Below are 71,884 nucleotides of genomic sequence, written 5' to 3'. Positions count from 1 at the left end.
TACTGGGATCAAGCCTCGCATCGGGCTCTCTGCTCGGCAGGGAGCCTGCTTCCTCCTCTCTCTCTGCCTGCCTCTCTGCCTACTTGTGATCTCTCTGTCCAATAAATAAAAATCTTAAAAAAAAAAAAGACAAATCCATTAGGATCCATCCCGTTGGACAAAGGAGAAGCCATCCTCCAAGTCTCTATCTGACCACAAACAGCCACCTCCCTCTAGATGCCGGCCATTCCACCACAGCCTAGGACCCATGGAATCAACTGTGTTCGAGGAAGGAATGCATTCTAGGTCCCAAACACACACAGAGTCCATCTCATCTTCCTTTTTGAATCCAAGGGATTGCCTAGGAAAGAGATGTTCCAAATATGTCTGAGAGCCAGAAAGAAGCAGAGAAAATGAGATCCCCTGCCAGGTGCTCCCTGCAAGGAAACTCAGGAACCCTAGCACCCACACTCTATGGCTGACAGCTGCATTCATGGGACTTTTTGGCTCCACTGGAGATGAGAGAACACCCAGCATGTTTGGGGTGAAAGAGAACTTTGGTCTCCTGTGTTGGCATGGATGTGCCACTGTGCCCCACTGGCCTGCTGTTTTCTCTGAATGCAGACGTCCTGGGACAAGCTGCAGGACAGATTCTGATGCTGATTTCCAGACTTTAGGTCTCGTGGAGCCCGAGCGAAGAAGGTTTGTCAGGTGCGGATAAGTAGGCACCTCCCACCTAAAGCCTACACACCTGCTCCGATTCCTGGGAGAAGAGACACATGCTTGTTTCTTAAGTGGTCATCCACTTCCTTCTCAAGCCGGCCAGTGCCCTTGTCCTTTTTGGAGAAGCAAAGAGACTCTTCCAAACAGAAACTCAACCCCTAGGTTGCAAAGGCATCATGGGTTGAATTGGGTTCCCCGGTCTCCAGACCCCCACCCGTGGTGGCAAGCAGCATTGCACCCTACCATGCTCTCTTGCTCCGCAGCTCATCTCGCCCTCCAGTGGCGTGAATCGGTACTGCCAATCCTTCTACAGACTCCATGCAGCTGCGAAAACCCTCCACAGGTCTAAAGCCACACTGACACTGTCCCTCCAGATTGGGACCTCTGGGCCACACCCCAGTTTCTCTCTGCTACTCAAGAGCAAGCCGTGCAGAACCCTAGGAATTGAACAACCCATATGCCCCCCCTCCCCAGTCACAAACTCACAGCCTGACGGGTTCTCTGACACTGTGCTCAACTCAGTCCCCAGGGTTCTTGCCTCAGCACCAGCAGATCAGGCCTGGAGATCCCTAAGCCCTAACCCTCACCCTAGTTTGGGCTTTCAGTCTTCCATTCTTAGGGACATGGCTCCCAAGCTCCCCAGATACAGGACTCTGTATCATGGCTCCCAAGCTCCCCAGATACAGGACTCTGTATCATGGCTCCCAAGCTCCCCAGATACAGACTCTTGAGTGACACTCCAGAACTTCGCCAGCCACGGGGTAGGAAACCATGCTTTTTGGACCTGCGCTGAACCCACATAGGGGGAGACACCTACATGTCCCCCTAAAGCCAACTCCATCATCAGTGGGCCCCCGGCCATTGAGCCATATTCCCCTGCACCGCAGGATGCATGCCTTCATTTCAGCCCTGGGGGGCCCACCTCTGCTCCAGCAGATTGGACCTGCTGTGCCCCTAGGACCTAACCCTAATCCTATGTGGGGTGTACAGACTTCTATGCCCAGAGGGCAGGCTCCTAAGTCCACCAGACTGGGGATGCCTGAGACTCACACAGTCCCTTAGCTGGCCACCTAGAGTGAAATGGTGCCATTTGAAACTGCATAGAAACCTCAGAATGGGAGAAACTTGCATACTCCAGGAGAGCAACCCCAGCATCTATGCCCCCGCAGACCCAAACCCCCAAGACTCTGAACTGATGCCCGCCCTCAACTAGTCCATCAGGAAGTCCTCCTCCATACCGGCAGATAGAGCCTATAATGCCCCTTGACACTAATCCTAACGCTAGTTTCCGTTTTCAGGCTTCCATTCTGAGGGGCCTGGCTCCCACACCACCCAAGTTAAGGACCCCTGAAAGACACTCCAGGACTCTGTCAACCACCCAGTAGGAAACTGTGCAGTTCAGAGCTGTGTAAAACCCTCAAAGAGGGATTAACATGAAGGCCCCACTTGAGGCCACCCCCCACCTTTGGCGCCCCACCAGGCCACAAACACGGAGGATCATGCCCATCTGGAACCCCTCCCTCAAATCTGCCCCAGGAAAGCTCCCCTGAGTGTCCGCCCTCAGGTGAGCTGCGTCGGCCCAGCCCGTGTTCCCAGATGGCCGCTACAGGCACCTAGCAAGAAAGCACTCTAGACCATGGGTGCCAGCGCGGCCCGAATCATGGCCCAACACCGGACAGTTCTCACGAGATTTCTGCCCAATGATTGGGGCAGAAAGGTCGTGAGAACTGGCTGGTGAACCCTCAGTGAACTCGCCTTCTGCAGCGATTGTGTACAGGGCCACTGCCTGGGCCTGGCCCCGGGGCCACGAGTGGTCATGGCCTGAACCCTGTGAGAAAGCCCTCTATGGGCCAGGCGCATGGGACACCTACACCACCCACTATTCAGCCCCCTTGGGTGATGCCCCTGGGACTGGACGATCAGGCCTGCCATGTCCTGGGCCCTGGCCCAAACCCTTGGCTGGGAATCAGGCGTCCGTCCTCAGGGGATATTCCCTCCAGTCCTCCAGATTTGGGACCCCACAGCCACACCCCATGACCACCTGCCACCCAGGAGGAAACTGTGCCCCTTGGAGCTGTGCGGAACACTCAGAGTGGGAGAAACCTGCCTGCCACCCCTGAGGCCATCCCCCACCTTCAGCAACCACCAGGCCACAAACATGGAGGCTGATGCCTAGCCACACCCCCTCCCTCTACTCTGTCCCTGGAACACTCCCCTGTGTGTCAGCCCTCGGAGGAGCTGCGTGGGCCTGGACCGTGTTCCTGGATGGCCACAACACACACTGAGCAATAAAGTGCTCTAGACTGCAGGCGCCAGCGCAGCCCAAAATGCCACCCAACACCGGCCAATTCTCACTTGCCTTCTGCCCAAATTGATATCAGGCCTGTAAAGGCCCCAAATGCCCCAAGTTGATATTTATTTGGGCAGAAGGCCCATGAGAATTGGTCAGAAAAATCCCTGGCAAAGTCGCTTCCTGAGGCGCATATCTGCAGGGCCTCCACCTGGGCCTAGCCCAGGGAACTGAGTGGTTGTGGCCCAAACCCTGCAAGAAAGCCCTCTTCAAGTCAGGTGCAGGCGAGACCAGCATTTCCTGCTACTTAGTCCCCTGAGGTGCGTGCCCTGGCACTGGCCGATCAAGCCTGACATGCCTCTAGGCCCTGGCCCTAACCCTTGGTTGGGTTTTCAGTTTTCCTTCCCCAGGGTCCTGTCCCTCAAGCACTTAAATTTGGGAACCCTGAAACACATACCAGGAGTCTGCCTGCCACCCAGGAGGTAACCATGCCATTCAGAGCTGCAGAAAACTCTCAGAGTGGGAGAAACCTGCTTGCCCCCCAAGGCCACCCTAGTATCTGTGCCACCCCTGAACACAAACCCAGACTTCGATGAGCCTCCTGATGCCCGCCCTCCATTCAGCCCACCGGGGAGCCTGCCTCTGCACCAGCAGATTGGGCCTGCCATGCTCCTAGACCCTAACCCTAATCTAGTTTGGGTTTCCTGGCTTCCCTACCAAGGGGCTTGGCTCCCAAGCCCCCCATATTAAGGACTCCTGAGCAACACTCAAGGACTCTGCCAGCTACGTGGTAGAAAATCATGCCATTTGGAACTGCACCGAACCTTCAGAGGTGGAGAAACCTGCATGCGCCCCTAAAGCCACCCCCCACCATCGGCGGCCCACCTGGCCATAAAACAGGATTCCACCATGTTGCCGGATGCATGCTCTCAGCTCAGCCCTGAGGAGAGCTCACCTCAATGCCAGCAGATCGGTCATGCCATGCCCCAGGTGCTAACCCTGTTTTGGGTATTCAAGTGTCCATTCTGAGGGACCAGACCACCAAGCCCCCCGGATTAAGGACACCTGAGCTGCACCACAAGGCTCTACTGGCCAAGAGGTAAGAAACCATGCATTTGGAGCTGCACTGAACCCTCAGAGGGGGAAAAACCTTCATGCCCCTCGAAAGCCACTCTCATCAGCAGCGGCCACTGGATTCTGCCACGTGCTGGATGCATACCTTCAACTCAGCCCTGAGGGGACCTGCCTTATCACCAACATATTGGGTATGCCATGCCCCTAGGCACTAACCTTAACCCTAGTGGGGTATACAAGCTTCCATACCCAGAGGGCTGGCTCCCAATCCCACCAATTTGGAGATGCCTGAGACTCACGCTAGCACTCTGTTGGCTGTCTAGGGTACAATGGTGCCATTTGGAGCTGCACAGAAACCTCAGAGCAGGAGAAACCTGCATGCCCCCCGAGGCCACCCTCAGCATCTGCGCTCCCCAGGACCCAAACCCAGACTCTGATGTGCCACCTGCCACACACCCTCAATTCAGCCCAATGGGGAGCCCAACTCAGCACCGGCAGATCGGGCCTGCCATTCCCCTAGGCCTTAACCCTAACCCTAGTTTGGGTTTTCAGGCTTCCTTCCCGAGAGGCCTGGCCCCCAAGCTCCCCCGATTAAGGACCCCTGAGTGACACCCAAGGAATCCATGCACCACTCGGAAGGAGACCTTGCATTTTGGAGCTGTGTCAAACCCTAGGAGGGGGAGAAACTTATGCCCCCCCCAAAGCAACCCCCACCATTGGCAACCCCTTGGCATGAAGCCAAATTCTGCCGTGGCACTGGATGCATAACCTCAACTCAACCCTGAGGGGAGTCCACGTTAGTGTCCCCAGATCAGGCCTGTAATGCCCTTAGGCCCTAACCCTAACCCTAGCTGGGGTGTACTGGCTTCCATTCCGAGGGGCCTGGGTCCCAAGGTCCCCGGATCAAGGACTCCTGAGCCATACTGCAGGACTCCACCTGGCATCCAGGAGGAAACTGTGATTGTGAGCTGCTGGGAACACTCAGAGTGGGAGAAACCTGCATACACACCTCAGGCCACCTTCACCTTTGGCGCCCCCTTCTGCCAGGAAAGGCCAGAGCCTGAGGCTCAGGTTCACACCCTAACTCAACTCTTACCTAGGAAAGCTCGCCTCTGCGGGGGGCCTCCGGGAGCTGTATGGGCCTAGCTCACAGACTTGCAGGGCCCCAACACGCACCTAGCAAGAAAGTGGTCTCAGTATGGGCCAGTGCATGTCCTGAATCGCTACCCATTGCTGGCGAAATCTCACGGGCTTTCTGCCCAATTCGACATCAGTTTGGGCAGAAAGCTCATGAGATTTGGCCGGAAAACCCGGCAGTCTTGCTTCCAGCTGCAGGGGTCTTCAGGTGAGAACCCGGGCCTGGCCCAAGGTCCTGCATAATGTTGCCAGAAATCTATGGAAAGCACTCTAAAGGGCGGGTGCAAGTGTGGCCACAGTAGTCTCCAAATTCTGGCCAAACCCACCCTCTACTCAGATCCCCAGGAATCCCAACTCAAAACCAGCAGGTGGGGCCTGCCATGCCCCTAGGCCCGAACCCTAACCCTGGGCTGGGTTCTCAGGCTTCTGTCTCCAGAGGCTTGCCCTTAAGCCCTCCAGATTGGGTACCCCTGAACCATACTGCAGGACTCTGCCTGATGCCCAGGAGGAAACCTTGCTGTCTGGAGCTGTGGGAAACACTCAGAGTGAGAAACTTGCATGCCCACCTCAGGCCATCCTCGCCTTCAGTGCCCCCTTCTGCCAAAAAAAAAAAGCCAGAGCCTGAGGCTCAGGCTCACACACTACCTCAACTCTGGCCCTGGGGAGCTCACCTCTACGGGGGGCCTCGGGTAGCTGCATGGGCCCAACTTGCGATCTCACACCTATCAACACGCACCTATCAAGAAAGCACTCTCAGCACGGGGCTGAAACACGGCCCGATTTGCCTACCAACACCAGCCAATTCCCACAACCTTTCTTCCCAAAAAGATGTTGATTTGGACAGAAAGCTCCTGGGAATTGGCCAGAAAACCTGGCGAATTTGTTCCAGCCGTGGGGGCCTTCAGGAGAGACACCTGGCCCTGACCCGGGGTCCCGAGTGGTGCCTCCCAGGGACCCCCCTCAGCAGGCAGATGGGGTCTGCCATGCCCCTAGGCCTGAAACCTAACCCTGGGTTGGGTTCTCAGGCTTCCATCCCCACAGGCCTGGCCCTCAGCCCTCCAGATTGGGGAACCCTGAGCCATACTGCAGATCTCTACCTGCCGCCCAGGAGGAAACCGTGCCATTGGGAGCTTCAAGAAACACTCAGAGCAGGGGAGACCTGCTTGTCCACCTCAGGCCACCTTCACATTTGGTGCCCCCTTCTGCCAAAAAAAGCCAGAGCCTGAGGCTCAGGCTCACAGCCTAACTCAACTCTGTCCCGGAGGAGCTCGCCTCTGTGGGGGGCTTCTGGGAGCCATGTGAGCCCAGCTCACAGTCGTGCAGGGTCACAACACGCACCTAGTGAGAAAGCACTTTCAGTGCAGGGATGGCACGTGGCTCTAATCACTGCCCAACGCCGGCCAATTCTCACCAGATTTCTGTTCAAATCAATGTCTATTTGGGCAGAGAGATCATGAGAACTGGCCAGAAAACCCTGTGAGCTTGCTTCCAGCTGGGGGGCCTTTGGGGGAGCTGTCTGGGCCTGACCGGGGTCCTGTGTGATGTCGCCAGAAGCCTACAGAAAGGCACTCTAAAGGGTGGGTGCACGTGCAGCCCAGGTCGCCCCCGAATGCCAGCCGAACACGCCCTTTACTCAGTCCCCCAGGGAGCCCGCCCCAGCACTAGCAGGTAGGGCCTCCATGCCTCTAGGCCCAGACCCTAACCCTGGGTTGGGGTCTCTGGCTTCCATCCCCAGAGGCCTGGCCCTCAAGCCCTCCAGACTGGGGAACCCTGAGCCATACCACAGATCGCCTGCTGCCCAGAAGGAAACCGTGCCTTTGGGAACTGCGGGAAACAAAGTGGGAGAAACCTGCATGCCCACTCAGCAAACCTTCCACCAAAAAGAAAAATTTGGAGCCTGAGGCTCACACACACACCCTAACTCAACTCTGTCCTCTGCCCTCACGGGGGGCCTCGGGGAGCTGCATGGGCCTGGCTCACGATCTCTCACAGCCACAACATGCATCTAGTGAGAAAGCGCTCTTGGCACGGGGATGGTGTGTGGCCAAATCTTCTCCCAACCCTAGCCAGTTCTCACGAGCTTTCTGCCCAAACTGATGTTGATTTGGGCAGAAAGCTCATGAGAACTGGCCAGAAAGCCCCGGGGAAGTCACTTCCAGCGGCGGGGGACTTCCGTGGAGGCACCTGGGCCCAGCCCAGGGTCCCGCGTGGTTGCAGCCCGATGCCTGCGAGCAAGCACTTGAAACACCATGTGCAGCCCAGTCCAGATAGACTCAGAACGCCAGCCAAACCCACCCTCTCCTCAGATCCCCAAAGGAGCTCGCTTCAAGGGTGGCAGGTGGGCCCTGCCTTGACCCTAGACCCTCACCCTAACTGAGGTTGAGTTCTCAGGCTTCCATCCCCAGAAATCTGGCCTCCTAGCCCACCAGATTGTGGACCCCTGAGCTACACTCCAGGAGTCCGCCTGCCATCTAGGAGGAAACCGTGTACTTTGGAGCTGCACAGCACCTTCAGAGCCAGAAAATCCTGCATGAACCCTGAGGCCACCACCGCCTTCAGCAGCCCCCCAACCCCCGGCCACAAACCTGCAGCCACATACCCCATCTGATGCCCACCCTCCACTCAGTCCCCGGGCGATCCTGCTTCAGTGCAGGCAGATCAAATCTGCCCAGCCCCTAGGCCCAAACCCTGGCTCTAAGTTGAATTTTGGACTTCCATCCCCAGAGGCCTGGCCACCCCAAGCCCTTCAGACTGGGGATCCCTTAGCCATACCGCAGAAATCTGCCTTCCACCAGGGAGGAAACCGTGCCCTTGGGAGCTACATGAAACACTAGAACCAGAGAAACCTGCATGCCCCCTTCAGGCCACCCTCACATTTGGTGCCCCCTTCTGGCAAAAAACACAGAGGCTGACACTCAGTCTCACCCCCTCCCTCAAATCTGCCCCAGGAAGCTCACTCCGTGGGGATCTCAAGGAGCTGCATGGGCCCAGCTGACAGTGTCCCATGACCCCAACATGCACCTAGCAAGAAAGCGCTCCCAGTATGGCACTGGCGCGCGGCCAGTATCGCTGCCCAGCGCCGGCCAATTTTCACGAGCTTTCTGCCCAAATCAATGTCAATTTGGGCTGAAAGTTTGCAAGAATTGGCAAGAAAACCCTGGCAAACTTGCTTCTGGGGGAGGAGGCCATCAGGGGAGCTGCCTGGTCCCGGCCCGGAGTCCCTTGTGGTGTCACCCAAAGCCTGTGATAAAGCCCTCTACATGCCGGTACACAAGTGCATGGGATCAGCTCTGAACACCAGCCAACACCGCCCGTTACTCAGCATCCCGAGAGATTGATACAGCACTGGTCGGTGGGCATGCCATGCCACTAGGCCCGATCCCAAACCCTGAGTTGGGTTCCCAGGCTTTCTTTGCCAGAGGCCTGGCCCTCAAGCCCTCCAGACTGGGGACCCCTGGGCCACACCTCAGGAGTCTGCCTGCCACCCAGGAGGAAAACGTGCCCTTTGGAGCTTCGCAGAACCCTCATAACAGGAGAAACTGTTTTCTCCTGAGTCCACCACCACCTTCGGCAGGCCCCTTGGCCACAAACCTGGAAGCTGACGCCCTGTCTGATGGCGGCCCTCTCCTCAGCCCTCCGGCGATACCACCTCAGTGCTGACATACTGGACCTGCCATGCCCCTAGGCCCTAACACTAGCTCTGGGTTGGGTTTGGGCTTCTATCCCCAGAGGCCCGGCCACCCCAAGTTCTCCAGATAGGGGACCCTGATCCACACCCAGGACACTGCCTGCCACCCAGGAGGAAACTGTGCCCTTGGGAACCGGGAAAAATCCTCAGAGCTGGAGAAACCTGCATGTCCCCTCTGGTCACCCCTATTTTCGGAGCCCACTTCAGGCCAAAAACCCTAAGCCTGACATTCACCCTCACCCACCCCCTCAACTATGCCCCTGGGGAGCTCGCCTCTGCAGGAGGTGGAGTGGGAGCCCCATGAGCCTGGCTCATTCCCAAATGGCCCAAACACTCACCTAGCAAGAAAGCACTCCCAGCACAGGGCTGGCACACAGCCAGAATCGCTGACCAATGCTGGCCAAGTCTCATGAGCTTTCTGCCCAAATCAACATGCTCATAAGAATTAGCCAGAAACCCCTGGTGAACTTGCTTCCAGCGCCAGGGCCCTCTGGGGGAGCCTGCTGGGGCTGGCCTGGGGTCCCATGTGGCTGCGACCTGATGCCTATGAGAAAGCCCTCTAAACATCAGGTGCAGGCCCGGCCCAGGTCGCCTCTGAAAGCTGGCCAAGCCCAGCCTGTCCTCAGCCCCCCGTAGAGCCCCTTCAGCGGTGGCAGGCCCTGCCAAGCCCCTAGGCCCAAATCCCAACCCTTGGCTGGGTTCTCATGCTTCCATCCACAGAGTCTGGGCACTGAAGCCCTCCATACTGGGGACCACTGAGCCACATCCCATGGGACCGCCTGCCCCCCAGAAGGAAAATGTGCCACTTGGAACTGCACAGGACCCTCAGAATGGGAGAAACTGCATGTGCCCCTGAGGCCACCACCAACTTTGGTGGCCCCCCTGCACAAACTCGGAATCTGATGCCCCGTTTGACCACCAACAATCCCGTGGCAATAGTCAGCCCCACAGCAATCTCACCTTAGCACTTTTTTTCCTGTACTCCTAGACTCCCATGGGACTCTTCATGGGGCATATTCTGGGAACAAAGCTCATGTCAGGGCCACAGAAACCTCTGACACTGGTTATAATGAGACTCTGTGACATCAGTGGAGTCCCAAACATGGAACATCTCAGAGTTTGTCTACAAAGACATGGTTGGTGGGAAACCCACATGCTGACAGAGGGTAAAGGAAGATGAAAAAAGCTAGGCTTTTCCATCGTGACTGCACAAGTGGCCTAGGCCAGACCCATGCCAGTGCAACACAAGGCCCAGGAAGCCAGTTGCTCCATATCATTGCTGAGGGCTGAATCAGACTCGTCCTGAAGCCCACACATGTTAGATCCTCTGCTACCTCAGGAGAACCACAAATGTGCTCATGGTATTGGCCTGAACAAGATGAGTACCTGTGTGGTGGTGGTGTCCCTAAACATCTTCCACAAGGCAAAACTTTGGTAACAAGATTTCTTTCAGTACGATTTCATGTCACATGCGTCCACGAGTCCCTAAAGCTGACTGTGTAGAACATTAAATATGTAGCTGGTTGTGGCTTTCAAACCTATGGTGCTGGGCAGAGCACACTTGATATTTCTTTTGGCTGCTTTCAGAGTAGGATGACTTTTCCCGCCTTCATGTCCAACCGCATGACAGGAACAAAGGCAGCACACACCTACACTTCAACATGTCAACAGAAATCAGCAAACCCACGTTCTCACAGGAACTAAAGGTTCAGGACCAGGGTGACAGAAAAGGGAGGCTGATAACAAGGAGCCAAAAGAACACGTCACATGCATGTGAGCTGACCCACTTCGCTACCTGTCGGAAGCGAGCCATGCCAGCCGGGAGGGAGCCCCGCCTGCACCCAGTCCATCTGTCTGCTGCCCTTGAGCAGAGCAGAGGATTGCTGAGCTGTCGGGGGGAGATGGCCCGCTGGCCACAGATGCTACCTGCTGAGGACCTATATAGCACAGCTCCTGGTCCTCAGCTAAGATGAAACAATAATTGTGTTTAGTGACCTATTTCCGGGGACAGAGAATGTGCTCAGTGCTTTGGTGACTATATCCTCTCCCACTGTATTGTAAAAACACCTTAGGCAGGTGACACTGACATACACAAATCTGTCCATAGTTAATGTATGCAACTTGACCCTGACCCTAACCCTAATATCTAGCTAAGAGATACCCGACTTAGGATATTGTTCATAAATTGGAGGATGGTTTTTAGAAGCTAAGGAATTCAGGGACCAACCTTCTTTGGTCTTATTCTCCCTTGAATCCAATAAATGGGAACACATTTGGCCACGTGCCATCTGGAGAGTGGCCACATGAAGGCAACAGTGAGTAAACATTGTCCTGACCCCACTGCAAAGCCAGTTCCTCCTTCATCCTGTCAAACCTTGTTCATTCAATGTTTACAGATCATTGTAGAGAATATGAAAAGTTTGACTTTGCTGGATTTTTTAAAACCAAACTAATTCTTGAAAGAAGTTGCTGTGGCTGATATCGAAGAGATTACTGCCTATGTTCTCCTCTAGGATTTCAAGATATGTCTCCAAATGCAAAGGAAACAAAAGCGAAAATAAACTTTTGGGACTTCATCAAAATCAAAAGCTTCTGCAGGGCAAAGGAAACAGTCAAGAAAACAAAGAGGCAACCCACGGAATGGGAGAAGATATTTGCAAATGACAGTACAGACAAAAGGCTGATATCCAGGATCTATAAAGAACTCCTTAAACTCAACACACACGAAACAGATAATCATATCAAAAAATGGGCAGAAGATATGAACAGACACTTCTCCAATGAAGACATACAAATGACTATCAGACACATGAAAAAATGTTCATCATCACTAGTCATCAGGGAGATTCAAATTAAAACCACATTGAGATATCACCTTACACCAGTTAGAATGGCCAAAATTAGCAAGACAGGAAACAACACGTGCTGGAGAGGATGTGGAGAAAGGGGAACCCTCTTACACTGTGGGTGGGAATGCAAGTTGGTACAGCCTCTTTGGAGAATAGTGTGGAGATTCCTCAAGAAATTAAAAATAGAACTTCCCTATGACCTGCAATTGCACTCCTGGGTATTTATCCCAAAGATACAGATGTAGTGAAAAGAAGGGCCATCTGTACCCTAATGTTTATAGCAGCAATGGCCACGGTCGCCAAACTGTGAAAAGAACCAAGATGCCCTTCAACGGACGAATGGATAAGGAAGATGTGGTCCATATACACTATGGAGTATTATGCCTCCATCAGAAAGGATGAATCCCCAAATTTTGTAGCAACATGGATGGGACTGGAAGAGATTCTGCTGAATGAAATAAGTCAAGCAGAGAGAGTCAATTATCATATAGTTTCACTTATTTGTGGAGCATAACAAATAGCATGGAGGACAAGGGGAGTTAGAGAGGAGAAGGGAGTTGGGGAAAATTGGAAGGGGGGGTGAACCATGAGAGACTATGGACTCTGAAAAACAATCTGAGGGGTTTGAAGTGGTGGGGGGGTGGGAGGTCGGGGTACCAGGGGTGGGTATTATAGAGGGCAGGGATTGCATGGAGCACTGGGTGTGGTGAAAAAATAATGAATACTAAAAAAAATGAATACTGCTATGCTAAAAATAAATTAAAAAATAAATTAACTAATTAAAAAAAAAAACGAATTCTCTCAACCTGTTCAGAATAGAAGATGTTTTCTAAAATCTCAGAGTTGGTGAGCAGAGGAAGGCCCAGGGACCTGGGAAAAGGCTATTTCTGTTGAATCTCTTCAGGTCTACCTAGAAGACAAGCATGACTTCTACTCCACTTCGTTGCAGGAAGAATGGGCGTCCGCTCACAGCACTGAATCCACACAGAATAGTGCAGCTCAGAGGAAAACAAAGGACCACCAACACCCTCCAGAAGCAGAGAAAGAGCCATACTCAGGAACCAAGAAGACAGACCAGGAAGGCTCTGCGCAGGCCAATTGGCATTTCTGGAGATCCTCTGGAGCTAGACCACCCCCAGTGCCCCTGGGGGGCGTGGGCCAGGCCCAGCGCACACTTGATGCTGCGCTGTTGGAACCCGCGACTAGTCCTGGTCCCTTCCTCCACAAGACACCCCCTACCCAGGACACCCCCTACCCAGGAAGACTCCAGCCTGCTTCCTGGACCTCCCATTCCTCTTTCTGACCAGATCGTTCACTTTTCCCATCACGGCCATAATATAGAGTGCATTTAACTACTTTGTATTTTTTTTTTTGTCATGTTTGCTGGGAAACTAAACCTTGCATCATCTACCCTGATGCAGAATCTCTTGCCGCTTTGCATGACATAACTGTGGACTCCGAGCGCCCTCACAGAGTCACGGGGCTAGTGTCCGGGAAGAGGTCCTCACTAAGCCGGCCCGGCCGCTTCAGTGAAGGATTGATCCAGGCACTGCTGTTTTTGTGCAAGTAAGGCAGCACAGCCAAAACCTTGCTTTGGGTTCAGAGCTGCCCATGGCCCCTCATCTGCATCAGATGGCATGGGGGCACACCCTGAAGACACTAGCTAGTCCATTGTCACCCTGGGGAATTTCTATGGAACAGCCATTGTGTCCAAAGAGGGAACTCAGTAGGAGCGGGGACCATCGCAGTAGGAACTCCTCAGATAGAGTCCACCTTGGAGACCACCCGGAACTTTCTCGGGGTTCATTCCATCGTCTTGCATGAATCAATTCATCTAAAAACATTTCCTTGTTTTAGGAATGATAAGCCTCAAAGTTCAGTGACATGACTCTCCTGGGTTGTACTGGACATCAGCGGAGGAGCCAGACTGAGCCTGGAGACGGCCTCCAGCGGGATCCCCCAGAGCGGCTTCAGCTGGAGCCGTGATCACGCATTGATCTTCCCTGCACTCCCCGACTCACGTGGGACTCTTCATGGGGCCTATCTGGGAACAAGGGTCCTGTCAGGGTGACAGAAACCTCTGACACTGGTTGTAACGAGACTCTGGGATGTCAGTGGAGTCCCGAGCCACAGGCCATCTCAGAGTTTGTCTGCGGACACGGTTGTAGGGAAACCACATGCTGACAGAGGGTAGAGGAAGATGGAAAATCTAGGGAATGAAGAGTTGCTCACGTCCCATCTGGCCCCACATGAGCCGTGGTGTTCAGCAGTGTAAGCCCCCCAGTGCCTCCCAGCGGCTTCACAGAACTCACCCCTACATTTTGAAGCTGAGCTCACACACGGGTCACGAGCATCCCGGCCAGTGGGGGGCAGATCGCTGGACACAGTGAAGCCACAGCCCTGACAGATGGACCGTCGTGGAGCAGTAGCTTTCTCCAAATATATTGTGATACGGTAACAAATTCATTGATAAAACATGGATATTTCTTATTGAAAAGAAAGCCATGGGGCGCCTGGGCAGCTCAGTGGGTTAAAGCCGCTGCCTTCGGCTCAGGTCGTGGTCTCAGGGTCCTGGGATCGAGTCCTGCATTGGGCTCTCTGCTCAGCAGGGAGCCTGCTTCCCTCTCTCTCTCTCTCTCTGCCTGCCTCTCTGCCTACTTGTGATCTCTCTCTGTCAAATAAATACATAAAATCTTTAAAAAAAAAAAAAAGAAAGCCATACTTGTTGAGTTAATAAATATGGAGTATCTACTCAGTGCGGATGGACAGCTCTAGCCCCACCTGGGAGCTTGCAAAGAGCGTGGGATACAATCATTGGACCAACGATAGGACGGAATGCAGGCTAAGTGCTAAGAGAACCGTCCTATTCAGAGACGCCCACTGAGGAAGCCCACTGAGAAGATGATTTTAGCCAAGACCAGAAAGACAGAGCCAGCAAATTCATCCGTGAGAAGAGTCACAGAACAATTCAATTTTTATTTATTTTGACTATAAAACATAAATATCAAAAAATATTGTCTTAAGTGTTGCTTTGAAACATTTCATTCTCTGTAACTATTTGGGTTACGTGCTAAACTTTACTCACTGTAAAATACTCTAAGAAAATGTCCCACTTAAGCATGGACATCTTGTATTAAAGGCAAATAAATTAACCATAGCAAGCCCCTAAACCCTCACCCTAACCCAGGACCCTAAATCTTAACCCTAAAGCTGACCACAAACCTGACCCTAGGTTGGAATCCAAGGGGTCTTTCCCTAGAGACCTGGCTGGCACCACAGTCCCAGGGACTGGAGTCACCTGAGCAATTTCAGAGGACTCTGCCTGCCACCCAGAAGGAAACTGTGGCATTTGGAACTCCGGAAATGATTCAGAGCAGGAGAAATCTGCATGGCCCACCTGAGGCCACCCACACATTCAGTGGCCTCTGGACACAAACATGGAGCCTGACACTCACCTTGGTCCATGCCCACAACTCAGCCCTCTGAGAGTCTTGCCACACAGCTGGAAGGTTGAACCTGCCATGATCCTAGGCTCCAATCCTAACGCTAGGTTGGCTTCTTAAAGGACCACACCCAGAGGCCTGGCTCCAAATCCCCAGGGAATGGGGACACCTGAGCGAAGCACAGGCTCATCCTACAACAAAGTCAGAAATCATGCCCTTTGGAATTGCAAAAAGGATGTAGAGCGGAGAAATACGAACGACATCTCGAACCATCCCTGTGCATTATACTTCCATACCAGACTGAACACAGAGCCTGGGCCTGAAACTCTCCTTAACTCTAGCCCTCAATTCAGATGTCTCTGAAGGTCTCCACACCTAAGCAGACAATACCTTCCATGCTCCTGGGACTACCCCTAACTTAGCTGAAGACATAGGTGAAAACACGAACACACCTTTCTACCAAAGGACTTACAAGTGACACATGAAAAAGTGCTCCACAGCAATAGCCATCAGGGAAATACAAATCCAAACCACAGTGAGATCCTACCTTACAACAGCTGGCATGGCTGAAATTATCGAGGCAGGAACAACAGATGTTGGTGGGGACATGGAGATGGGGGAACAGTCTTACACTGCTGGTGGGAATGCACTCTCATACCGCCACTCTGCCACATGTTATCGAGTTTCTTCCAGAACTTAAAAATAAAGCAACCCTATGACCCCACAATTACACTACTAGGTATTTACCACAAAGGTACAGATTGTGGGGTGCCTGGGTGGCTCAGAGGGTTAAGCCTCTGCCTTCAGCTAAGGTTGTGATCTCAGGGTCCTGGGATCAAGCTCCACATTGGGCTCTCTGCTCAGGAGAAAGACTGCTCCCCCCCACCACCTGCTTCTGATCTCTCTCTGTCAAATAAATAAATAAAATCTTTACAGAAAATACAGATTGAGTGAAAAGAAGTGGCATTTGTCCCCTAATGTTCATTATAGCATTATCCACTCTAGCCAAACTATGGGAAGAGCCCAGATGTCCATGGACAGATGAATGGATAAAGAAGATGTGGTTCATATCTACCATGGAATGTTATTCAGCCATCAGAGAGGGTGAAGACGAACCATCACATCCCCTGGATGGAACTGGAGGGTACTACGCTGAGCGAACTAAGGCTATCAGAGAAAGACAACCGGCACATGGGCTCACTCATGTGTGAAATAGGAGAAACACCACAGAGGACCAGAGGGGAAGGGAGGGAAAACTATATGAGAAGTCATCAGAGAGGGAGAAAAACCACGAGAGAGCCTTCATTCCAGAAACGAACTGAGGGCTGCTGGAGGGGAGGTGGATGTGGGACGGCGTAACTGGGCGGTGGGCATTAAGAAGGCACGTGACGCAGTGAGCACTGGGCGGCATACACGTCGGATCTGTTACCGAACGTACATCTGAAACTAATGATGGACTGTAAGTTGGCTCATTGAATCGAAGTTAAACAAAAAGAACTCCAACAAACACTCCTAAAAATCTGAACGGAACCACTGAAGAAACTGAACAGCCAACGCAATGTTGAGAAGAAAACAAAGCTGGAGGAGCCACAATTCCAGATTTCGAGTTGTACGACAGCTGTGGCCATCCTAACAGCATGGCACTGGCGCAAAAATGCACGCGGCGCCCTGGGGAGCAGGAGAGAAGCTCAGACATAAACCGCAATTGTGTGGCCAATTAGTCTTCCACAAAGCAGGCAAGAATATCGAAAAGGAAAAGGAAAAGTCTCTACAACAAACGGAGTTGGGAAAACTGGACAGCTATGCCCAGAAGAATGCAATTACTCTGCTTCCTTACGCCATAGAGACACAGAAGCTCAGAACAGTCTCAAGACCTCAATGGGAGACCTGAAACCATAAAAATCCTACAAGAGGGCACAGACGGTAACTTCTTGACATGGATCAAAGCCACATTTTTCTAGACTGTCTCCTGAGGCAAAGGAAATATAAGCAAAACTAAACTACTGGGATTGTATCACAATAAAATTTTCTGCACAGCAGAAGAACTAGGAAGAACTAATAATACTAACAAGACAACCTACTGAAAGGGAGAAGATATTTGCAAATATCCTGCACAGTGAAGGGACCATGTCCTAAATATGTGCAGTGGATACAACTCAACACCCATAAAACAAACAATCCAGTTAAAAAATAGTCCGAAGACATGAACAGACATTTCTCCAAAGAAGTACAGATGGCCAACAGTCCCATGAAAAGAAGTTCAGCATCACCCAAGCTCAGGAAAATGCAAGTCAGAAGTATAATGAGATATTAGCACAGACGTGAGAATGGCTCCTGTCCATGGCACAAGGAACGACGGGCGCTGGAGGATGAGGGAAAGGGAGCCCTCGTGCACTGCTGGTGGCAAAGCAATGTGCTGCAGCCACTCTGGGCAACAGCATGGAGGGCCCTGCAGACGTTACAAACTGAGCTGCCCTGGAGTCCAGCAACCACACTACTGGGTATTTACCCAAAGCATATGAAAACAATAACTCAAAAGCGTACACGCACTCCTGTGTTGCTTGCAGCATAATTTACAAGACACAATATGGAAGCAACACAAGTGTCTGTGGATAAAGTGATAAATGAAATAAGAGATGTGTACACACATACACACAATGGAATATTACTCAGCCAGAAAAAGAGTGAAACCTTGCCATTTGCAGCCACACGGATGGATGTAGAGAGGAGTATCCTAAGCGAAATTAGTCAGAGAAAGACAATACCATAGGACGTCACTCTTGCATAGAATTGAAGAAAAAACAAACATAAATGAAGGAGAAAAAAGAGACAAACCAAAATACAGATTCTTAACAACAGAGAACAAACCGACGGTCAGCAGCCGGGTGGCGGGAGGGACGGGTGAGGCAGATGAAGGGGCCTGAGAGCATCTGTCCTCGGTGAGCACTGAGTGACACGGAGAGCTACCGACTCACGCTACTGCACCCCTGAAACTCACACAACACTGCATGCTAACTGGCCTGTAATGAAAATAAACAACAAAAAAGATTTTTCTTTCGGTAGCTTATTCAAAAAAGCTTTGGTACACAACGTTCATATCCCCTACTTGGGAGAATTTCCTCAACAATATTCATTCACTCTCGGTCTTGAATTCAAATTTCACTGAATTCATCTATTTTCCCTGTTAATCCCAGCTCACAGGAGCCATGGTCCCTTTCCGTCCAGGATCAGCACCTATGCACTCAAGAGTGTGTAAGCAGAGATAGAAGCCACGTCATAATCCAGAAAGCTAGTACTGTTTCTGTTCTCTCTCTCTTTTTTTTAAGATTTTATTTATTTGACAGAGAGAGATCACAAGTAGGCAGAGAGGCAGGCAGAGTAAGAGGGAGGAAGTAGGCTCACCACTGAGCAGAGAGCCTGATGCAGGGCTCGATCCCAGGACCCTGGGATCATGACCTGAGCCAAAGGCAGAGGCTTTAATCCACTGAGCCACCCAGGCACCCCTGTTTCTGTTTTAGGATGCGGTGGTCACAGAGTGAGGGACAGGTTTCAGAGCAGGTTTGTTCTCTCTCCTGGATCACTAATTCAGTGGTTGTTCCCTGGATCCATCTGGCTAACAGGTTCCCTGTGGACGAGCTTCCAAGCACATCCACTAGAGACACAAAGGTGGACAAGCTAGCACAGATAGGAAGCAGGTCAAGCACAGACAAGGGTACGATCCCTCCCCTGATCCACGAACTGCCATGGGTGCGGGTATGGGAGACAGAAGCAATGGGAAACCACCAAGCTCACCAGCTGAATGCAGAAGGCACAGGTAAAGGGATCTCGAGATGTGAGGTGCGGACGCTGCTCTGAGCTTCTTCTGGGAGCTCAGAGGGCAGAAGGCATGAGAAAGAGAAACTGCCTGCACCTGGCTCGTGCCAGCTGCCCACCACCCCTGGCACACATCAGTCTATATAGCTGACACAGCCCGGGCTCAGGAGTGTCTGTTTCAGGTCCCTCTGGCTCCGGGGCTCGGGGACATGCTGAGGGAGGTGCAGCGAAGGCTCCCCTCCCAGGCCATCGCCTCTTTGAGCAGACAGCCCCGCAGGACAGCTGAAACCCACTGAGAAGTTCGACAGACAGCCACGGATGAACGAAGGCACGCAGACACAGAAAACAATATTGTTATTAAGGCCAGAGCTGTCATCTCAGGAACTGGGGACCGCTTCCCAAAACAGGACTGAGAGGCGGGCAGGCCAGGCTGAAAAGGGAGACGTGGCTCTCCTGATTGGGGACCTGCAGCCTCCTTCCAGGCAGGACATCGTCCTCACCTCACAAGGGACCGATGGAAGTGTTCTATCAGGGGTCTGGCAGTGCTGCCTCTTGAGAAGGCTACCCTGGCATCCGGTTGCACAGGGCAGAGGATGAGGGCAACTTGGAGGGAAGGCAACACCCTGGGGGGCCATGGGGCCAGAGCAGAGGCTCATGATCATGAAGATGATGAGAAGCAGGAGGTGGCAGCATGGGAGCCCCCGGCAGGAAAGTGCCACGGGCACAGCGCCCACAGCTACAGTGACTGGGCGCCTTCTGTGCCAGGCATGGCTCACATCAGCGGAGTCCAGTTTAGTGCTGACCACAACCCTAGGGAGTGTGCACAACCACTGCCTCCTTCTCCCCAGTGCTGCTGCCTAGGAATCCACAGTCACCAGATCCCGACAGTCTTCATGGAAACTGAGCACTGGCTCCCACCACACTCTGTCCCTCTGGTGGTGGTCTAGTGTGACCCTCGTGCCTGGCCAGAAACTGCTGTCTACCTGTCTCCACACAACCCAACACAGAAGGGTGTCCCTCAATTCCACAGGTTCTGGGGACAGATCCACAGGCCCCACTACCCCACCCACCACCAACCCCCAGTTGGTCACTTGGGACCTCGACTATTGTCATGAAACCCACCATGCTCTGTTTCTGTCACTTCCAACAGAAAGTCGTGTTTTCTTGTCCCCCAATTTACCATACATCCTGGTTGCTGACTTGGGACCATGCCATGAACCCACATGGGACCTTTCTGTTAGAGAAAGCCACCCTCCACCTCCTAGAAAATGTATCTAAGGAAGTACAAGTCCATCAGGGCTACAGTGTTAGGACACAGCCAGCATGGTAGTAATCAATAATCTAACAAGAGCTAACCACCTCTGCCCCAGTCTCACAAACCCTGTCCCCATAGACGTCATGGCCTCAGAAAATACACCAGCAAACTAAACTTTAAACTGAAAGCTCCATTCATGCTCTGGTTCAAATCTTGTCCAACCACAAGAGTATGAAAGTAGAAATCACAAGAAGTACAAGTCACAAGAAGAAAATGGGACAGTCAGAAATATGTGGAAATTCAACAACATGCTAGTGAACAATCAATAGCCAAATAAGAAATCAAAAGAAAATATGAAAGTACTATGAGACAAATGAAAAAGAGAATCTATGAAAAGTTATGGGGTGCAGCCAAAGTAGCTCTAAGGGGGAAGTTCATAGAAATTTGTTCCTCATCAATCCACCTGAAAGCTCCTCAGTAACCAACCTAATATATATAGGAAAGAAATGGGAAAAATAAAACAAACACAGCCCCAAATCAGTAGATAGAAGGGAATAACAAAATGGAAAGTAGAAATAAATCCAATGGAGACTAAAAAGACAAAATATCAACCAAAATACAAACTGCCTTTTTTGGAAAGATAAACCAAACTGACAAACTTTTACCTAGACTCACCAAGAAAGAGAGAGGGCTCCAATACAGTCAGCAAAGAAAGATAATTGATTCCTGTCTCACATCAAAATCCTAGAGGAGAACACAGACAACAACCACTTTGACCTTGGGCACTGCAACTTCTTGCAAGACATGTCCCTAAAGGACAGGGAAACATAAGCAAAAATTAACTTCTGGGACTCCATCAAGGTAAAAATCTTCTGCACAGCAAAGGAAACAATTAACAAAACTACAAGGCAACCTACAGAATGGGAGAAGATATTTGCAAATGGCATGACAGATACAAGGTCTGGTATCCAAGATCTACAAAGAACTGCTCAAACTCAACACTCAAGAAACAAAGAATCCACTCAGTAAGTGGGCAGAGGACAGGAGGAGACACTTCTCCAAGGAAGACCCGTAAATGGCAAACAGACAATGAAAAAACGCTCCACATCACTTGTCATCAGGGAATTCAAAACCACAATGAGATACCGCCTTCTAGCAGTCAGAATGGCTAAAATTAACAAGACAGGAAACAACAACTGTTGGCGAGGATGTGGAGAATAAGGAGCCCTCTTAGACTGTTGGTGGGAAAGCAAGCTGACACAGTCACTTTGGAAGACAGCATGGAGGTTCCTCAGAAAGTTAAAAATAGAGCTGCGGGGCACCTGGGTGGCTCAGTCGTTAAGCATCAGCCTTCGGCTCAGGTCATGATTCCAGGGTCCTGGGGTCGAGCCCTGCATCAGGCTCTCTGTTCAGCGGGGAGCCTGCTTTTCCTTCTCTCACTCCCCCTGCTTGTGTTCGATCTCTCACTGACAAATAAATAAAATCTTTTTTTAAAAAAAATAGAGCTTCCCTACAACCCTCCAATTGCACTCCTGGGTAATTACCCCAAAGATACAAATTCAGTGAAAAGAAGGGTCACATGCTCCCCAAGTTCATAGCAGCAATGTCCACAATAGCTAAACTGTGGGAGGAGCTGAGATGTCCTTCAAGAGAGGAATGGACAAAGAAGATGTGGTCCATGCATACCAAAGAATAGTCTTCAGTCATCAGAGGGGATGCATCCCCACCATTTGCATCAACATGGATAGAACTAGAAGAGGTTATGCTAAGTGAAATTAGTCAAGTGGAGAATGACAATAATCATATGGTGTCACTCACATGCGGAATGCAAGGACTAGCATGGAGGACCACAGAGGAAGGGAGGGAAAACTGAATGGGAAGAAGTCAGAGAGGGAGACAGACCATGAGAGACTCTTAATCATAGGAAACAAACTGGAGGAGAGTTAAGTTAGGAGAAAGGGTAGTTGGTTGATGCATATTAAGGAGGGGACACGTGATGATGAGCCCTAGGTGTTATATGCAACTAATGAATCATTGACCATGATGTCAAAAACTACCTTGGCTAACTGAATTTAAATTAAAAATGTGAAAAACTTTAAAAAAGTAAAGAAACATGAGCTATTACAATGAATAACCAAAAATACAAAGGCTCATTAGAGAGTACTGAGTACATAGAGGCTAATACCTTGGACAACATAGAAGAAATGGATAAATTCCTAACAACCTAAAATGAACCATGAAGGAAAAAAAAAATTCTGAACAGACTGATCACTGGTAAAAAGATTGATTCAATAATCAAGTCCTCTCAGGAAACAAATGCCCAAGACCAGACAGTTTCACTGAGGAGTTCAGCCAGATGGTAGAAGAAGAATTAACACCAACCCTTCCCAAACTGCTTTTTTAAAAAGGAGAGAAGAGGAGCACCTGGGGGGCTCAGTGGGTTAAAGCCTCTGCCTTTGGCTCAGGTCATGATCTCAGGGTCCTGGAATCGAGTCCCCGCATTGGATTCTCTGCTCAGCAGGGAGCCTGCTTCCCTCTCTGTCTGCCTGCCTCTCTGCCTACTTGTGATCTCTCTGTGTCAAATAAATAAACAAAATCTTAAAAAAAAAAAAAAAAGGAGAGAAGGGCATACGTTCAAACTCATTTCATGAAGGCAGCACTACCCTGCTACCAAAACAAGACAAGGACGCTACAAGAAAAGGAAAGGCCACTATCCCCAATGAACAGAGATGCAAAAATCCTCAACAAGTTATCGGCAACATTAATTCAACAACCCATCAGGAGAATCACACAACACGATCCAGTGGGATTTATTGCAGGGACACAGGGATGACTCCACACCTGCACATCCACCAATAGCATGCATCACCTTAACAAAATAAAAGATAAAAATCCTAGGATTGTTACAATAGAGCAGAAAGACATTTGACAGGATTCAATACGCATTTATGATAGAGACTAAACCATCCGGGTACTGAGGGAACAAACCTCCACCAAACAAAGGCCTATATGAAAAGCCCACAGCTGATGTTATACTCGATGGTAAAATGCTGAAAACTTTCCCACTACCAGCAAGAACACGATAAAGATGCCCACTCTCTCCACTTTCATTCATCGTTGTACTGAAAGCCCTAGCCAAACCATTTAGACCAAAAAAAAAAAAAAAAAAAAATCTAAATAGCAAAAGAAGATGGTCACTATTTGCAGATGACATGATACCATATGCAGAAATCCCTAAAGAGTCCACAAAAAAAACCCAAAACTGTTACAATAAACAAATTCAGTAAAGCCACAGTATACAAAGTCAATATACAGAGACTAGTTACATTTCTTTCTTTTGTATTAATTTGACAGAGAGAGAGTATGCATAGCAAGGGAGCAGAAGAGGGTGGGGGAAAAGGAGACTCCCTGCTGAGCAGGGAGCCCAGTGCTGGATCATTCCCAGAAACCCAGGATCATGATGTGACCTGAAGGAAAACACTTGACTGACTGAGCCACCCACGTGCCCCAACTTATATTTCTGTTTACTGATGACCAACTTTCACAAAGACAAATTAAGAAAGCAATGCCATTGACAATTGCATCATGCAAAAAATAATCTAGGAATAAAAGTAATCAAGAATGAGAAAGACCTGCTATCCTGAACACATGGCAAAAAAGGAAGGAAAAATGTGTGCGTATTGGTGGGTGAATGTATGGGCCAAAGGTTTGGAAGACAACACAAATAAATGCAAGCATACGCCATGCTCATTAACTGGAAGAGTTAATAATGTTCACATTTACACCATACCAAACACAATCTACACTTGGGATGAAATCCTGACCTGAATTACAATGGCATTATTCAGAGAAATAAAAGACAGTCCTAAAATTTATATGGAATCACAAAAGACCCCAAACACCCAAAGCACTCTGGAGAAAGAAGGAGAGAGAGAGTCCGAGATGGCGGAGGAGTAGCAGACCTTCATTTCATCCGGCACAAGGAATTTAGCTAGATAGCCATCAAACCATTCCGAACACCTGCAAATTCAAGCGAGAGCCTATAAAAGAATACCAGCAACTCTACAAATGGAAAAGCAACCACTTTCCACAAGGTAGGAGGTACAGCGGAGTGAGTCTAAGCTGATAGTTGGGAAGATAAACCCTGCAGGGAGGAGCCTCTGTCCGCCGGCTACTGCCAGGGCTAGGGGCAGCAGAGCACAAAACCGGAGCTTTTAGAAGTCTGCTCTGGTGAGGGATGTCGCTCTAGCCGCTGGGCAGGGTTGGAACCCTCAATGGGACAGTGTGATCTCAGGATCCTTGTGGTCCCAGGAAGACCAGGGGTGCTTGAGGGCAGCAGAGCTCCCAAGTGAGCTGCAAAGAGTAAGCCCCAGGAGCGGGCTCTAAGCTGGAGGCTGCCATCAACTGTGATTCACGGCACAGTCTTGCCACTGCTCTGTGAGAAGGGGCCCAAGAAGCGGCACACCTGGGGAGAGCCCCCTCTCCCCCAGGAGGAGTGGTGTCTGAGCATGCAGCAGGCATCTGCTGGCTTTGAGACTCCAAACAGGGTCATGTGCCAGAGACAGATATACCTGGTCTCAGGTCCAGTGAGCACGGAGTGTGGACAGAGACCAGGGAGACACAAAGATTTGACCGCTTTTCTGTGAGGGCGCACTGAGGAGTGGGGCCCGAGCTCTCAGTTCCAGGGTGAGAGATTGGGAAGCTGCCATGTTCACTCTCATCCCAAAAGACTGGGATCATCCCCTGCATATTTGCAGACCACGATGCTTTGAAAATGGAACTCGATCGGAAGAGGAAAGGTGGAAACAACTCAAATACATGCAGGCTAGAGAGCATCCTGAAAGAATGAATGGGTCAACCAGTCAATTCATAATGAATTTTTTAAATTCATGGAAATACAAGGGAATGAAAACACAACCATTCAATATCTTTGGGATGCAGCAAAGGTGGTCCTAAGAGGGAAGTATATCACACTACAAGCCTTTCTCAAGAAAGATTTTATTTATTTATTTGACAGAGAGAGATCACAAGTAGGCAGAGAGGCAGGCAGAGAGAGAGGGGGGAAGCAGGCTTCCTGCTGAGCAGAGAGCCCGATGCGGGACTCGATCCCAGGACCCTGAGATCATGACCTGAGCCGAAGGCAGCGGCTTAACCCACTGAGCCACCCAGGCGCCCAATAAATAAAATCTTTAAAAAAAAATAAAAATAAATAAAAGAACATAGGATGGAAAGTCTATGTCAACAAATCAGGCAGTTCCCAAGAAATGGATGCATTCCCACAAACATAGAAACTATCAAAACTGAACTGGGAAGAAAAGAAAACCTGAGGAGACCCATAATCAGCAACGAGATTGAAGCAGTATCAAAATCCCACAGGAAACAAGAGCCCAGCTCCAGATGGCTTCCCAGAGGAATTCTACCAAACATTTAAAGAAGATTTCACACCTATTCTTCTGAAACTCCCAAAAAATAGAAATGGAGGGAAAAGAACCAACCCTTTTCATGTCCAGCATTACCTTGATCCCAAAACCAGACAAAGGCCCCACCCAAAAGGAGAATTACAAACCACTATCCTTGATGTATATGGATGCAAAAATTCTCACCAACATAATAACCAATAGGATCCAAAAGCCCATTAAAAGGATGATTCCCCATGACCAAATCAAATTTATGCCTGGGCTGCAAGGGTGGTTCGACAACCACAAATCAATGCATGGAATCCACTACCTTAATAGAATAAAGAACAAGAACCATAGGATCCTCTCAATAGATGCAAAAAAAGCATTTGGCAAATTAAAGCATCCTTTCTTGATCAAAACTCTTCAGCATGGAAGGATAGAAGGTACATACCTCCACATCATAAAGGTTATTGATGGGAAACCCACAACGAATAACATTCCCAATGGGGAAAAACTGAGAGCTTTTCCCTTCAGTTCAGGAACACGACAGGGATGCTCATTCTCATCACTAGTCCTAGGATTCCTAGACTCAACCATCAGACAAAAAAAAGAAACAAAAGGCATCTGAATCAGCAAAGAAGAATTCAAACTCTCACGCTTTGCAGATAGTAGGATACTTCCTGTGGAAAACCCAAAAGACTCAACCCCCAAAACTGCAAGAACTCATCCAGGAATTCCATAAAGTGGCAGAATATAAAATCAATGCACAGAAATCACTTGCAGTTGTCTAGAGCAACAATGAGATCAGGAGAAATTAAGGAGTCCATCCTATGTGTAATTTCACAACAAATTGTAAGATACTTAGGAATCCATCTAACTGACGAGCCCCACATCAGGCTCTCTGCTCCACAAGGAGCCCATTTTCTCCTCTCTCTCTGCCTGCCTCTCTGCCTACTTGTGATCTCCATCAAATAAATAAATAAATTTTTTTTAAAAACCTCTTCATAGTATAGGGATAGAGGTAACGTTCCTCAACCTCATAAAATCTATCTATGAAAAACCCACAGTGAATACCATTCTCAATGGAGAGAAGCTAACAGCCTTCCCTTTGAGATCAGGAACACGACAAGGATGCCCACTCTCAGCACTGTTGTTCAATATAGTACTAGAAGTCCCAGCGACAGCAATCAGAAAACAAAAAGAAATAAAAGGTATCAAATTGGCAAAGAAGAAGTCAAACTCTCTCTCTTCAGAGATGACATGATACTTTATATGGAAAACCCAAGAGACTCCACCCCCAAACTACTAGAACTCATACAGCAATTCAGTAATGTGACAGGATACAGAATCAATGCACAGAAATCAGCTGATTTATTAAACATAAACAATGAAAATATAGAAAGAGAAATTAGAGAATTGATTCCATTTACTATGGCACCAAGAACCATAAGATAACTTGGAATAAACCTAACCAAGGAGGTAAAGGATCTGTACTTGAAGAACTAAAGAACACTCATGAAAGAAATTGAAGAAGACACAAAATGATGGAAAAGCATTCCATGCTCATGGGTCAGAATAAACAGTGTGAAAATGTCTATGCTTCCCAGGGCAATCTACACTTTCAATGCCATCCCGGTCAAAATACCATTGACATTTTTCATGGAGCTGGAACAAACAATCCTAAAATTGATATGGAACCAGAAAAGACCCCAAATCACCAGGGGAACGTTGAAAAAAGAAAACCAAAGCTGGGTGCAACATGTTGCCAACATCAAGCACTATTACAAAGCTGTGATCATCAAGACAATATGGTCCTGGCACAAAAACTGACACATAGACCAATGGAATAGAATAAAGAACCCAGAAATGGACCCTCAACTCTATGGTCAACTCACCTGCAGCAAGGCAGGAAAGAATAGTCAATGGAAAAAAGACAGTCTCTTCAATAAGTGGTGCTGGGAAAATTGGACAGCCACATGCAGAAAAATGAAACTGGACCATTCTCTGACTCCATACACAAAGATAAACCCAAAATAGATGAAAGACCTCAATGTGAGATGGGAATCCATCCTAGAGGAGAACACAAGCAGTCACCTCTGTGACCTCAGCCACAGCAACTTCTTGCTAGACATTCCTTCAAAAGCAAGGGAAACAAAGGCAAAAATGAACTATTGGAACTTCCTCAAGAAGTTCCTCAAGCTTTTGCACAGTTAAGGAAACAGTTAACAAAACAAAGAGACAACTCGCAGAATGGGAGAAGACATTCGTAAATGAAATTACAGATAAAGGGCTGGTATCCAAGATCAATATAGAACTTCTCAAACTCAACACCCAAAAAACAGATAATCATGTCAAAAAATGGGCAGAAGACAGGAACAGACACTTCTCCAAAGAAGACATACAAATGGCTAACAGACACATGAAAAAATTTTCATCATTAGCCATCAGGGAAATTCAAATCAAAACCACATTGAGATACCACCTTACACCAGTTAGAATGGCCAAAATTAACAAGACTAGAAACAACAAGTGCTAGAGAGGATGTGGATAAAGGGGAACCCACTTAACATTGTTGGTGGGAATGCAAGTTGGTGCAGCCACTTAGGAGAACAGTATGGAGATTCCTTAAGAAATTAAAAATAGAACTTCCCTATGACCCTGCAATTGCATTACTGGGTATTTACCCCAAAGATACAGATGGAGTGAAAGGAAGGGCCATATGTACCCCAATGTTCATAGTACCAATGGCCACAGTTGCCAAACTGTGGAAAGAGCCAAAATGCCCTTTGGCAGATGAATGGATGAAGAAGATGTGGTCCATATGTACAATGAAGTATTATGCCTCCATCAGAAAGGATGAATACCCAACTTTTGCATCAACATGGACAGGACTGGAGGAGATTATGCTGAGTGAAATAAGTCAAGCAGAGAAAGTCAATTATCATATGGTTTCACTTACTTGTGGAGCATAAGGAATATCATGGAAGACATTAGGAAAATGAAAGGAAAAGTGAATTGGGGGGAAAACAGAGGGGGAGATGAACCATGAGATACTGTGGACTCTGAGGAACAAACAGGGTTTTGGAGGGGAGTGGGTAGAGGGGATAGTTGATCCTAGTGGTGGGTGTTATGGAGGGTACTGATTGCATGGAGCACTGGATGTGGTATATAAACAATGAATCTTGGAACACTACAAAATTAAATTACATTTAAAAAAGGAAAGAAAGAAAGAAGTTTGTTGAGGGGGTAGAAGTTCAGAGTTCTCCTGGACACAAACACCAGCAAGTCCACTGAGACAGGCGCCTTCCCAGGCAGACGGAACACAGATGACCTCCTGCCCCCGAAACCTGCTCCTTCACCTGGCTCAGAACAACCCAGAAGAGCTGGGAGTTACCTCAATTCCTCCTTTCTCCCAGTTGCCTGTGGGCTGCTTCCCACCGAGCCCCCTGCTGAGATGAGCACAGGAGAACCCGACAGGAAGCCAGTTTCCTATCCCGTCTGCGGCAGGAGGGCTGGCTGGGAGCAGAGCCCCGTCCCTGGAGCAACCTGGCCTGTGCATCCAGAGTGAAGGCCACCACCACGGCTCACAACCCCCTGCCAAGCCCACGGCTGCTGACTCAGTGACTCCCGACACCCGGAGACGGCTCTCCTCCCCGGCGCAGTGCTGCTCGCAGAGAAGCCGTCTCCAGCCTCAGAAACGTGTTCGTCATCAGCTCTGGAATCCCCTGGGCTTGTCCACACTGGCCCGCCCAGGGGTGCCTCCCAGAGCATTCCTCCAGTGCCCGAGGGCTTCGAGCCACCTTCAAGCTGCCCTTCAAAAGGCAGGAATGGGTCCCTTTAGGCAGACCAGCCGAGCGACTCTGTGTGCGGGAAACTCGGACCACATCCTCCCTGGACACCAACGCTTCCAAGTCCCGGCGTCAGACCCTCACTCACTGGGCACGCAGCAGCACGCCAGCAGGAGCACGGCTCTCAAATCTCGAGTCTCCCGTTCCTTCAAATCAGAAACCAAGCTCCAGGCACCACTCCATTTTCCCCTCAGAGAAGTAGGGAGAAGAGAGAAGGAAGCGCTCCGCGTGCACAGCTCACTTCTATCCAAGTAGAACCCCGCGTCCTTTCTCATCCGGGCCGCCCCGCGCTGCCCAGACTAGTGAGAGGGGCCACAAGTTCAGTCCTCATATATGTCCGACCTTGTGTTTCTCCTTCTGGTATTTGGATCTCGAAGCCAATGTCTATATTGCTTAAAATAACAAGAATAAAGATGACGTGGTCACGTAAAGGTCTGGGTCTCCGTAACCAGACAACACGGCTCTGGTTCAGATGAGGATGAAGACACAACCTCTTCGCAGGAAGCAAAGTCCAGACCCTCAGGGATCCTGACACGCCTCACGGGCAATGGGTTCCTTTGCTCCGTGGAGTTGTCTGAGTGCAAAGGATGTGATGAGGGAGCAGGAGGCTGGCTGAGGATGGAGCAGGGGCTGGTGCCTTGCACCCCCTCTCCACCCACTCCCCTTGGTAATATGTGTGACATTCCACAGGCACCCCTGACTGCCCTAAAAGAAGAACAAATGGTTATCTTTAGAGATCACAGTCCTGCAAGGCAGGAGTCTCTCTTGGTTTACAAATGTCCTTGAGATTTACAACAAAGAAGTTACCTTATCTATAGCCCAGTTTCCAAAGACACATAACTCAGTTCCTCAAGCCCTAACGTCACCCTCCCCTCCATAAAAAACCGAAGGAGGCGGAGGTAGAAAGAAAAGTAAATAAAGTTAAATTTCTTCTAAACCTAAATCTCACTAACAAGGACTCTTGATAGCAGGAATGTAACATTCCACCAGGAGACTCCCAATTGTCTTTATGTTAGTGCCTCATTAGAGGGAAAGTGGCCTTGGCTTGATCGTAACCAGGCCTTCAATATCCTGACAGTCTTCTTTATCCCAATAGCCCTTCTGAACAACCCTTTGTCCTCACCTACCCAACTCCTGTGTATATAACCAGCCACTCCTCACAACCCGGGGCAGCAGCTCTTCCTGCCCACGGGTCCTGTCCCTGTGCTTTAATAAACCACCATTTTGCACCAAAGATGTCTCAAGAATTCTTTCTTTAGTCGTCAGCTCCAAACCTCACCCCACCGAACCTGACTTAGGTTCTGGAACTTCATCAGATGCAGGTGCCCTCCAGGGTTCATTCTGTTTTCTTCATAAATTCCCCAGTTCTAGTCACAAGGGACTCACTGGGTCAGGTTTCAGGGCCCAGGACGGGCCACCAGGTGAGCAGCCACCCGCCCGCCCAGGGAGGGGAGATTTTCTCTGGGAGCACAACGAGTCACTCCCCGAACTACTCAATAACCTACACTCCTCCTCCATTTCTCCCCCTCACAAAGGGGGCACTGTGCCCTGTTACAGCTCTGAGGCTGTGCTTTACTTTTTTTTTTTTTTTTTAGTTTTTATTTATTTATTTTTATTTCTTTTCAGTGAACCTGCTCTGAGACCTGAATCTTTCATTGCAGCTTCCTGAGAACTCCCTGTGCAACGAAATACCATAGCCTGTGACAGGGGGTTTTAAAACTATTATTTACAGAATAATAAAGCTCAAATCACCTCACTTTATTTGCTCTTCATTATGTAGAATAGTTTCTGTGTAAAAAGCCTTTCCATAGATGCTACCTGCCAGCAACTTCTTAAGAAGGAAACAGAAACTCTGTGGGACAACTGACTCACCCAGCATCAGGCAAACAGTTCCAGAACTCACCCCAGGGCTCCTGATCTCCGCCAAGCCCCTTGAAGCCACCAGCGTGCCTCTATCCAGGAGAATTCCCAAAGTCTCTCCTTCTGACTCCACTACCAAGGAAACTGCAGAGAAAATACAGCACGTCCAAATATCTAGACAATACAGAGTCAAACTAGAAAGTCAAGCTTTCCTTTTAAATGGTAAATGTCTACTTTGAATAATTTTTAATCTTCCCTTGACCCTAATTGTAACTCTTTTGATGAAAAGACTAATCAATTATGAAACTTCACCTTTGAAAAATGACATCATCAAAGTCTGCCTCTGACCACAAACAGCCACCTCACTGTAGATGCCGGCCATTCCCCACAGCCTAGGACCCATGGAATCAACACTGTTCGAGGAAGGAATGCATTCTAGGTTCCAAACACACACCGAGTCCATCTCATCTTCCCTTTCAAATCCAAGGGATTGCCTAGGAAAGAGATGTTCCAAACACCTCTGTGAGCCAGAAATAAACAGAGACAACAAGATCCCCTGCCCGGTGCTCCCTTCGGGGAAACTCAGGACCCCTGGCGCCCCTCTAGATTGCTGACCGCTGCTTTAGTGAGGCTTTGTGGCTCCACTGGAGACAAGAGAAAGCCCAGGAGGTTTGGGGTGAAAGAGAGCTTCTACCTCCCATCCGGACATGAATATGGCATTGCGCCGAACGTGTCTGCTGCCTTCTTGGAACGCCAACATCCTGAGACAAGATGCATGACTGACTCAGAACGCTGATTCCAAAACTTCGGGCCTCATGGAGCCAGAGTGGAGAAGTGCTGTCAGGTGTGGATAAGCAGGCACCTCTGACCTAAGGCCGGCACACCTGCTCCAATTCCTGGGAGGAGAGACGCACACCTGTTTCTTAAATAGTTATTAGCTTGGCTCTAAGTTCAACCAAAGCCATTGTCCTTTTTGGAGAAGTGAAGTTACTCTTCCAAAAAAACACCCAACTCATTGCTTCCTTATGCAACTTGAGTCCTGTCTGGTCCACCCCCCTACCCCCACCCCTGGGCTCTGAGACCTGCATGGGGAAGCCATTAACACCAAACTTAGAGACAAAGGGCACAATGAATCTTGGGGATGGTTCTGTGCCAGTGCCTGGGGGAAGAGAAACCTGGAAGATCCTCCCACAGGATCTTGGCAGACCATTATCACCATCCCCCATGGTCAGGAGCACAAAGATGAAGCTGGGGGGTGGCTCTGGGGCTTGTTACCATCACACGTGTGCCTGGGGTGGGGGAGCAGGAACCTGGAGGACCTTCCTGACAGACCCAGACAGCCCATTACCACCTTCCCAGGGGACACGGGAAACAATGCTGAAGTTGGGGGTGGCTCTGGGGCTTGTTAGCGCCACACCTGTGCCTGAGGGAACAGGGGACACCCTGCTGAACTCCGGTGCTGCTCAAGACCCATTACCTGCACTGTGCCAGGGAACGGGGCACCCCCTGAAGTTGGGGACCGTGTGCTGTCTTTGCATGCACTCTTCCTGGGGAACACGGAAAACCCTGAAATGTCTGCAACCCATCCCACAAAAGCTTGGGTGAGGGGGCGCCCTGGAGTTCAGGGATCCGGGGGATGCGGCCAGTTGATGCGTATCAGGCAGAAGAAATTTTCAAGGGAAAAAGAAAACTCAGATGTCCCCACAGTGAACTCACTTGATGTGCCCTTCGAGGACCCTGCCTCCCACCCAGGGCGCACACTAGCCCCAGACCCCACCCCACCACACAGCACGCACTCACCGGGCCAGGGTCCCTCAGAGCTCGCCTTGGCTGGTCCCCCTTCTGCAGCCCTGCGCAGCTCCAGATGCGCCCGCAGAGAGGTAGCTCCACCCCCCACACGGTAATTGGCCGAGGAGGGCTGTGCCCCGAGCCCATTGGATGCCGGCTGTACCGGCTGCGCTTACACCCGCCTCCTTACGACTGCAGGTGGTCCCGTGGGCCTCCTCGCCCCAACACCGGCTCTGCGCTGCAGGCACCGGCGGGTCACGGGCAGGGCCCCTCAGACAGCCGGCCGCATCCACGGAACCCCAGGACTGCAGACCACCCCCGGAGCCCGGCCCCTTCCCTTCCTGCCGCGGCCCTGTCTGCGGAGCCGTTCCTGGCTCCCAGCAAGTTCAGCTGCTCTCAGACCCTCCCAGGCTTGGGCTTTGGGAAATGCAATGGTTTCCCCCATTTCCAACGCAGTTTTAAGACCCAAAAAGTAATGCTCTAAGCGGGAGGAGCTTCACCTTGTGGTCTCACCCATGGAGTGGAGAGCGCTTCTCAGACCTTCCGAGCATCCTTCTAGGATGAGCCCATTAGTGCTGGAAAATACACACACGCTCGGTTCTGCAGGGAAGCGCGAGGATGAATGAGAACAGCCGCCCTTCTGCGCTGCTGGAGGTGTGACCCAGGAACACTGGTTTTCACTTAAAAAGAAAACATATTGTTATCATTGACACTAAAGGAACAAACTCCCTTAAACATTTGAGAGAGAAAGGAAGAGACCAAGTCAAGACAGCTGCCTGGGAGACACAATCTTCACAAGGAAGGGAGTGCTCCGGGGGAGGAACATTCGCTCTGTTTTGTTTTACATACAGACTTACACATCATCATGAGGAAGAACATTCCAGAAAGTTACAGACCTTTTCTTATGTTTTCAGGATGTACATGACCGTATGACATTAATCTTATGGGAGCCGGAGAGGTTCTTTCATTTTTCTTCTTCTGTTTACGCTTGCAATGGCATTTTTTTGGATTATCTTTTTCTTCTGGAAGCAGATATACAACATAGGCTTGGGGCACAAATAGGGCCCATGCTCTGAGGTTTTGCCCAGTCATTTTGAGTTTGGTGAAATGGTAAAGGATAGCTTCCCTGTCAGCCCAGGATCCAGCCTGATGGGTGATAACAGATAAAAATTTCCACTCTCACTTCTAATTACTACTAAAGAGAGGAACTTGAGACAAAAGCACCTTTAACAACAGTACCAAGAAATAAAAATGATGCCTACAGAAGTGTACCTGTTCCAGGGTCAACACAGGCCACAGAGGTGTTCACAGACACTGGGCTCCTTCCCTGCTCCTGACCACATCTCTGAAGCACACAGATAATTTCAAGTCAGAATTTTAGAACCTCCCAATATCTTAGAGATGTCTGGCACCATTCCCTTGGACTACAGAATAAAACAGAGTAGCTCATTGTCTCAACACTAATTTAAACATGAAGTCCCCCTAAAGCTTGGATACACTGTCTTAGTTCTTTCCCTGCAGATTTTGACTAATGGAAGTCATAGTCATACCATATAAACACTATGATGGTTGGCAAGTAAGTAATCGTTGGTAAGGGAATATTTTAGCAATGTTTATAAACATTGTCTCACATTGTAGAAGAAGGTTGAGCTGAGTGTTTTAAAATATTATTTCAGACCGTTTTTTAAAGATTTATTTATTTATTTGACAGAGAGAGAGAGACAGTGAGAGAGGGAACACAAGCAGGGATAGAAAGAGAGAGAGAAACAGGGCCCCCACCAAGCAGGGAGCCTGACAAGGGGCTCAATTCCAGGACCTGAGCTGAAGGCAGACGTTTAATGACTGAGCCACCAAGGTGCCCCTATTTCCGACCTGTCTTACAGCAGATTCTGAAAATACCAGATACTGAATCAATTTTAGAAAGATAGTTCTTTCAGTAATTTTAATAGCAGAAAAATACAATCTCTCTAATCCTAGGAATCATTGGGTATCTTACTCAGAGGTCCTCCACTGAGATAATTATCTTAATGATCATGATAGGCAAAGGTTAAAAGGCCAAAAAAATCTGCTCCACTTGGCCACATAAGAAAATCCTGAGACCTGACATGTTTCCTGACCCAGAATACCAGAGATAAGAGGGAAATACTACCACGTATGGAATAACAAGGGATTTGGAGTCAGTCTGGGGATCCCACGTAGGTTTCTGACACGCAAATCCTCTGTGACTCAAATCATCTCTGAGCCCCTGTCTAACCACCTAGAAAATGCGACTGATAATGTCTACATCATAGTTTGGATGTTCACGAGGGAGAATCCCACAAAGAGCCGGTGCGTGGCTCTCCAGGCAGGTGCTCAGGAAGCCATGACGGCTGTTTCAGTCCATTGCTTTTCCAGAAGAAAGAGCCCATGTTGAACCCGTATTTCTAATGGATGAATCCCAAGATGATTTTCAACCCCTAAGGAAGGAAGCGGCTATTGTGCCGTATCTCACTCAGAAAGCGTGCTGTTGCACTGGTGAGGACGATACAGTAGCGCCGTCATCACTAGGGCTGTGCAGCTTCCCATTTCCACACGGCCATGTTGTCCCACTTGGCTCAGGGCCACCAGAAAGGGCGGCTCTGGGGAGACAACAGGCCAAGCTGCCAGGTGTGGCTGGGGCAGGCAGAACTCTGACCTAAGGCTCAAGTCCTGTCTAGCTAATCGCACTGCTCTTCACAGACAGAGTGGGATTGTCTGCGAGCTCGGAGGCAGGAAAGGTGGAGGATTTCCCCTGTGATTCCCTCTCTCTCCCGTAGGATATGCAGCAAAGTTACATTTAATTTTCAAACATTGAGGGACTTCCTGGTTTCTTTTCATTATGACTATGGCTCAATTCCCCTGTGGTCTAAGAATATAACCTAGTTAATTTCAGGCTTTAAACTGCGTAGACTTGCTTCATGGCCCAACATTTCATCTACTTGGGGAAATATCCTAGGACCACTTGAAAATAATGTATTCTGCACTAACTATGTAATGTTCCATATATGCCAATTACATCATATTAGTTACCAATGTTTTGTCTACTTTTCTGTCAGATATTGAGAAAGGTATATTAAAATCTTCAAGTGAGGGGCACCTGGGTGGCTCAGTGGGTTAAAGCTTCTGCCTTCGGTTCAGGTTGTGGTCTCAGGGTCCTGGGATCAAACCCCACATCGGGCTCTCTGCTTGGCAGGGAGCCTGCTTCCTCCTCTCTCTCTGCCTGCCTCTCTGCCTACTTGGATCTCTGTCTGTCAAATAAATAAATAATGTCTTTTCTTTTTAAATCTTCAAGTGAGGGGCACCTGGGTGGCTCAGTGGGTTAAGCCTCTGCCTTCAGCTCAGGTCATGATCTCAGGGTCCTGGGATCAAGCCCCGAATTGGGTTCTCTGCACAGCAGGGGGCCTGCTTCCCCCCTCTCCCTCTCTGCCTGCCTCTCTGCCTACTTGTAATCTCTGTCTATCACATAAAGAATCTTTAAAAAAAAAAAACTTCAAAGGATGCTACTCTAATCAACATTGCATTGGAGAATCTACCAAGTGCTATAAAGCAAGAGAAACAAAAAGAATAAGAATTGAGGGGATAATTCTGACTATTTACAGATAATATGAGGGTGTACATAGAAAATCAAATTAGTTTATAGGGGCGCCTGGGTGGCTCAGTGGGCTAAAGCCTCTGCCTTCGGCTCAGGTCGAGATCTCAGGGTCCTGGGATCGAGCCCCGCATCGGGCTCTCTTCTCAGCGGGGAGCCTGCTTCCTCCTCTCCCTCTGCCTGCCTCTCTGCCTGCTTGTGATCTCTGTCCATCAAATTTAAAAAAAAAAAAAAGACAGGACCCATCCATATGCTGTCTACAAGAGACTCATTTTGTACATGAAGATACAACCAGACTGAAAGTGAGGGGATGGAGAACCAGTTCTCATGCCAACAGACCTCAAAAGAAAGCTTGGGTAGCAATTCTTATATCAGACAAATTAAATTTCAAACTAAAGTCTGTAGTAAGAGATGCAGAAGGACACTATATCATAATTAAAAGGTCTATCTAAAAAGAAGACCTAACAATTGTAAATATGGTGCCCCCAACATGGAAGCAGCCAACTACATAAACCATCTTTAACCAAAATAAAGAATCATATTGATAGTAATACATAAATATTAGGAGACCTCAACATTCTACTTTCAGCAATAGACAGATCATCTAAGCAGAAGATCAACAAAAAACCAAGAGCTTTGAATGACACATTGGACCAGATACATTTCCCAGACAATTACAAACGATTCCACCTTAAAAAAAAAAAAAAACAGAATACTCATTCTTCTCAAATTCACATGGAGCTTTCTCCAGAACAGACCACATACTGGGTCACAAATCAGGTCTCAACTGATACCAAAAGATTGAGATGACTGCCTGCCTATTTTCAGACCACAATTGTGTGAAACTGGAACTCAAACACAGGAAGAACTTAGGAAGGAACTCAAACACTTAGAAGTTAAAGAACATCCTGCTCAAGAATGATTGGGTCAACCAAGAAATTGAAGAATAACTTAAACAGCTCATAGAAACCAATAAAAATAAAAGAACATCCATTCAAAACCTATGGGATACAACAAAGGCAGTACTAAAAGGGAAATACATAGGCATCTAAGACTCTCTCAAAAAATTAGAAAAATCTCAAATGCACAAGCTAAGCTTACACCTAAAGATCCTAGCAAAAGAACAGAAAATAAGACCTAAACCAAAGAGGAGAAGAGAAATAATAAAGATCAGCACAGAAATCAATGAAACAGAAACCTGAAAAACAGTAAAAGAGATCAACGAAACTAGAAGCCGGTTCTTTGAAAGAATTGGTAAGATCAATAAACCTCTGGCCAGACTTATTCAAAAGAAAAAGGGAAGGACCCAAATCAATAAAATCGTAAATGAAATGGAAGAGATCATGACTAACACCAAGGAAATAGAAACAATTACACGGAATTATCACCAGCAACTATATGACAACAAATTAAGCAATCGGGAAGAAATGGATACATTCCTAGAAACTTACAAGCTACCAAGACTGAAACAGGAAGATATAGATCATCTGACTAGACAAATAACGAGCATGGAAATTGAAACAGTAATCAAAAGCCTCCCCAAAAACAAGAGGTTAGGGCCAGATGACTTCCCAGGGGAATTCTACCAAACATTTAAAGACAAAATAATATCTATTCTACTGAAGCTGTTTCAAAAAATAGAAATAGAAGGAAAAATTCCAAACTCATCCTATGAGACCAGAATTACCCTGATCCCAAAACCAGGCAACCCATCCAAAAGAAGAATTTCAGACCAAGATCCCCGATGAACACAGATGCCAAAATACTTGACAAGATCCTAGCCAATAGGATCCAACAGTCCATTAAAAGAATGATTCACCAGGACCAGTGAGATTTATGCCTGGGTTGCAAGGATGGTTCAAAATCTGCAAATCTATCAATGTGATAGAGCATATTAACAAAAGAAGAAAAAAGAACCATATGACCTTCTCTACTGATGCAGAGAAAACATTTGGCAAAATACAGCACGGTTTCTTGATGAAAACTCTTCAATGTGTAGGGATAGAGGAAACATACCTCAATATCATAAAAGTCATTATGAAAACTCCATGGAAAATATCATTCTCAATGGGGAAAAAATGAGAGCTTTTCCCTTAAGGTCAGGAACACAACAGGGATGCCACTCTCACCACTATTGTTCAACACAGTACTAGAAGTCCTAGCCTTAGCAATCAGACAACAAAAAGAAATAAAAGGCATTCAACTTGGCAAAGAAGTTCTCTCCTCACAGAAAACATGATATTTTACCCAACAGACTCCACCTCCAAATGACTAGAACTCATACAGCAATTCAACAACATGGCAGAATACAAAATCAAGGCACAGAAATCACTAGCATTTCTACACACTAACAATAAGACTGAAGAAAGAGAAATTAAGGAATTGATTCCATTTATCATAGCACCAAAACCTGTAAGATACCTTGGAATAAACCTAACCAAAGAGGGAAAGGATCTCTACTCTAGGAACTACAGAACACTTAAGACAGAAATGGAGGGGAAGATACACGAGATGGAAAAGCATTCCATGCTCATGGATTGGAAGAATAAACATTGTGAAAACGTCTATGATGCCCAGAGCAATCTACATTTGCAATGCCATCCCTATCAAAATACCACTGACTTTTTCATGGAGCTGGAACAAACAATCCTAAAATTGATATGGAACCAGAAAAGACCCCAAATCGCTGGGAGAATGTTGAAAAAGAAAACCAAATCTGGGGGCAACACATTCCCACCCTCAAACTCCATTACAAAGGTGTGATCATCAAGACATATGGTACTGGCACAAAAACAGACACATAGACCAATGGAACAGAATAGAGAACACAGAAATGGATCCTCAACTCTATGGTCAGCTAATCTTCAGCAAGGCAGGAAAGAATAGTCAATGGAAAAAAGACAATCTTTTCAATAATTGGTACTGGGAACATTGGACAGCCACATGCAGAAGAATGACACTGGACCATTCTCTGACTCCATACACAAAGATAACTCAAAATGGATGAAAGACCCTGCAATTTCACTACTGGGTATTTACCCGCCAAGATACAGATGTAGTGAAAAGAAGGGCCATCTGTAACCCCAATGTACATAGCAGCAATGGCCACAGTCGCAAAACTGTGGAAAGAACCAAAATGTCCTTCAACAGATGAATGGATAAGAAGATATGGTCCATATGTACAATGGAGTATTATGCCTCCATCAGAAAGGATGAATACCCGACTTTTGAATCAACATGGATGGGACTGGAGGAGATTATGCTGAGTGAAATAAGCCAAGCAGAGAAAGTCAATTATCATATGGTTTCACATACCTGTGGAGCATAAGGAATAACATGGAGGACATTAGGAGAAAGAGAGGAGAAGGGAGTTGGGGGAAATTGGAGGGAGAGATAAACCATGACAGACTGTGGGCTCTGAGAAATAAAGTGAGGGTTTTGGAGGGGAGGGTGTGGGGGTTGGGTGAGTCTGGTGGTGGGTATTAAGGATGGCATGTATTGCACGGAGCACTGGGCGTGATGCATAAACCATGAATCTTGGAACACTGAAAAAATAAAATAATGTTTAAAAAAATGTATGAAAGACCTCAATATGAGACAGGAATCCATCAAAATCCTAGAGGAGAGCACAGGAAGCAACCTCTTCCACCTTGGCCACAGCAAATTCTTGCAAGACACATATGTGGCAAGGGAAACAAAAGCAAAAATGAACTTTTGGGTCTTTATCAGGATCAAAAGCTTCTGCACAACCAAGCAAACAGTCAACCACACCAAGAGGCAACTCACAGAATCAGAGAAGATATTTGCAAATGACATTACAGATAAAGGGCTGGTATCCAAGATCTATAAAGAACTTCTCAAACACAACACCCAGAAAACAAATAATCCGCTCAAGAAAGGGGCAGAAGACATGAACAGACACTTCTCCAAAGAAGACATACACATGGCCAACAGACACATGAAAAATGCTCCACATCACTTGCAATCAGGGAAACACTTGTCAGGGAAACACATATCAAAACCACAGTAAGATGCCACCTTACACCAGTTAGAATGGCCGAAACTGACAAGACAGAAAACAACTAATATTGGAGAGGATGTGGATAAAAGGGAAAGGATCCCCTTACACTGTTGGTGGGAATGCAAGCTGGTACCTCCACTCTGGAAAACAGTATGGAGTTTCCTCAAGACATTAAAAATAGAGCTACCCTACAACCCAACAATCACACTCCTGGGTATTTACCCCAAAGATACAGATGGGGCGAAAAGAAGGGGCACATGCACCCCAATGTTCATAGCAACAATGTACACAATAGCCAAACTGCGGAAGGAGCCGAGATGTCCTCAACGGATGAAGGGATAAAGAAGATGTGGTCCATACACATGATGGAACATTCCTCAGCCATCAGAAAGGATGAACCCCCACCATCCGCATCAACATGGTTGGAACTGGAGGGGATTATGCTGAGTGAAATAAGTCAAGCATATGGTTTCAGTCATATGTGGAACACGAGGAATAGTGAGGAGGACCTTGCCAGACCTCAAGCCCCTCCCACAGACGAGAACTGTCTCCCCCGTTTTCATACTGACCCCGAGAGTCACTGAGGTCATGCAGCTGCTCAAGGTCCCTCGTCCCCAGAACAATACCCTACACCACTCTGCTAGGAGAACAGGGGCTGGGGAGGAAGCCGGGGCTGCCTCTGGCCTCCGTGCAGCCAGGGACACACCACCCTCCAGGGCCTTTCCCTCCAGAATGTTCCTCCCCTTGCCCTGGGGGACTCCTCTGGACAAATCCGCACAGGTGCTCATTATGGGAGTGGGACAGGGGTTCCCCAGGGCCTCATTCTCTCTTCTCAACAGCACGGAGAATCGCTTCCCCTGACTCCTCTCCAGTGAGCGGCTCACCCACATCCCCGCGGCACGGCTCCGGAGCCTTCAGAATCCGGAAGGCGGTTTCCGCGGCCAGATGCAGCCACCGGTGACCTGTGACCAGCCCAAGACAGCCGGTCCTTGCCTGGTCTCACCCTGGATGCCGGCTCTCTGGGAACAGACACCGCCACTCTGCCGGAATCTCGGTGCTTCTCCAGACCGGGCCGGCTTCTCTGCTGAAGACCTTGTGTTCACTCCTCGGCTGACAAGCAAGGGCTCGCCTCCCCGAGTCCTGTTCCTGAAGGAAGGACCTGGCTCTGACCTCAGGCACCCAGTCTCGAGATCAACAGTCATGCCATTCGCTCTTTCATCCCCACCACGGCCATCTCCAACTCTGAGGATCCGGAGCGGACGCAACAGACCGACTGATCATCTGGAAAGAAGCGGCGGAACATCAGTGCCCGAGACCCGGACATGAAGGTAGGAAGATGGTCTTGTAGGTGACGTGCACGTCCTAGAATACCGAATGAGGTTTGGGGACACATCCTGGAATATTCTGATGACAGATTTGCCTTCTGGAAGCCTCAGGGTGCGATGAGGGAACACGTATGTGAACATATGTGTCTGAGTATTCGGGAATGTGTGTGTCCACGGGGTACTGGTGTTGGTTGTGTGATTTTACTGTTCTGCGCCTGGTTTCGGGGTTTGGTGTGTCTGGAGGGGAACTGTTCAGGGCCTGGATGGCTGAACGGGTGTGTGTCTACGTGATCCCAGACTTAGAAAACTGGACTCTCTAGAACAACGTCTCTTGCACCTTTGGGCCACAAGCCTGAATGCCAGCTCTCGCCTGTGTTCCTCTCCCCGAGGCCTCCGTGCTCTGCAGCAAGCTCAGGGTTCACAGGTCCTCCATCCTCCGCAGCCTCTGGCAGGGTAGAGCCCGGCTTAAACATATGTGCACAGATGTAAAACAAGGCTCTTGGAATTAGGGAGCTTTGGGTGAAATCCTGACAAGCATTTACAAACAGTGTGGCCCAGGCAAGCTGTTTAACCTCAGCCGCCCACCTACCTTCCTCTTAGGACAGGAGTATTGCCTCACTTGCAGGTGAGTAAAGACCAGAGTTCGTCAATAAAAAGACCTGAACTCACAGCCGGCTCTGGCCCTGACCGGTGTGGGAGCGCAAACAGACCTCTCCTGACTCGCAGGTGCAGATGGGAAGAGCGAGCACTTTCTAGACGCCCACTCGGTCCCGGGCCTGTTCTGAGAGCTCTCCGTGCTTCACCCCCCCACCCAGTCCACTTTCAAGGGAGGACACGGAGCCACGGGCAGGTGAAGCCACGTGCCCAGGGTCGTTCCACTGGGCGATGGCAGAGCAGAGACTGGAGCTCGGGCGGTCTGACGCCCCCGCCCTTGCTCTGACTCACACCAGGAACACCTGTTCCATCTCCTGAGCATAAAAGGATCCCAATAAGCACGACGTGCTCTGGGGGAAAGAGATTTCCCTGAAACATTTTAAAGAAAATTAGGGCCTCGCGATTTTTAAACTCAGAATAGTGACTACAAAGTTTATCTATCTCCGCACACCTGCCAGGAAGTGTGCAGGAGCGAGATTTCGCTGTAACATTTAGTCATCGCATCTACCGTATGGTTTCTGTACCATTAGGAAATGCGACTCAGTGTCACTCTGCAGGGTTAAAGCCTTCTGTGTTGGGTCCCCTTCTCATTCAAGGACAATTTTTTTTTTTTGCCAGTGAGAGCCAGCCTATAAGACAGGAGCCCTGGAGACCCTCTAGGTCAGACTCCTCCTCTTACACGTGGACCAGGAAGGCAAAGGGAAGTGCAGTGACTTCCCCACATCAAATAATCCAGCTGCCCCAAGGCAATTACGCTGGTGGGACCCAGGGCGTCTAGGTTCGTGTTCTGCCGGAGGACTCTGGGTTTCAAGGCCCCCAGATCATGACCACCACACAGGGAGAAGCCAGAGAGGCATGGATGACGGTGACAGCCTAGAACACAGACTCCCCACAGAGCAGCACTCAGTAGTCAGCCGCTAATGGTTGTATTCTCAGAAGTAGAATCCCTGAAACAAAGAAGGCCATAGACCGTTCTTCCAGTCTTCCCTCTCCCGGTCTAAGTCTGCTCTTCCAACAAGTGGAAATTCCTTCTCCCCGACAGAGTCTGCTAAATAATTCATCAGCCAAGCTGTACTGAGGTAGGGCTAGGACTCCCGTCTGTATTGAGAGCGACTCCGCTCCCTCCCAACCGATCCCCCGCCCCGCGGGCCCCTCGCTCCCAGCCAGCTCCCCGATGGCCAGGCCCCCGGGCAGCCAGGCTCTCTTTAGCTCCCTGGGGGTAAACTCACCCTCGCTCAGCCTCCTTCCAAACACTCTGGGAGTTTCCTCCCGCAGGCCAACCACAGCACCGGGGAGCGCTTCCTCCTGCTGGGTTTCTCCGACTGGCCCGCGCTGCAGCCCGGCCTCTTCGTGCTCGTCCTGCTCTGCTACCTCCTGACGCTGGCGGGCAACTCGACCCTCGTGCTGCTGGCCGTGCGCGACCCGCGCCTGCACACACCCATGTACTACTTCCTGGGCCACCTGGCGCTGGTGGACGCGGGCTTCACCACGAGCGTGGCGCCCGCGCTGCTGGCCAGCCTGTGCGGCGCGGAGCTGTGGCTGCCCCGCGCGGGCTGCCTGGCCCAGCTGTGCACGTCGCTGGCGCTGGGCTCCGTCGAGTGCCTGCTGCTGGCGGTGATGGCGCTGGACCGCGCGGCCGCCGTCGTGCACCCGCTGCGCCACGCCGAGCTCGCCTCCCCGCGCCGGTGCCGCGCGCTGGCCTGCGCCTCCTGGCTGGGCGGCCTGGCCAACTCCGCCGCGCAGAGCGCGCTCCTGGCCGCACGGCCGCTGTGCGCGCCCCGCCGGCTGGACCACTTCATCTGCGAGCTCCCCGCGCTGCTGCAGCTGGCCTGTGGCGGTGACCGCGACGCCACCGAGCGCCGGATGTTCGCTGCGCGCGTGGTCATCCTGCTGCTGCCGTCCGCCGTCATCCTGGCCTCGTACGGCGCCGTGGCCCGCGCCATCTGCGGCATGCGGTCCCGGGGCGGCCGCAGCAAAGCGCTGGGCACGTGCGGGTCCCACCTGACCGCCGTCTGCCTCTTCTACGGCTCGGCCATCTACACCTACCTACAGCCCACGCGCCGCTACGACCAGGGCCGGGGCAAGTTCGTTTCGCTCTTCTACACCGTGGTCACCCCAGCGCTCAACCCGCTCATCTACACCCTCAGGAACAAGGAGGTGAAGGGGGCAGCCAGGAAGCTCCTGCGCAGTGTGGGGAGAGGGCAGGCTGGACGGTGAGTGCGGGGCGGGGGCGGGAGGAAGGGGTGAGCCCCGGGCCACGGATGGGAATGTCCATTGGGAAGGCAGCGAGCCCTCGGCCTGTCCGTTTCCCTGTGAGAATCGGCAAGATGTGTCCTCAGGGAGTCCGAGGTCCGTGGGGAGAACCCATTCTCCGCCCTCCCCCCAAATTTTCCTCTGCTTCAGGGCAAATCCCGCTATGCTGCATATACAGGTTCAGGGAGGGGAAGTGGTCCTCGGGCTCTCTCTTAAGCTCATGAAGAGAGAAGGCATGATTTCGAGAGAACCTTCCCCGTCCTCAGGGGTCCAGTGACAATGCCCGGAGAGTCCACACGCTGGTAACATCCTGTACGGCAGGACAACTAACGTTCCCTCTCCCCCAGTCTGATGGCGCACACCGTGAAGACCCCACAGTGTCTGACCTCAGGAGTCCCCCAAGTTGACAGAGCAATCCCAGACTCTACCCTGCCAGAGACCCATCCAAAACAAGGAGCCGCAGTTGCTCGTCCAGGGAAATCAGTCCAACCTAATGCCCACCTAACCGGGTCACTAGTGCCACCAAGAGCACTGGAGCCCAAAGCAGAATAAGGAATTCCCCTAAGTAGGGGTGGTGCCGCTGGGATTCAGCTGGGATCTCTTCTGCACAAGGTGGTTCTTGAGCAAGTTTAGAGAGCAGAAGGGACAAGGCATGTCTAAGATGGTGCGAAAAATGTGTTCTTGACCAGTCATGAGACACAGAGGGACAGTGACAAAGGAGTGAGTGAGGAAGATACAGGAAGATCCACATTCCCGAGGGAGGAGCAGACACAGAGGTGGGGGGTGCAGGAGGGAGCCAGGAAAAGGCTCTGTCAGCCAGGACCTGGGCACAGCCTCGGGAGTCATCCAGAGACCAACTGAGAGCCCCCACCTGAAAAATGCCCCCACCCCAGAGAAGACCTGCCAGACCCGAACGCAGGCAGGACAGAGATGGCTCCACGACCACACCTCCCCCAGGGACCCTCCCCCCCCAGAACAAAATCTCTGAGTCCCCAGGGGAGGTGTCTTCCCACACGCACCATCATCTCCAGAAATAAGAACAGCTGAACTCGGAGTGGGGCGTAGAGCGTAAGATGGCGCACCGTGCCGGGGATCATTTCCTGCCAAACAACGTTAAATAAGGACAGAGAAGACAGTTTAGTTGAATTTCTAAATTCTTTATTACTTAGATTGTAATCATACCAGAGGAATTAACACACTTCAATCTAAATCCTTTCACTGTTCTCTACAAGCAGAAATTCAATTTAATTCAACATATTGAGTGATATTACAGATGAAATATGCCGGTGGGAACACAGGAGTTAGGGGAACATGGATCCCAACGTGGAACTTACTATCCTGTCGGACGGAAGAAAGAGGAATTTTTCTAAAAATCAGAGGGACGAGGGAAAGGATTGAATTCCAAGCTGGCTTTGATGCTGTCTCTACTGTGCCTTAAAATATTATTTTCTATTTTCAGTAATACACACAATGCAGACAGCTAATCAACTGTGTTCGATCAAAAAATCATGGAGTTAGAAACTTTTCTGCAGTCTTCCTTCCCACTTCACCCCTAACTTTCCATCTTTCTCTTTCTTGTTAATTTGCGGAAATCATCAAAGGATGTGGGGGGAGTGAGAGCTATCAGCAGGCTCACCCCCCAATGCAGTAGTCTGCCAGCCAGAGTGAAGCGCCCCGTCTGATGCCGTAATCCGCCATGGTCTTCCCGTCTTCCAGCCTCTTGCCATTGCAAGTCACAATCTGTTGCTCAGGCGCGATCGCGGTCTTGGTCTCGATCATCTGTTTCACCTGGGCCACTGAGCTGGACCTTCGCACCTGGAGGAGGTGCCTCTGCCCCCCATCACATGACTGCACCAGAGTCACGGGCAGCTCCTCATCACCGGGCATCACCACCTTCAGAGTGAGGTGGATGGTCGTCTCCTTGTCAATGCCGTAAGACGACAGCCTCCTCTGGGGCTTCAGCATCTTGGAGCCCAGCAACAGGACCTGGTCCTGCACAGGAATCTTGGTCTTAGCCCGGACGTGTTCTTTGATCTTCCTCACTGTGTCATCCGAGTTAGCAGCGAAGGTCATTGATGTCCTTCCCTCAGAAGAGACCGTCACCTGGACAAGGAAGGCCAAGAGACCGCAAATCAAGGTGCCTGGAACGCCTGCCACCTTGACACCACTGTCCCCTCCTTGCCCGGCCCCGCCCTCCCTGCCTGCCTGGTCCTCCAGCTCCTATACAACAGGCTCTGTCCCTCCCTTTTGTGGAACTTCTCTTTGGGAATCTCAAGCTTTTAACGCAGGAAAATCATCGTTTTCCTTTACAGCCATGCCTCTCATTCATCCCAGCGTCGTCCGTGACTTCCCACATTTCGCACGCCTCCGATCCAGATAGAGGTTGTCAAATGTCAAAAACTAAATCCAATTACAGAGCACGCACAGTTATGTACTGGACGCTAAAAACAGCTCCCAAAGAGAATTATCGACTCGTCAGCTCATGGGACGCTCATCACTGCCCTCCAAGACTACTTCAGAAGGAAACCCTGGACAGGACACATACTCTCCGTACTCCGGGTTTCTTTCTTACTGTCCTAGTGGCCGTGTAATGACTCACACGTTATGGTGACACTGTGTTCAGTGTGACTTGTTCCCCTGGACTTCCTGCGTGTTTCTATCTACCTATTGCAGAATATGGTCTCCTGCAGCTAGACCAGGGCCTCACTCACAGAAGGTAGGGCCAGATCGAGGTCTTCCTTCCATAGTCTGAAGCTGGCCAGTGCAGCCTGTGTTGTCGCTGGCAAGACTGGGCAGGGCCTCCGTCTTGCTCTATTCAAAACCATCTTTGCAGTCGACAGACATTTCCTCACAGGACCAACGCCCCTCTGTGCTAAGCAGCCCCCCGATGCCAGCCCACATGTACTGCACATGCTCCTCAAAGGCTCACGGATCTGGTCATTAACACCTTAGAGTGAAGGAGTTTTGTGTACCTCTCTTTTGGGAGGAGAAGGTGTTGAAGAGCCCAGGGACCCTAATCAAAAGGAGGAGAAAAGGCCCCAGAAAATATTTCCATAGGTTCAGATCCAGCCCTGTGGGCCCAAAGCCCACTCCCTCTTCCCACCATCCTCCCCTAACAGGGCCCAGTCGGGCCTGACACAGAAGAGCCCTGAGGAGCCAAACGAGGCGCTTCTCTTCCCAGAACCTTCCTTCAGCTTCTATAGCGATCAGAGCCTGTCTCAGCCCCTGCAGGACGCCTTCCCAACCACTCTGCCCCCACCTCCCCGAGCTCTGTCCCTCGTGGACTCCTGAAATCACTCCCCAACCCTTGGCGGTGCTTCCCTCTCTGCATCCCCACTTCTCAACCCCGGCTTACATGGAGGCAGGAAGTACCAGACGCCATGTCCACAGCCAACAGAGCAGACTCAGGAGGCTGAGGAATAGGACTGGCGCCCAGCTTATGTACGAGCTGAGCTGGAAATCCCCTGCCTGAGCCACTGTGCCCACGCCCTTTGTTCTCCCATGATGTCATGTATTTTCTTTCACTTTCGCTTGGACAGAGTCATACACACAGAGAATACTCTCTGATCAAAACATTCCTCCCATCCATTCTACCCGCCCTCCTCTTCCAAACATAGGATGGTCCTTCTCTCTGGAGAACGTCCCCACTTAACAACTCACCACTCCCAGTCACGACTTATGACTGCCCAGCCTACAGCCTTGGGCCCTCACCCACTTCAAGACCTTTACTACTTGATGGTCCTCTCCTGCTGCTTTTGAGAACCTGCCCCATGCATCACTCAGGGGCCTTGTTGAGAGCAAGGGTGCCCAGGGGAGGATGTAGAGTCCAGGAGAAACGATCTGACCATGAGCAGCCTGTTCACACCAGCCAGGCAGAGTGGGAGGCCCAGGAGAGGATGTAGAGTCCGTGAGGAGTGAAGAGGCCGTGATCACCTGTTCACACCAGCTGGGAAGAGTGGGCAGCCAAGGAGAAGACACAGGGGTCCATGGGGGTGATGAGACCGTGATCAGCTGGTTCACACCAGCCAGGCAGAGTGGGAGGCCAAGGAGAAGACATAGGAGTCCATGAGAGTTGATAAGACCGTGATCACCCTGTTCAAGCCAGCTGGGGAGAGTGGGAGGCCCAGGAGAAGACGTACAGTCTGTGAGGAGTCATGAGACCATGATTAGCCCGTTCACATCAGCGGGGCAGAGTGTGAGGCTCAGGAGAGGAGGTGGGAGTACATGAGGAGTGATGAGACCATGACCAGACTGTTCACACCAGTTGGGCAGAGTGGGAGGCATGCCTCCAGATCGCACAGGATACACAGCCTACTCTGAGAGGAGACAGGAGTTTCATTCCCAGGGTGCCACTTGCTCCCTTAACTTGGGCAAGTCTGTTCACCACCTGAGATGTTTGTTTTCCAGTGAACGTGGATTCAGAATTCAGAACACAGTTTGTAAAACGGACCTTACATCCCTGGGTCTTGAGCTCTCTAGCACACTTCCATTCCTGTCCCAGAACTGGCAGCCCAGATCTAGTACTTAGAACAATCCCGGCCCAACAGTCAGGGCCAAGCCCACCTCCCATGAAGCAGAATACGCATCGGCTCTCACACTGCGGTGACTCTGTTTCCCCGCCTTTACTGCTGGACACTCCCTACTCCCTGTGCTCTGTGACCTCACACACACCCATGCTGCTCCTTCCTCCCTGGCTCTGGAGGTTTGGATCAGACAAGAAGGGAGGGCACAGGCCGTGTGCCCTCAGAGAATTTATTTGCTACTCTGATCCTCCTAACATTCCAGAGGAATCCCTGTCCTCCCCCAAACTCCCAGGACAGCGCCACAAAACACATTCTCCAAGAAAGCCTTTATGAAAGGAACTCCCAATTTTTTCAAAGTAAAAAAATCCCATAAAAATGACACTGTCATCTTCTTTGCTGTGTCCTTAGCGGCCATTTACTGTATCTTCAGCACCGGTAGATGTCAAATGATCCCATTTTACTGCTGGACTTTCCATCCTGGAGAACGTGGGTTTCTAGAAGTGCCTATGTAGAGTAATGGGATCCAAGAACCAGTCCAGGCTTTCAAAAAACTCAACATAAATCAGGTTCTCCTATTTGAAGCTCTCATCAGATGCCCTTAAACTTGGAAAATTTGTATTTGAGTGTACCTTGGGATAAACACCCCTTCAAACACATAGGATGAGTAGGCAGGGAGAAGAGTGTCTGATGCACCAGACAGGAAACCGCGGCCCTGCCAGTCTCCCTTCAAGGCCTCTCCAGGCTCCTACCATCCGCTCTGTGCAGAAACCAAGACTGTGATCTTGGATCTGCAGCTGGCGCCCCCCACCACGCATGCAGCGTCCAATGGGATCTGCGGATTCTGAAACATCACCAGTAACCGAGCAGAAAAGGTCAGAGCGGGTGGACGGAGGCAGGGAGCAGGTCCACAGCAGGAAGAGAGGGGAAGCTCACGAGCCCAGGCTCCTCACTCCCACATTTCACCTGCGCCCGTCACCTTCTTGGACCTTTGCCTCCTTCCTGGAAAGGGAAGCCGAGAGGAGGCATCTAGAGCTGCTTAGCATGAAGTCATTCTGCTCCTCCTCCCCCTTCTAGTCTTCCTGCCTGGGCAGCCTACACCATCATGGGGCATTGATCTCCTTTCTCAGGCAAGCAGGGAACCTCGAGAGAAGCTCCTGCCCGGAGAGCCCAGGAACCACGTTTCTCAGGATGGTGTCTGTCAGAGCTGTACCCGCAGCCCAGATCCGAGCGGCAGATCTGCAGTCTAGCAGCTTCTGTGCACGGTTCCGAGTTCCCGGCCACCAGGTCAGAGAGCACGTATCTCCTTCCTTTCTGCCCGGTGTCAGGGATTTACACAGATACAAGATGTAAGCTGTGCCTCCTCCGGGAAGCCTTCCCTAGCTCCTGTCCCAGTCTGGGTCATGTGCCATCCTCTGTCCAATTGTTCACCCTCCCCAAGCCCCTCAGAGCAAGTGTCTCCAGCAGGAAGATCATCTGCTTATTTGTCTATTGAAACACTGGAGACCTGGGGTGACACTATCCGGGATAGTGTCTTTTTTTTTTATATTCTTTTTTTTAAGATTTTATTTATTTATTTGACAGAGAGAGATCACAAGTAGATAGAGAGGCAGGCAGTGAGAGAGAGAGGGGGAAGTAAACAGGCTCCCCGCCGAGCAGAGAGGACCCTGGGATCATGACCTGAGCCAAAGGCAAAGGCTTAACCCACTGAGCCACCCAAGGCGCTCCTCCATGATTGTGTCTTGACTAACTTGGATCTCTAGCACTTCCCAGGCATACTGTCTGGTACACTAAATACTTAGGCATTTACAAAATGCATTGAATGAACCTTAAAAAAAAAAATGAGTAATGTAAGTAAATTAAAAAATTGGAAAATAACAGTTTAACGAGTACTTGCTAGAATTCAGGAGCTGCACAAGGTGTTCGTAAATGGACCCTGATGCACTGTTCTAGCTTTCTAATGAGGTACGTATCCATTTCCCCACTGCGCAGCACGCAGTGAGCTCACCCACAATCACATCGGGAGGAGCAGGTGAGCAAGTCTTCAGGTGCGTATCTCGACGGCTGTCCTTCTGCTCATCTCCTCCCAGTGGAAAGGAAGGGGGGCTTGACATGCACACCTTTGTGTTACAGGGAGGGCACACATCAGGGAAGGGGTACAGACAGACCAAGGAAAGCAGAGCCTTCGAGGAGCCTTGTGAGGAATGAGCAAGGAGAGTCAGGGCCCATATGCGGGTAGGAGCCTCCCTGGTGGGGGGACCTGCCTAGACCACAGGGCAGCCACGGGCAAAGAGCCTGTGAGTGCAGCAGGCAGAGGCTGGGGGAGGATGGCAGCCCGCCCAGGACTGGGAGGGTTAACGGTGCCACTGTGACACTCAGCCACAGGATCTCCAGCAGGGAGCTACCTCAAGGGCCAGCCTCAGATGCTCCCACGAGTCACTGATTCAGGGGATTCCCTACCCAGCCAGATCTGGATTCTGAGAAACACTGTACTTTCAAGGAATCAGAATAACAAACCTAGACATTGACCTCTCTCTTTTCCCTCCTCCTTCCCCTGTGCAGTTCCTTTCCACGCCAAGGGGCGCGGCAAGGGCTGTCCCCCGCTGAGTCACAGCTAGGACTTCTCCCCAGGACCTGACCTCCACCCTGCTTCCTAGCACACTGTCAGTCCGGCTTTTTTCCTCTGTGTCACAGTAAATGTTTTCAGAGGTGGAAGGATCACTTTCCATCTGCCCTTCGACAAATTCAGAAAACCAGCCAAGGTAAAGGTCATGAAGACCTCACCAGGTCATAAAACAAACATCTTAGATACACACTCAGATACACACATCTCAGACCTCCCCGTGTGACTCCCTCGCTGATGCGCAGTCTTGGGAAGCTCATTGCCTTGCTGAATCCTTCCTGGAGAAGGAAACAGGCTCTGCCTTCTGCACTCACAGGCTCTTTGTTCCTGTCTCTTTAATGGTCCCCAGGAAGGTGCTTGTTAAACTGCTTTGACATCTAGAATATTGCTTCAGAAATGTAAACCAAATTCGCTCAGAAACCTACTGTGACTTTTCCTTTATTGATGATTGGGAGAAAATATTCATCCACTCTCAAAGGTCAATTTGGAAATACTTATAAATATAAGTCTTTATTTGTGGATATTTCCATTATGTTCCATCGCTCTATTTGTCTATCCTTACATCACTACGACACTGTTTTTGTCTCTCAAGGTCATAATAAGTTTTGAAATCAGAGTATATAATTTCTTTTTTTTTAAACAAATCTGTTTTAGCTATTCTCAGTCCCTTGTATTCCCATATATATAAGTTTTAAGATTAGCTTGTCAATTTCTAAAAACAAAACAAAACAGGATCCTGCTTTTTAAATTTCTCTATCTATAGAGAAATTGGAGGAGAATACCCATTTTTTTAAATACCCATTTTAAATTTTCTTCTAGAGTTTTTAGAGTTTAGCAGTTAGGTCTGAGATCCCTTTTGAGTGTATAATATGAGATAAGGAGGTCCAGATGAAAATACTTTTTAGTGTTGGTGTATGTTGATATCTGATTGTAACAGGACAATTTTTTAAAAGACTGTCTTTTTAAGACAAGGCAAGATGGCAGCAGAGCAGGGACCTAATTACATCTGGCTCCTTGAATTTAGCTGGATATATATTAAACCGTTCTGAATGACCATGAATCCAGCCTGAGATAGTAGTAAAATATATCTGGATCTCCACAACTAGAACAGTGACTGCTTTTTACAAGGTAGGACATGCAGAGTCCTGAATCTGCGAGGAGTCACCAGAAGATCAACGGAGCGGGGAGGGAGCCTCCATAAGCTGGCTCCTGGAAAGTGACAGAACATCGGAAGCACAAAATCAGAACCCTTAGAAGACTGTTCCAATGAGAGACATCCCTCTCTGAAAGGGGCTCAGGGGATGAAAAGGGCAGAATTCTAGGTGAGGCATTGTGGTTTCAGGATCCCAGGAGACAAAGACAGAATAGGGGTACCTGAGCCGGTAGAGTCGCCAAGCAGTGGAGCAGGGAAACTGGTTACGGTCACCAAGCCCAAGAGGGACTCTCAGCTTGGCTCACCATAAACTGTGAGCTGGACCAGTCGGGTGACCACTCTTCCCCTGAGCACCCTGAAAAGGACTAGAACTTGCAGTCCATTTACCATCCCCTGGGAGGGGTCAAAGAATTGTGCCCGTGAGCGACAACAGCTCTCAGGGTGGGGGTGGCCCTGGAAAGGACAGTAGGACCGCTCCCAGCTGTGACCCAGGAGCAGCAGAGCAGGGTGTATGCGTGAGCTGGCAATAGCTAGCAGACCCAAGTACACAAAGGGCAGTGGCACTCTCGGGTCCCTGGGACTCCCCCCAGGGGACTGTAGTGGGCATGCGCCACTAGAGTCTATGAAGTTTGGCACCCAATAAAGGAACTCTTTGTCCTAGAGGGCTGACTGGAGAGGGGGGCGACAATCTTTCAGTTCTAGGCCAGAAATCGGGGCACAGCCCTTGTTGCTCTGACCCTCTGATGTGGTACAGAAAGCCTCCAGGGAACAAAAACCACACAGCGAACCAGCTTACACTGAGCCCAGCCTCTTGACAAGAGGCGGGGCAAATCCATGGATGCAAAGACCCCTGAGAAGCAGCACAGCATATCCCCCCCCGAGAAGACAGGCTGGAAGAACAGGTGGACTAGGACTTCATGGATCCACAAGACTGTACACCTCCAGCACCGGGGGAAACTAGTACACTGAGCTCCAGGTGTTTTCTCACAATGCATTCAACTTTCAGTCTAAAGGTTTCCATTTCTTTTTTTTTTTTTTTAGCTTTTCCGCATTTCAAGTAGATACTTTATTTTACCAACTTATGTTTTTAAGTCTCTTTTTAACTTCTATTTTACATCTACATTTTATAGGTATATGCTTCATTTTAGTTCTTTGTTCCCTCCATTCAATTATATAATATATATATTCTTTGTGTTATTTGCACTCTGGGGAGGTGGAGTCTTCTAACACAGAGACCAAAATTCAATCAGGAACAAGTGGGTCACCCTGCTTTGTCCACCCTGGGAGATTATAATCTCTCCCACCTTTTTTTAGGTTTTGTTTCATTTTGCTACTGTTTGCTTTTCTGTTGCGGCTTCAGACTTTTCTAGGGTATATTTTACTAAGGTCATGGTTGATAAATTGGACTCTGCTCATTCGCTCACCCATCCTTCTCTGGGCAAAATGACCAGAAGGTGGAATTCACAACAAAAGAAAGAATTAGAGGCAATGTTCCCTGATACAGAGCTAATCGTTGTGAATATAGGTAAGATACCAGAGATGGAATTAAGGGTACAATTATAAGGTAATAGACAGGCTTGAGAAAATGCATAAATGACAGTACAGAATCTCTAAGGGTAGAAATGAGATTGAATCATGTTGAAATTTAAAATAATATGAATGAGATGCAGTCTAAATCAGATGCTCTAACAGCTAGGGTCAATGACGCAGAAGAGAGAACAAGTGATCTAGAGGACAGGCTGACTGGAAGGAAGAAAGAGGAGGAAAAGAGAGAAAGACAGCCAATAGCCCATAAAGAAAGGCTTCCAGAATTTAACGATACCTTGTAATGAACCAATGTCAGAATTACTGGGATCCCAGAGTAAGTGTAGAGATAGAGAGGGCTAGAAGGTACATTGGAGCCAAGCATGGCTGAGAACAAGCATTCATGTCCAAGTGGCAAGAAGAACCTCCCAAAATTGGAGCAAAGCATGGGGAAGAGAACAAGCATTCATGTCCAAGTGGCAAGAAGAACCTCCCAAAATCAATAAAAATAGGTCAACACTGGGGCGGGGGTGGGAGGTTGGGGGAGCCAGGTGGTGGGTATTATGGAGGGCACATATTGCATGGAGCACTGGGTGTGGTGCATAAAAAATGAATTCTGTTTCACTGAAAAGAAATTAAATAATAAATAAATAATTTTTTTTAAATTTAAAAAAAGAAAAAGAAAAATTAGGAACCACTGTTTAAAAAAAGAAAAAAGATCAACACCCTGACATGTAATAGTAAAGTTTGGAAATATTAGAGAAAAAACATTATCCTGAGAAAAACTAGGGAGAGGAGGTTTCTTACATATGGAGAGAAGAACACCAGAATACTATCACGCCTGTCCACAGAAACCAGGCAAGCCAGAAAGGGCTGGCAAAATATATTCAGGGTACTGGATGAAAAAAATGTGCAGCCAAGAATACGTTAGCCAGCAAGGTTCCTATTCAGAATGGAGGAGAGATAGAGCGTCCAGAACAGACAGAAACTGAACAAATATCAGAACACCAAACCAGTCCTTCAAGAAATATTAAGGGGGATACTGTAAGTGAAGAGAGACCCCAAGAGTCACAGAGACCAGAAAGAAACATATTATCTACAGAAACAAGGACTTTACAGGAAACAGAATGCCAGTAAATTCGTATCTTTCAATAGTTGCATGAATGTAAATGGGCTAAATACTCCAATCAAAAAACACAGGGTATCAGATTGGATAAAAGAGCAAGAACCACCCATATGCTGTCTATAACAGACTCGTTTTGAAACTAAGGACACCTCCAGATGGAAAGTGAGGGGATGGAGAACCATTTACCACACAATGGACCTCAAAAGAAAGCTGGGGTAGCAAACATCGTATCAGATAAATTAGATTTTAAACCAAATACTGTCGTAAGAGATGTAAAGGGACACTATATTATGCTTAAAGGGTCTACCCAACAAGAAGATCTAACAATTAAATATCTCTGCCCCCAAAGTAGGAGCAGCCGATTATATAAAACAATGAATACCCAAAATAAAGTAACATGATGATAATAATACATTAATACGAGGAGACCTCAGTATTCCACTCACAGCAATGGATAGATCATGAGACAGAAGATCAAAAAGAAACAAGAGCTCTGAATGACACATTGGACCAGATACACTTTGTAGATATACACAGGCTACTCCATCTTAAAACAACAGAAAACTCATTCTTCTCGAGTGTACAGGAGACATTCTCCAAAACAGATCCCACACCAGGTCATGAATCAGGTCACAACCAGTACCAAAAGACTGATATTGTCCCCTGCATATTTTCACACCACAGTGCTTCAGAACTCAATCACAAGAGGAAATTTGAAAGGAACACAAACACTTGGAGGTTAAAGAGCATCCTGCAAAAGAATGAAGGGGTCAACCAGGAAATTAAGGAACTTAAACAATTCACTGAAACCAATGAGAATGAAAACTGCATTAGTTCAAAACAGCAAAGGTGGTCCTTAGAGGGAAGTATGTAGCATTACAAGACTCTGAAGAAAACTAGAAAAATTCCAAATACACAAAGCCTAACCATACACCTAAATGATCTGGCGGGAAAGAAAAGCAAATGAAGCCTAAACGCAACAGGAAACGAGAAATAATAAAGATTAAAACAGAAATCAATGAAATAGTGACCAGAAGAACAGGGGAACAGATCAACAAAACTAGAAGGTGGTTCTTTGAAAGAATTGATAAGATTGAAAAATCTTTGGCCAGGCTTATCCAAAAGTAAAGGACACAAATTAATAAAACCATAAAGGAAAGGGGAGAGATCATGACCAACACCAAGGAAATACAGACAAATATAATAACATACTAGGAGCTAATACATCCCCACCCACAAAAATATGGGCATCTGGAAGAAATGAATGCATTCCTAGACATGTATAAACAATGAGACTGAAACTGGAAGAAATAAAAAACTTGAACAGACCCATAACCAGCAAGGAAATTGAAACAGTCATCAAAGATCTCCCAACACATGTGTCCAGGGCCAGATGGGTTCCCAGGGGGATTCTACCAAACATTTAAAGAGGAAATAATATCTACTCTTCTGAAGCTGTTTCAAAAAATAGAAACGGAAGGAAAATTTCCAAACTCATTCTATGAGGCCAGCACTACCTTGTCCCCAAAAGCAGACAAAGACCCCACCACAAAGGAGAATTACAGCCCAATATCCCTGATGAATATGGATGCAAATATTCTCACCAAAATACTAGCCAAAAGAATCCAACTGTACATAAAAAGTATCATTCACCATGACGAATTGGGATTCATGCCTGGGCTCCAAGCCTGGCTCAGGGTGATACAATACATGTATAAAAGAAAGGACAAGAACCATATGACCCTTTCAATTGATGCAGAAAAAGCATTTGATCAAATAGAGCATTCTTTCTTGATTAAAACCCTTCACAGTGTAGGGATAGAGGGAACATACCTCAGTATCACAAAAGCCACCTACAAAAAGCCCACAGTGACTATCATTCTCAAAGGGAAAAAAAAGAGAGCTTTTACCTTAAGGTCAGGAACATGGCAGGGAGGTCCCCTATCATCACTGCTATTCACCGTAGTACTAAAAGTCCTAGCCTCACCAATCAGACAACAAAAAGAAATAAAAGGCATCTGAAATCAGCAAAGATGAAGTCAAACCCTCTCTTTGCAAATGACATCATACTCTATGTGGAAAACCCAAAACGCCACCCCTAAGTGACTAGAACTCATACAGAAATTCAGCAAAGTAGCAGGATATAAAATCAATACACAGAAATCAGTTGCATGTCTATACACCAACAATGAGACACAAGAAAAGTAATTAAGGAGTCGATCCCATTTACAATTGCACCCAAGCCATAAGATACTTTGGAATATACCTAACCAAAGAGGCAAAGGATTTGTACTCAAAAAACTACAGAATACTCATGAAACAAATGTGGAAGACACAAGGAAATGGAAAAACATTCCATGCTCATGAATTGGAAGAACAAATACTGATAAAATGTCTATGCTAGGGGTGCCTGGGTGGCTCAGTGGTTTAAAGCCTCTGCCTTCGGCTCAGGTCATGATCCAGGGTCCTGGGATCAAGCCCTGCATCAGGCTCTCTGCTCAGCAGGGAGCCTGCTTCCTCCTCTCTCTCTCTCTGCCTACTTGTGATCTCTGTCTGTCAAATAAATAAAATCTTAAAAAATGTCTATGCTACCCAGAGCAATGTACACATTCAGTACAATCCCTATCAAAATACCATCGACATTTTTCACAGGACTGGAACAAACAATCCTAAAACTTGTATGGAACCAGAAAAGACCCTGAATAGCCAAAGAAATGTTGAAAAAGAAAATCTGAGCTGGTGGCATCACAGTTCTGGACTTTAAGCTCTATTACGAAGCTGTAATCATCAAGACAGTATGGTACTGGCACAAAAACAGGTATATAGATCAATGGAGCAGAATAGAAACCCCAGAAGTGGATGGTCAACTAATCTTCAATGAAACAGGAAAGAAAATCCAATGGAAAGAAGATAGTCTCTTCAATATATGGTTTTGGGAAAAATTGTACAGCCACATGTAGAAGAATGAAACTGGATCATTTCCTTACACCACACACAAAAATAGACTCAAAATAGATGAAAGACCTCAATGTGAGACAAGACTCCATCAAAATCCTAGAGGGAACTCAGGGAGCAACCTCTTCAACATTGGCCGCAGCAATTTCTTGCTGGACATAGTCTCCAAAGGCAAGGGAAACAAAAGCAAAAATGAACTATTGGGACTTCCTCAAGATAAAATGCTTCTGCACAGCAAAGAACAGTTGTCAAAACCAAAAGGCAACCTAAGGAAATGGAGAAAATATTTGCAAATGACATATCAGATAAAGGGCTGGTATCCAAAATCTAAAAAGAATGCAAACTCAACACCCAAAGAGTAAATGATCCAGTTACGAAATGGGCAGAAGGCATGAACAAACTTTCTCCAAAAAAGACATCCAATGGCCAACAGACACATGGAAAAATCACCAACTTCATTCAGCATCAGGGAAAACAAATCAAAACCACAATGCAATCCCACTTCACCCCAGTCAGAATGCCTAACATGAAGAAGTCAGGAAATGACAGATGCTGACGAGGATGCAGAGAAAGGGGAACCCTCCTACACTGTTGGCGGGAAAGCAAGCTGGTGCAGCCGCTCTGGAAAATGGTATGGAGTTTCCTCAAGAAGTTGAAAATAGAGCTATTCTATGACCCAGGAATTGCACTACTGGGTATTTACCCCAAAGATATAAATGTAGGATCCAAAGGAGCACCTGCACCCCAATGTTCACAGCAGCAATGTCCACAATAGCCAAACTATGGAAAGATTCCAGATGTCTACCAACAGATGATTGGATAAAGAAGATGTGGTACATCCATGCTATGGAAGACTATTTAGTCATCCAAAAAACAAAACCTTGCCATTTGCAATGATATGGACAGAACTAAAGGGTATGATGCCAAGTAAAGTAAGTCAATCAGAGAAAAACATTATTGGGGCACCTGGGTGGCTCAGTGGGTTAACACATCTGCCTTCGGCTCAGGTCATGATCTCAGGGTCCCGGGATCGAGTCCCGAGTCGGGCTCTCTGCTCAGCGGGGAGCCTGCTTCCTCCTCTCTCTCTCTCTGCCTGCCTCTCTGCCTGCTTGTGATCTCTGTCTGTCCCTAAATAAATAAATTCTTTTTTAAAAAAATAAAAAAAAGAAAGACATTATCATATGATCTCAGTGATATGTGGAATTTGAGAAACACAACAGAAGATCAGAGGGGAAGGGAAGGCAAAATAAAACAAGATGAAACGAGTGAGAGACAAACCGTAAGAGACTCTAAATCGTAGGAAACAATCTGAGGGCTGCTGGAGGGCAGGGAGGGGGAGGGTGGAGTCACTGGGTGATGGGCATGAAGGAGGCGTCTGGTGTAATGAGCACTGGGTATTACCTAAGACTGATGCGGGGCGCCTGGGTGGCTCAGTCGTTAAGTGTCTGCCTTCAGCCCAGGTCATGATCCCAGGGTCCTGGTCAGCGGGAAACCTGCTTCTCCCTCTCCCGCTCCCCCTGCTTATGTTCCCTCTCTCGATGTGTCTTTCTCTGTCAAATAAATAAATAAATAAATAAGCAAACTCTTTTAAAAAAAGACTGATGAGGGCACCTGGGTGGCTCAGTCGGTTAAGCGACTGCCTTTGGGTCGGGTCATGACCCCACATCGGGCTCCCTGCTCAGTGGAGAGCTTGCTTCTCTCTCTCTCCCTCTGCCTACCTGTGCTCACTCGCTCTCACTCTCTCTCTCTCTGTCAAATAAATAAATAAAATCTTTAAAAAAAAAAAAAAAAACAAAAGACTGATGAGTCACAGGCCATGTACCTCTGAAACCTATAATACATTTTATATTAATTAACTGAATTTAAATTTTAAAAAATGTTTTAAATAAAAAAAGAAGTTTGACTACCATGTCTGAGGGACCATGTGGAGAGGTCCTGAGAGAACAGGTGGGTGGAACGGAATCCAGAAGAACCAAGACTTACGGTTGAACACACCAAGGTACTAATCATAGAGTAAAGCTGTCTTTGGCTCTGGAGCAGTCCATTTCCTGGCCGAACCCCTCCAAGTGACCCCAACTGAAGCTACAAAAGAAACACCAGCCAAACATTCCCCGTGTCTGGCTCACATTATGAGATACCGTTAAATAGTTGTTGGCCTAAGTCCCCAATATTGGGAGCAGTTGGTCACGCAGCAGTAGGCAACTTGGAACACCCCCAGGGCAGCCACCGGTGTGAGTAAAGCGAGGGGTGGAAGCACGAATGTGGAGGGCGAGGGGACCTGACCCACCTGCTCACAGGCCTTGTGCAGCTCTCGGCTGCTCGTTTTTGATCTGGGACATGGAATTTCTATCCAGCGGTGATTAAAGCTGGAACCCCTGAGCTTATCCCTTGATTGGTCTGCTAGAACCCAGCTCATCATGGGCAGTTCCCAACGCCCCCATGGATACTCGCTGTCCCGTGTCAGGAGCCCTGTCTCTGCTAAAGCCCAGTAGTGGGCCAGGAGCTCTCCCCTAATAGGACACGCCTCTTTGCAGTAGACAGCACGGCTTGATCAGGAACCTGGGGTGTGTGTCGTGCCTCTCTGTTGGGGCCTTACCAGCAGGAACACCACTCTGCCTCTTGTCCCACCTCGGCGACCTCTACAGCCTGGGCGTCTCTTGGCTGTGGTGGAGCTCCTCCAGTGCCCCGTTCTGTTCTGGGCTCCAGTCAGTCCCTGGAAATGGTCTCGTGAACGCAAACATGTTGCCTCTGGAATAGAAGGAGGGTGTCCAGGCATTAGTGGTGTTACCATCAACTGTGTTAAATATGACAAGGAATTGGGGTGCCTGGGTGGCTCAGTGGATTAAGCCGCTGCCTTCGGCTCGGGTCATGACCTCAGTGTCCTGGGATCGAGCCCCGCATCGGGCTCTCTGCTCAGCGGGAAACCTGCTTCCCCCTCTGTCTCTGCCTGCCTCTCTGCCTACTTGTGATCTCTGTCTGTCAAATAAAATAAATAAAAAATCTTTTAAAAAAAATATGACAAGGAATAATCTGTCCTTTACCTTAGAGCAATGACCTGGCATGCTCCAGACCACGGGCCCTCTAGAAACTTCAGGGATGTGGAGGGCCTTGAAACATAACAGGGTTTCCCTCCCAATCTCAGGAGCACACTGCCTTACCAACACCACCAACATATTCACCAATTCTGGCTCATCCTGCTCGTGTAATTATATATCATCAATCTGGTGGAACCAAGTGAGGTTCTGTGGCATGTCCAGAAGGCCCATACCCGGAGGCCAGCCAAGCTGCCTCATATTTTCTCATGAGAGCAGTTAGATTTTCAGGCATTTTGCAAACCACTTGTTAAAACAGCCACTATTAAAAACAAGTCATTATAAACTTATAAGTTGTATTAAAAGCAGAGATAATATTTTAAAGTCATCATTTCCTAGTTATTTTACTATATTTTGTGATATTTTTTTTGCTTTTATTTGTATTTATTTTATGCAGAATTTACTCCCAGGCCATACACTGTTACTTCTTCAGTTCTTCTGGGACAGCTTTTTCTTCTGGGCAGCCTCCTCTTCTGCTTCAGGAGCAATCTGCTCTTTCTCAGTAAGGATCATCTCAGTGTGGCAGGGAGAGCTCACGTGTGGTTGAATCTGACCATGAACCCAGTAACTTCTGCGTCACATCTTGGGGCTTTGTTCACCTGGATGTGCTCAGGGGCCAGAGAATCTACTAAACTCTTAAGCTCAGCAATACTCTCTGCAGTTTTAAGCGTGTGCAGTAAAATCTGGCACTCTTTTTGGGCCACTGGCCGTGTGTCCACCCCACTGTTTGGCCTGGCCACACCTCCCAACACCACCATTGTACCCAGGGAGCGGTGCACGCCGCTTCTGCAGTGACGTCCTTCAGATACTTGGTGGCTTTCCTGATACGCATATTTCTGATGGCCTGGGCAGTTTCAGGTGTGATCTTAAAGTGAACACAAAGATTTGAGCTTCTTTTTTTTTTTTTTTTAAGATTTTATTTATTTATTTGTCAGAGAGAGAGAGTGAGCACAGGCAGACAGAGTGGCAGGCAGAGTCAGAGGGAGAGGCAGGCTCCCTGCGGAGCAAGGAGCCCAATGTGGGACTCGATCCCAGGATGCTGGGATCACGACCTGAGCCAAAGGCAGCTGCTTAACCAACTGAGCCACCCAGGCATCCCAAGATTCGAGCTTCTTGATTTGCATCATTTTGTAGGGTTTTCTGGGTCAAGTGAATAGTGAACTATTTTCAGAGATAACCTCAGACTGCTTATGGGACGAGCTATATTTTATGCTAAACTATACTTATTGACATCTATTGTGTCTGTATGATTTTAAAAAATACAATAATACACTGTATGGGGGTGTGTTACTGTGTACAGCTCTCCAAATCTGCATTTTCAGCAAAGTCACACTTTTACTGGCAGCTTAAAATCAGATGTGGTAGAAACAGTCACACTACAAGGGCGCCTGGGTGGCTCAGTGGGTTAAGCCTTTGTCTTCAGCTCAGGTCACGATCCCAGGGTTCTAGGATGGAGACCCACATCAGACTCTTTGCTCAGTATGGAGCCTGCTTCCCTCTCTCTCTCTGCAAACCTCTCTGCCTACTTGTGATCTCTCCCTCTCTGTCAAATAAATAAATAAAAATATTTTTTAAAAATTAAAAAAAAAAAAAGAAACAGTCACACTACAGAAATCAGCCAACAGGACAAATGATGCTTTTCTGCCTGTAGTACCAGCACATGCTGTCCGCGTCCCTTTGGGCCACATTACGATGCCAGAGTTGATACAGTAACATAAATGTATAGTTGTACACATGTCATGCAGAGGCAAGCTGCTCCTCATCCTCCATCCTGACAGTATTTAAAAACACATTCATCAGTAGCCAAGAGCCACATGTCAGAGCCCCAAACTGTGTTAATTAGGCATGACAGCTACCATTAGGACAACCACCTGGTTGAGTTCCTCATGGCCTACTGTCACCTTCCAGGATCTGGTCTGGTATTTGTAGGGACCAGAGGGGTCAATGAAGGAGACAGGATAGGAACAACCACCTCCTGCATCCATTTAGGTGACATCAACCTCCACCATTTCCCTTGGACTGTGATACTGCTCTAGACTTAGTGTCTTTGTGGAGAAGGAGGTACAGATTTGGGGCTCCCTCTCAGCCTCCTCCTACCATATCACTTACTCCACTGGTCCAAGAACAAGTGTGGCGATTCTGCCAAATACCAGGTGTTCCAACTAGACATTCAGGGACTATAAGAATGACTACTAAGGGGCGCCTGGGTGGCTCAGTTGGTTAAGCAACTGCCTTCAGCTCGGGTCATGATCCTGGAGTCCTGGGATTGAGTCCCGTATCGGGCTCCCAGCTCCATGGGGAGTCCAATTCTCCCTCTGACCTTCTCCCCTCTCATGCTCTCTCTCTCAAATAAAGAAAGAAAATGTTAAAAAAAAAAAAAAAAGAATGACTACAAGGTAGGTCCACAGACTTCACAGAGCCACTGTGATTTGGGCCAGGGTGCCACTGATCAGCCGCTCCCATGATTCCCTACTGCAATGAAGGACAGGCATGTTCATGACTCAGCTACGCTGTGTGACCCTTAGACTGCTCCAGCCCTAGGGTTTTGTAGTTCTGTGCTGCTGCAATCAGTCCAACTCAGAAAGAAGTCAATGGGACAGGAGGAAGTTGAGCACTTTAAAAAGTAGGATCCTACATAGTTGGATCAGAGTCTTTGAGGAACATCTAGAAGCCCGGGGGCGTCTCCGGAGTGGGAGGGTGGAGACCTCCTTGTTCTTCCTGACAGAAAGAAGCAGTGGGGGACCTCTTTACCCTCCACGGGGATAAATGCTGGCGCGGTTCCTCTAGATAGTCCCCTGCCTCTCTACAATAATCAGGGGCTAATTGTCTTTTGACTATGGGACCCTAGGGTCTTAATAACATTAATGAGCTCTTTCCCCCATGGGATGGGGGTCATGCAATCTCTCCCTCTGGCACCAGATCAACACTTTTTCCTCCTACGCCCATGAAACAGCCTACCTTCTCCCCAGCCAAGGGAAAAGGCTGCTCACAAGCAGGGGCCTCGGACCCCTGGGGCCTCCCCTTCCCTGCGGGACATGGTGGGCTGAGGTTGGCACGCAGCCCCTGCAGCCAGCCCACTGAGGTTCAGATGTCAGCTCTTGTGCTCACTGATCAGACCGAGGCAAGGGATCTCATCTGTCTCTGCTTCAGACTCTACGTCAGAGGGAGAGGGCGCCCAGAGTCGCTGTGTGGGTGATGAGGGGCGCGCTGATATTTGGCAACCAGCTTAGCTGGGGCAGATACAGCCCCCCATTGAAGGGCTGGCCAATTTCTGTGGCATAAATATTCCCACAATGGCTAAGCCAAGCTACCAATGGTTTAACTCTCTCACAAAAGTCCCCAAAATTTAACAGTCAAGAGCTGTTACGAGCAGTTCCAGCACATCTCCTGTCCGTGTGCCTAGAGAAGTGCCTGCTGGCAAGCATTAGCAGCCCTCCATACGACCAGGGACCCAAGGGCCCATTCCAGGCTACCCACTCCTGTCTGGTACGTCTCCCTCTTGATGTCCACAAGGAGGCACCAGTGGAGAGTTTTGCCATCACAGGCAGCAGAGGGGACTTCTTTTCAGCCTCTTAACATTTTTAATAACAATAAACCACTCAAAAGAAGAGATAATAGGGCTTACACTTTTATATTACAAAGATATTTCATTTCTTCATCAATAGTGGTATTTACATAATAGCCTGGAATTGTGAAATGAAAAATCAAGCCAAAGCAAATCAAAAGAGAAACAATGTTCAAGTAAAAGGCAACATGGTGATACTTTACATATGAAATAGAAAATGAAGTGGATGGGCAGACAAATTCTGATTCTGCAACAGATGAATACGAAGACTTCTAAGGGATTCACATCAATCAAACATGTTAATTAATGAAAATAACAGCATTGTCTGGAGGCAAACGTTCTGGACTCAGTAGGTAGAAGTAAGGACCACAAATCAAGCAAACGTCATCATCAGGACCCTACTTCCCTTCGACTATCTTTAATGAAGGAAGAAGTGAAAGAGGTGGTAATCCATCTTCAGGATGGGTAAAAAGTTCAGGACCCTTAGCAGGAAATGCTGGAAATTCCAAAAGACACTTCATGCCCTTGCTTATTTCTTATTTTGTTACCCTTAGCCTATCCATACTCACAGACAACCAGACTATGCTCAATGGCCTATCAATGAACTTGTAAATTACTATATACTGGTGCTATGGATGATAAGTATTATTTGGGGTATACAGATACTAATAAGCAGGACTAAGCCACAGAATTTATGACAAATCTCGCAGCCTTCCAAAGGCAATACGTTTTTAAAACATACTCAGGGTAAATATTAAACAAAAAAGTTTAATAAAACATATTCATTTTTATTCCCAGCTAAATCTTATTTCATTTTCTTCTTATTATTATGTTCAGTTAGCTAACTGACAGTACATCAGTAGTTTTCGATGTAGTGTTCAATGTTTCATCAGCTGCATGTAACACCCGGTGCCCATCACGCACGTGCCCTCCTATCGCCCATCACCCGGCTACCCCATCCCTCCACCCGGCTCCCTCCAACAACTCTCTGTTTCCTAGGGGTTAAGAGTCTCTCATGGCTTTTCTCCCGCTCTGCCGGCTTCCCATTCCGCTTTCCCTCCCTTCCCCCACGTTCCTCCATTCTGTTCTTTCTGTTCCACATATGAGCGAAACCATACAGTTGTCTTTCTCTGCCTGACTTATTCAACTCAGCATAATAACCTTCCAGTTCCATCCACGTCAGTGTAAATGACAAGTGTTCATCCTTTCTGATGGCTGAGGAATAGCCATTGTATATATGAACCACATCTTCTGTACCCATTCATCTGTTGAAGGGCATCTCAGCACCTTCCACAATTTGGCTATTGTGGACATGGCTGCTATGAACATTGGGGTGCAGGTGCCCTTTCAAATCAGTACATTTGTATCTTTAGGGTAAATACCTAGTAGTGCAATCCTGGGTCATAGGGTAGCCTATTTTTAACATCCTGAGGAACCTCCATACTGTTTTCCAGAGTTGCTGTACCAGCTCACATTCCCACCGACAGTGTAAGACGGTTCCCTTTCTCCACATCCTCACCAACATTTGTTGTTTCCTGTCTTATTAAATTTTGCCATTTCAACTGGTGTAAGGTGATATCTCAATGAGGTTTTGATTTGTCTTTCCCTGACGGCTAGTGATATGGACGATTTTGTCATGTGTCTGTCGGCCATTTGTATGTCTTCTTTGGAGAAGTGTCTGTTCATGTCTTCTGCCTCTTTCTTGAGTGGATTATCTGGTTTGGGGGTGTTGAGTTTGAGAAGTTCTTTATAGATCTTGGATACCAGCCCTTTATCTGAAATGTCATTTGCAAATATGTTCTCCCACTCCGTGCGTTGTTTCTTTGTTTTGTTGATTGTTTCCTTTCTGTGCAGAAGCTTTTTTTAAAAGATTTTATTTATTTATTTGACAGACAGAGATCATAAATAGGCACAGAGACAGGCAGAGAGAGAGGAAGGGAAGCAGGCTCCCCACTGAGCAGAGAGCCTGATGCGGGGCTTGATCCCAGGACCCTGGGATTGCGACCTGAGCTGAAGGCAGAGGATTTAACCCACTGAGCCACCCAGGTGCCCCTGTGCAGAAGCTTTTTATCTTTTTGTTTCCCTTGCCTTTAGAGATGTGTCTTGCAAGACGTTGCTGTGGTCAAAGTGGAAGAGGTTGCAGCCAGTGTTCTCCTCTAGGATTTTTATGGATGCCTGTCTTACAGGGAGGTCTCTCATCCATTTTGAGTTTATCTTTGTGTATGGAGTCCGAGAATGACCCAGTTTCATTCTTCTTCATGTGGCTGTCCAATTTTCTCAGCACCATTTATTGAAGAGTCTTTTTTCCATTGGATATTCTTTTCTGCTTTGTCAAAGATTAGTTGGCCATAGAGTTGAGCATCCATTTCTGGGCTCTCTATTCTGTTCCATTGATCTATGTGTCTGTTTTGTGCCAATACCATGCTGTTTGGTGACCACAGCTTTGTAACAAAGCTTCAAGTCAGGCATTGCTATGCCCTTAGCTTTGGTTTTCTTTTTCAGCATTCCCTGGCAATTCAGAGTCTTTTCTGGTTCCATACAAGTTTTAGGATTTTTGGCTCGAGCTCTGTGAAAAATGTCAATGGCATTTTGATAGAAATGGCATTGAATGTGTAGTTTGCTCTGGGTAGCATAGACATTTTCACAGTGTTTATTCTTCCAACCCATGAACACAGAATATTTTTCATTTCCTTTGTGTCTTCATCAATTTCTTTCATAAGTGTTCTGTAGTTTCTAGAGTAAAGTATGTTTACCTCTTTGGTTAGATTTATTCCTAGGTATCTTATGGACTTTTATGCTATTGTAAATGGGATGGATTCATTAATTTCTCTTTCTTCTGTCTTGGTGGTGTACAGAAATGCAACTGATTTCTGTGCATTGTTTTTGTATCCTGCCACATTGCTGAATTGCTGTATGAGTTCTAGTAATTTAGGGGTGGAGTCTTTAGGGTTTTCTACATAGACTATCATGTCATCAAACTTCTTGACTTCTTCTTTGCTGATTCAGATGCATTTTATTTCTTTTTGTTGTCTGATTGCTGAGGCTAGGGCTTCTAGTACTATGTTGACCAGAAGTGATGATAGTGGACAGCCCTGCCATGTTCCTGACCTTAGGGAAAAGCTCTCAGTTTTTCCCCATTGAAGTTGATATTTGCTGTGGGTTTGCCATAGATGGCTTTTTGATATTGAGGTATGTACCCCCTACCATACACTGTGAAGAGTTTTGATCAAGAAAGGATGCTGCACTTTGTCAAATGCTTTTTCAGCATCTATTGAGAGTATCATAGGTTCTTGTTCTTTCTTTTACTAATGTATTGAATCACATTGATTGATTTGCAGATGTTGAACCAACTTTGCAGCCCAGGAATAAATCCCACTTGGTCATGGTGAATAATCCTTTTACTGTACTGTGGGATCCTATTGGCTAGTATTTTGGTGAGAATTTTTTCATCCATGTTCATCAAGGATATTGGTCTGTAATTCTCCTTTTTGATGCAGTCTTTGTCTGGTTTGGGGATCAAGGTAATGCTGACCTCATAAAATGAGTTTGGAGGTTTTCCTTCCATGTCTATTTTTTGGAATAGTTTCAGGAGAACAGGTATTAATTCTTCTTTAAATGTTTGATAGAATTCCCCTGGGAAACCGTCTGGTCCTGGGCTCTTGTTTCTTGGGAGATTTTTGATGACTGCTTCCATCTCCTTACTGGCTATGGGTCTGTTCAGGTTTTCTATTTCTTCCTGATTTAGTTTTCATAGTTTATATGTCTCTAAGAAGGCATCCATTTCTTCCAGATGGTCAAATTTGCTGGTGTATGTTGCTCATAATATGTTTTCATAGTTGTATTCCTTTGGTGTTGGTTGTGATCTCTCCTCTTTCATTCATGATTTTATTTATTTGGGTCCTTTCTCTTTTCTTTTTGATAAGTCTGGCCAGGGGATTATCAATCTTATTCTTTCAAAGAACTAGCTCCTAGTTTTGTTGATCTGTTCTATTGTTCTTTCAGTTTCTATTTCATTGATTTCTGCTCTGATCTTTATTATTTCTATTCTCCTCCTGGACTTCAGCTTTCTTTGCTGTTCTTTCTCCAGCTCCTCTAGGTGTAGGGTTAGGTTGTGTACTTGAGACCTTTCTTGTTTCTTGAGAAAGGCTTGTATTGATATATACTTTCCCCTCAGGACAGTCTTTGCTGCATCCCAAAGGTTTTGAACAGCTGTGGTTTCATTTTCATTTGTTTCCATGATTTCTTTTAGAAATTTGTTCCAATGATTTTTTTTAATTCTTCTTTAATTTCCTGGTTGACTCATTTTTTTCTTTAGTAGGATGTTCTTTAATCTTCATGTATTTGAGTTCTTTCCAATTTTGCTCTTGTGGTTGAGTTCTAGTTTCAAAGCATTGTGGTCTGAAAATACACAGAGAATGATCCCAATATTTGGTACCAGTTGAGTCCTAATTTGTAACCCAGGATGTGATCTATTCTGGAGAATGTTCCATGTACACTAGAGTACACTGTGTATTTTGTTGCTTTGGGATGGAATGCTCTGAATATATCTGTAATGTCCATCTGATCCAATGTGTCATTTGAAGCCTTTATTTCCTTGTTGATCTTCTTTAAAAAGATTTTATTTATTTCTTTGAGAGTGAGATCACAACTAGGCAGAGAGGCAGATGGGGATGGGGGATGCAGGCTCCTTGCTGAACAGAGAGCCCAACATGGGGCTTGATCCCAGGACCCCAAGACCATGACCTGAGCTGAAGACAGGGGCTTAACCCACTGAGTCACCCAGGCCCCCCTCCTTGTTGATCTTTTAATTAGACGATCTGTCCATTTCAGTGAGGGGAGTGTTAAAGTCTCCTACTATTACTGTATTATTGTTGATGTGTTTCTTTGATTTTGTTATTAATTGGTTTGTATAATTGGCTCCTCCTATATTAGGGTCATAGACATTTAAAAAATTATTGATGTCTTCTTGTTGGACAGACCCTTTGAGTATGATATAGTGTCCTTCCTCATCTCTTATTATAGTCTTTGGCTTAAAATCTAATTTATCTGATATAAGGATTGCCACCCCAGCATTCTTTTGATGTTCATTAGCATGGTAAATGGTTTTTCACCCCCTTACTTTAAATCTGGAGGTGTCTTTGGATCTGAAATGGGTTTCTTGCCAACAGCATATTGGTTGGCCTTGTTTTTTAATTTAATTTTGTATATTTATTTGACAGAGAGAGCAAGAGGCACAAGCAAGCAGAGCAGCAGAGGGAGAGGGAGAAGCAGGCTACCCACTGAGCAGGGATCCCAATGCAGGGCTCAATTCCAGGACCCTGGGATCATTACCCTGGGATCATGAACTAAAGGCAGTCACTTAATCAAATGATACACCCAGGTGCCCCTGGGTCTTGTTTTTTTAATCCATTCTGATACCTCATGTCTTTTGATTGGAGCATTTAGCCCATTTACATTCAGGGTAACTAAAAAAATGTATCAATTTAGTACCACTATGTTGCCTGTAAAGTGACTGTTACCGTATATTGTCTCAGTTCCTTTCTGTTCTTGGGCTCTCTCTTTGCTAAGAGGATCACTTTCAATATTTCCTTTTGGCATTTGCAAATTCTTTTCATTTTTGATTGGCCTAGAAGCTTTTTATTTCTCCTCTGATATTCAATGACAGCCTAGCTGGATATATTATTCTTGGCTGCATGTTTTTCGCATTTAATGCTCTGAATATATCATGCCAGTCCTTTCTGGCCTGCCAGGTCTCTATGGACAGGTCTGATTCCAATCTAATATTTGTACCATTGTATGTTACAGACCTCTTCTCCTGAGCTACTTTCAGGATTTTCTCTTTGTCACTGAGACTTGTAAGTTTTACTATTAGATGATGGGGTATTGACATTTTTATTGATTTTGAGGGGCGTTCTCTGTGCCTCCTGGGTTTTGATGCTTGTTTCATTCGCCAAATTAGGGCAGTTATCTGCTATAATTTGCTCCAATATACCTTCTGCCCCTCTCTCTCTTTCTTCTTCTTCTGAGATCCCAATTATTCTAATATTGTTTCATCTTATGGCATCACTTTTCTCTTGAATTCTCCCCTCATGATCCAGTAGTTGTTTATCTCTCTTTTTCTCAGCTTCTTTATTCTCCTTCATTTGATCTCCTATATCATTAGTTCTCTCTTCTGCCTCATTTATCCTAGCAGTAAGAGCCTCCATTTTTTATTGCACCTTCTTAATAGCTTTTTAAATTTCAATTTGGTTAGATTTTAGTTCTTTTATTTCTCCAGAAAGGGATTTTATTTCTTCAGAAAGGGATTATCTAGTATATTC

General features: G+C 47.9%; 2 protein-coding genes and 1 long non-coding RNA gene across 4 annotated transcripts; 1 reads left to right on the top strand and 2 right to left on the bottom strand.

Annotated features, from left to right (window-relative positions):
- Positions 1 to 31,476: 31,476 nt before the first annotated feature.
- LOC116589280 lies at positions 31,477 to 33,278 on the bottom strand. 2 transcript variants are annotated; one of them, XR_004285283.1, is made up of 4 exons: positions 33,159 to 33,278; positions 32,053 to 32,254; positions 31,671 to 31,852; positions 31,477 to 31,502 (listed from the first exon to the last, which is right to left on the bottom strand). It is a non-coding gene; the product is annotated as an uncharacterized LOC116589280 (long non-coding RNA). The 2 variants fall into 2 exon arrangements; XR_004285282.1 differs by having other exon boundaries at positions 31,487 to 31,852.
- An 8,818-nt stretch (positions 33,279 to 42,096) lies between these two features.
- Positions 42,097 to 45,924, top strand: LOC116589477 (putative olfactory receptor 2I1). Its single transcript, XM_032341411.1, has 3 exons — positions 42,097 to 42,102; positions 43,993 to 44,966; positions 45,354 to 45,924. The coding sequence occupies exons 1-3, from the start codon at positions 42,097 to 42,099 to the stop codon at positions 45,556 to 45,558; spliced, it is 1,185 nt and encodes a 394-aa protein (XP_032197302.1). The 3' UTR covers positions 45,559 to 45,924.
- Positions 45,925 to 46,147: 223 nt separating this feature from the next.
- On the bottom strand, positions 46,148 to 48,512 carry LOC116589272 (ubiquitin D-like). The gene is made up of 2 exons (XM_032341312.1): positions 48,362 to 48,512; positions 46,148 to 47,109 (listed from the first exon to the last, which is right to left on the bottom strand). Exons 1-2 carry the CDS (start codon positions 48,386 to 48,388, stop codon positions 46,639 to 46,641), a joined length of 498 nt encoding a protein of 165 aa, XP_032197203.1. The 5' UTR covers positions 48,389 to 48,512; the 3' UTR covers positions 46,148 to 46,638.
- Between the last annotated feature and the right edge of the window lie 23,372 nt (positions 48,513 to 71,884).

This window comes from Mustela erminea, chromosome 4 (genome assembly GCF_009829155.1).
Source record: "Mustela erminea isolate mMusErm1 chromosome 4, mMusErm1.Pri, whole genome shotgun sequence".
Lineage (NCBI taxonomy): Eukaryota > Metazoa > Chordata > Mammalia > Carnivora > Mustelidae > Mustela > Mustela erminea.
The sequence above is the reverse complement of the archived record's forward strand: the minus strand, read 5'-3'. Positions and strand labels throughout refer to the sequence as shown.

Coding starts and splice junctions, on each gene's coding strand:
- LOC116589272 (XM_032341312.1), bottom strand. CDS start 48,388: ATGGCGTCTGGTACTTCCTGCCTCCAT. Junction 47,110..48,361: donor CTGGTACTTCCTGCCTCCAT/GTAAGCCGGGGT, acceptor TTCCTTGTCCAG/GTGACGGTCTCTTCTGAGGG.
- LOC116589477 (XM_032341411.1), top strand. Junction 44,967..45,353: donor GGGAGAGGGCAGGCTGGACG/GTGAGTGCGGGG, acceptor CCTCTCCCCCAG/TCTGATGGCGCACACCGTGA.